Here is a 72,089-nt window from a genome sequence, read left to right as displayed (position 1 = left end):
AAAAACTGAATCAGGGGTGCCATACAATTTTATGAAAAAAATTAGAAACAATTTAACGACTTTTTTCATAAAAACAATTTTTTTTTTTTTTTTTTTTTTTTTAACTTTTTAAAAACCAAAAAATTGCTGGATTATGCAATGATTTTTTGAAAATAATTCTGAAACAAAATACATATTTAATTTTCTTGAAATAATTGCATATTAAAAAGTCTTTATTTTTCCAAAAGCCTTTGAATATTCTTAAAAAAAAATATATTTTATGTCTAGCTTTATCTGTGCGTTTTTTTTCAATATATTTTTAAACAAAGTGTAAATGCCCTGCTCAACACAATACCCAATAGATGAAATTAGTTTAACAGTAGCTCATTAAAAACACATAACGTAAGCTGGACACAAAATATATTCAAAGACTTGGGTTTTTAAGGCAAATAAGTCAAGTAAATCGACATGATCTTAATCGAGACTTTTCAATTAGCACAGGGGTTCCCAACCTTTTTGCGTTCTCGTACCACTTGGAAGCTGTGTAGTGTCACGCATACCACTTCTTGCAGAACAACTAATTTGATTGAATCATATTTTTATGTAGTTTTAGCTTACAATTAACATTATTCAACGCTATTTATGGCTTAAGCTATAAAACAGTAGATTATATCTATCGAGAGCAATCATTTGACATAATTAACGCCCACTGTCCAACAGCGTTGTACAGCTTTTCATATCAACTGTACTCCTTGTTGACAATTGACATGACCTGTATTTTGAAGGTTGGCTTGTTTCGAAACAACAGGAATAGTTACGTAACAATAAGAATGGCCGAGGCTACTCGCGTACCACCTAAAAAACCTTCACGTACCACTAGTGGTACCACAGGTTGGGAACCCCTGGATTAGCACTTGTATCATCTTTCAGTTAATGTAAAAGACCATGTCAATTTACTTGGCTTATGTATTGGCCTTGGACGTTCATTAATGAGCTACCTGTAAGGTATCCATGCATAGTGCTTTCACATATTAAAAATTAGTTTTCTCTTATCAAACCAAATTGCCGCATGATTTTGACATTTATAAGGTATAAGAAGAATTATATATTTAATTAAAAACATAATAGATTTATAAAGTCTCTTTGTATTGTGACGTAATTTTGGTCCACCGTGGTTCATGCGAACCAAAAAAAAAATTAGGGGTCCGCGGTAAAAAAAAGTTTAAGAACCCCTTCCTTAAAGGCAATCGGACACCCCTTATAGTACGTGCAGCACAGGTTAAGAACCACGACAAATCTATCATCAACATAGACCAGCATTTTTCTGTAGTAGGAATTGAAAATTTTGATAAGGGTATAAGGTATAAGAAGAATTATATATTTAATTAAAAACATAATAAAACCAAATGTTAATATTATAAATATAAATATATAATTATTTTTTTATTTTGTAGCCTTGTGAAATTTTCAGGATTTGGATTATATATTTAAAGCAGGAATTTCGGACACTATATATTTTAATCCACTTCCTGATCATATATTTTGCCCCAAAATGACATTCAACAGAAAAATAGGTTAAGTTTAAAATGGTTGTATTGCACACCTAAAGCAAATTGATGTGTCCTTGCAGCTGTTTAGATTTCTTATTCTTCTCTGCAGATGGTCAAGACTTGAGGAAGACTGGTTAATGTTCAGAAGCTGTTGCGCTTCTTTTAAACTCTCGTCAATGTAGTAATTGAGGGCGGTAAAATTACAGGCAACCAAACCTGTTAGGACAGCTATCTTTTTCTCTACTGCAATGCTGCATCTGAAAACCAAATTTAAAAAGGTGAAGTCAAAAGATTTCAATCCCTTTGAAAAGATGAAAGATAAATACAGATATGTATTAAACAACTGTGATATAGCCCTTGCCCTTGCGAAGCTGGTTTTTATTCAACAATTACCGCTTACATATAATAGAACACCGACAGCCATCGCAGACTAACCGACACTGTCAATCAATTATGCAAGCAAGGCAGGCTAGAAAAACAAACAGCCTGTAGTGAGGTTTAAACTCACGACCATCACTCTACCAACTGACAGACACAGGCTAAACTATTGAACATATGAAAATTTTATCCTTTAGAAAACCAAACAAAAAATTGATTAAAACTTGTATTGATTTATGAAATAGATGTTAATAACTGATAAATAGAAAACAATTTTAAACATAACAAACATCTTAACATAATTTATGAAGCTACCAGTTGAAAAAGAACAGAATTTTTAGGTGGAACCTTTAATATGAATTTTTGATACCAATGCTGCAACTTGAAATTGACTTGCGTAACTAATGACTTGAACTTGACTTGCCATTAGCTGAAAAAAGTTGATTTGGACTTCGGTTATTTTGAAAATGACTTGTTTATAACAATGGAAAATTGCATTTAAGAATATAACAAACCTTAATTTTTAAGAGAGGGCCCCCTTTAAAAATAAAGTTAAAATAAATTTAAGTAAATTTTACTGCATTAAAATCCCAATCTATTTGCACAAAACAATGCAAATTAAAGTTAACCTATTTAAGCCAATTATAAAATGTTGTTTCGTTTCTTTGCAAAATATTGGTCATAATGGGACGTGTTTACCATTTTTGGAATTTTAATATCATTTTTCATTCAAATGCTATGAAATTGACCTGCGACTAATAACTTGAAATGGACAGTGACTTGTTAACTATTGAAAATGACTTGATATGGACTTGAATGACTTGACTTGGACTTGAGTAATTTCAAAACGACTTGTTTAAAACACTGACAAAATAATAGAAATTAAAGTTTACTTACGAGTCGTGAAAAGGAAACAAGGGTTCGAATATATAAAAAATATCCGGATGCTGGTTGAAAAGTTGCCCAGTGAAAGAAGATCCCGTTCTCATCGAAGACATGATTACAACCGCGTATTTGGAATTTGCCTTTACTTTTGGCCTAACACTTGGTAGTGTAATATCGTTAACAAAGTTGTTTTCGACGAATAGTTTCTCCAGTAAAGTGTCATCTTGAAAGCCGTTCCGTCGAAATATCGGGGTTAGTTGCTCGTTGCGATACATCGAACGGTTTTTCCATAGAAGTAGCAAAACGCTGCCGAAAAGTGAAAGTACAAGGATTCGTCCTAGCCGAGAAAAACGAATAACACTCATGGTGTAGACATTTCTGAACAAAATAATGATAGTTTCGTTACAGCTTATCGTACCATAAATTTTACTAGACTACAAAAGTATAAACTGGTATAACAACAACACTGCACAAACATATGATGGTCCGTTAATGGTTATCATACATTAAATTTTATTAGGATACAAAAGTATAAACTATTTTAACATTGACATTGTATATTCTACCATAGTCTTATATAAATTTTTGGCGCTGGTCTAGAATCCTACTACAACGAAACATTTTTTGGGTTTAGGGTACAGGTTAGCGTTTGGGTTAGGGTGGGTCAGGTGTTATTATTAAATAAAGAATATAATAATACTTGACCCAACCGAACCCAAACCCTAACCCGCACCCTAACTCAAATTTTGTGCGTTGATTTTATAACTGTGGTAGGATTCTAGACCTAGACCAAATAGTCTTATATAATGTACTAAACTCCATTAATTATGTAATAAAACAAATGACAAAACACAAAATAAAGTTGCAGTATTTTTTAAAACATTAGTCATAATACCGAAATTAACAACATTAACATCGGAATAAAACATAGTTTGAATACGTCTGGATTGGAATAAGGCCTAAACACGTCGGAATAGGACTTAATAGTTAGAAAAAGGCAACTTTCAATCTAAATGAAACCATACGCCTAACTTGATCACTGACTTGCTAAAAACTTCAAGTCTAACTTAATTTATCTACGACTTATTTCGACATTTTAGGCTTTTTGTCTGTCGTGGTTATTGCTGCAAATTTGGCTTCATTGCGTTGTTGGTTTTAATGCTACAGAACTATAGATTTTTGTGCTTTAGATATTGTTCTTTCGTAGTTCTTACGTGCTTTTCCCGTTTTTATTTGTATTTTACGAACAGGAAACGATTAACAACATTCATCATTTAATAACATCCTGAAACAGCTGACAGACCACTGCATAGGATTTGTAATGCATGATTGAACTTGTCGTGTTGGTGTTAAAAAAAAGTCACCAAACAAAAGTAAAATCGTTCTTCCTAAAATACACGGTTTTAACACCACAAGTTATGGTTTTTAAAATGCAATTTCAATAAAACTTGATAAATTAACGTTACAAAATACTACAAAACGGTTAGAGTTTACATCATGTGTCTATTATCCATCCTTATATTTGTGCTCCTTATATCAACAAAATCACTTTTACCAAGTTAGATTAAAACAATTTTTATACTGAGCTTAGCAATGTTAGCCAATTTAGAATAAATATCTGCATAAATTGCATTATAAATGAAAAATTGGAGTTATAGCACACAATTTTTTTTAAAATAATTAATAGATCAAAGTCCTTATTATTACGTGACACAATTGGTGCGGTTAAGACTCGCAAAAATTAAGCAAGGTTTGCCGACCAATTCTTTAGGTTGGTTCACACTAGACGCGTCTGGCGCTAACGTAAACGTTTTATAAAAAAACGCTTTCGGTTGCACAAACTTGAAATATTTCAACTTTGTCGCTTTCGTTAGAAGAAAGGATATTTGCCATTAACGCTGGCAACGCGTTACTGGACGACACTAGCGTTGTGCGCCAGAGGCTAACGCGGACGCCAAAAGCAAAACGCGTCTAGTGTGAACCAACTTTTAGGGTTAGGGGCGCGAGTTAAACTCCAATATTTAATGTTTATAATATTTTCATTTTGGTTCCCTGCTTCGTTTGTTGTTATTTCAGTTTTCATCCTGCCCTATGCTTTAAATCAAAATGACACATGTGTATATAGGTAGCCTAGGCCTAACTGAAGAAGATCGGTTTATAGTTTTGCGATTTGCAAACTTTTGGGTTACTATGTTTTAAATATTTTTTGGGTTTTTGAACAATATTTGCTATTTATCACGGCCGATTTGGGCTATGTTTAGAATATATGATAGCCTATTATTGATGAAGATAAGTTGTGCACAGGGGTTGGGCAGCACCATGTCACAACATTACGTTGTGACAAAAAGTTTTTTGAAAAGTTTTTATTCAGATTTATTTAAATAACCGTAAGGTGTCGCTGTGGACCTAATAAAAAATAGGCTGCCTATTTTACCCGGTTTGTCTCTTCAAAACAATTTTTCAAAAAAAACTGTAACTATCCTGTTTGGAACTAGTGTTGACTATGATTGATTGAATTGCCTACTGTTATGTGCGCGGTTCGTTATATACCGTTGTAAATGCGCAAATATATTACCGACGCTTTCTATGTTGGATTTTAATGATCATTATTAACCCTGATGAGGTCAGCTGGTATCTGCTGCCGAAACGCCGGTTTATACTTCGTTTACAACAGAAGAGCGATTTCTATCTATTTTAATGATCATGTTGATAAAACACTCTGAGTACATATTGTGCTTTAAATTCTAAAACACTCATCAAGAAAATTGGACTGGAATTTAGCCCAACCTGACGTTATGAGAAATAAAAAGGACTTTCTGCTCTTAAACCGAAAAGAATTGCAAAGTTATAAGCAAACCTTGAGTATTTTGGAAGTATTGTCTTCAGAAGGATCGAATTTTGTCTTGGCCGCCGGAGCTGATGTTCTCTTGTTCGACAGTTTAAACGTTGAAACATGGTGAAAACACACGTTTAAAAAAACACGTACAATTTTTACAGGAGATGTTATTTCTGCTTCAATGGTTTTAACTAACATTACTAAAACATACATCTTATTTTCTTTGTCTTAACTTTTGTTTTTCAAATACATTCAGGGAACCTATGAATCTTATTGTTAATTCAAAACTTCAAATGTCCTTATATGCCAGCAAATTATTACTTTTAATAGCTGATAATTCTGTTGTGTGAATACTTGTGCGTCAAAAAACAAGCCATTTACAAGTATAATAATAATAATAATGAACTTCAGCAGGGTTTGTACGCCGGAGCTGATGTTCTCTTGTTCGACAGTTTAAACGTTGAAACATGATGGAAACACACAATTAAAAAAAAATACCTAAAATATTTGCAGGAGATTTTATTTCTGCTTCAATTTTTTTCTCGCCCGTCTTTCTATTTTGTTGTTTAAACGTAATAATAAGAATATTAACAATAGAGGAATCAGGTGGCACTGTACAACTTTATACAGTGCCACCTGATTCCTCTATTTAGAATTAGACAAATACGGCCATTTACAAAGATAATATTAATAATAATAATAAACTTTAACACAGTTTGAATTCAGTTGGCCTGTCAACCAAACACTATACAGATTAGGGTGTGTTAAACGGGATTCATGGACCCCTTGGGGGTACGCGGACCAGATTTAGGGGTCCATAAGGACTCGCATGAGATCGTATTGCATTTATTTTTTATGTCTACAAGTTTCAGATAAGTCATTATGAAAGTAAAATTTCAAGTTATTTCATTTACGTACGGTAACAGTAAACGGTTAAACTACTAAAGTTGGTAAACTCGTCCGATTTTGAGCAACAATTCAACTAGAAAAATCAAACAAACGCAACATACAGCAATAAAAGTGGTTAATGTGCAAAACTTGAGATAAATTTTTATGAACAACACTTAACTAAATTCTAAGTTGTTTGACAAAACGACTTCAGTCAAAGTCAAGTCGTTTATCCAAAAGACTTAAGTCAATTCAAGGTATTTTGGTCAATATACTTAAGCCGAGTCAAGTCATTTGAAAACAGTGACTTAAGTGCACTTCAGTCAAGTCAATGACTTAGTCATCACAGCACTGAAACATTTATTTAAATATAGAATTTACCACTTAAGATGAATACAAGTAAAAAACACCCGATGATGTGTTTGTTAGAATTCCTGACGTAATCTAAAACACTTTATATAACGGGCAAAGGGCAATTAAATTTCTCTCGTACAGACAAACCCAAAACCACTTAGACTGTTTGGTCGATATTGAGGCACATTGCCAAGCGAAGACGCTAATTAGCGCTCGCCCAGACAGCACAAGTGTTAGGCCAAAAATATCGCATCCCGACTTTACAGATTGTCGGATGCCTGAGCACTACACGAGACGTCTCTCAGTGTTTTATGTAATATTGGACGATACGGGCGAACTTACATATTGCAAGGGTTGTTCTTAAACTGGGGTCTATGAACCCCTTGGGGGTACGTGAACTAGTTTTAGGGGTCCATGAAAGTATAATTGAAATATTAGTGTATTATTTAAAAAGTAATCAATTGTTTAAAAAAAGAGCAGCACTGAATGTATTTAGACTCCATTCACTTTACCATGTTTTGGAGCAAAATTGGCATATTTCTGAAGTCTATTTGTATTGTGACGTCAATTTATGACGTCATTTTTTTAAAATTTCTTGCCCACCGTGGACCACGCGGAGCAAAACTAAATTTTAGGGGTCCGCACAAAAAGTTTATGAATCCCTGACATTAAACAATAAAAAGGCGTGTGATAAAGCGGTCAGCGACTAAAATCGGACGTAAACGAATACGATCTAAACCAGGTGGTAATACCAGCCTTGCCTAACCTAAATGAATGAAAGACACACACACACACACACATATGTGTTTAATAACAACTGTGATCTAGCCCCTCGGAAGCTACTTTATTTGCCTAACCTGTTGCCTAACCTGACTGTCGACTATTATGAAGCCTTCCAGAAACTGCAGGCCTATGAGAAAAATGTGTGAGGGCTACAGTAACGAAAGATATAAAAGCTGTGAACAACAAACGTGATAAGTAGGGCGATTATTATATGACCTCTACAAAATGAGAAATTTTGACCTAAAAATATATTTTTTTGGGCAAAACTTAACCCAAAAATATTTTTTTTGACAAAATTTTAACCTTTTAGAAATACATTGATTTAAAGTTTTAAACAACATATTGTTATTTGAAGTAGTGCATTAGTGTCTGGGCGTCGTTAATCACACGTTTCAGATGCTTTACTGACTACCGGTCAAACGCAAATAAGTTAATTTTTCAGGTTTATGCAAAACTCATGAAAATGCTAATAGTTGATATTTTTGTTATTTAAAAAAGACAAACAACTATAAAAATACCAAACAAAAACAAGACGCTGGTTATTTTAGAAAAATCGTATGTAAACAGTTGAAAAACAACGTAAAAAATTGCAGAAAATTAAAAAAAGACTTATCGAAATAGGAAATGGGCTAATTGAAAATTACAAATAAAAAAGATAGCAAAAACTGTTCAATACATTTGTCCAAATCAGAGATAAACAACTGTAGGCCTATAATGCAAAAACGAAGCTGAGCCTAATGCGATAAACTATGTCTGGTGGTTAGTTGTGCCAACTTGTTCATATCGTATATTGCTCTAATAAAGACATAATATAGTTAAAATGTCGTTGAATATAATTCAAAAATATTTTTTCATGATAAAATGTTAACTAAACGTCAAAAATCTGACTATAGGTTTTTCAAGTTTGTAAACGATTTATGTGCATTTTTAATCGATTTTAACTTAAAATAATTTTGACAAATCTTGAAAAGACTCTGTGCAACCCAAGTCCAATGCAAAATGCACCTTTAACCACGCGAAGGCATTTTTTCCATGCTTAAGTGCACACGCACTTAGTAGAGCCGAGCCTTGACGTTAATTTGGATTGAATTGTAATAACCTGGTAACGTTACGATTCTGGGGCTTTTTTGACGCGTGCCAGGGTGGAACCAGGAAGGACGTAGCCACCATGCCCCCCCCCCCTCCCCCAAAAAACTCTATTTTCCCGCTATTTTAACTGCGAAATGCAAACAAAAATTCTTTAACTATAAGTACATGCAAAAATACAGTTCCAAAACCAGATTATATAATGTAGTTGATCTTAGATCATTTTGATAAAAACTTTAACGTGTTCTTTACCACATTAATCACCTAATTCGATCAATTGCCATAAGCCATATCTCAGATTTCTTACTGTAATTAAGTTATTATACGAATCGATAAATAGGGTTTTAGAATAATGTTATGCGGTTAAAGCAATTTAGGCTTTTAGTCCCCAAAGGCGTCTTGCGTCTCATTGAACCCTACAAAATGAACCTTTTGGCAATTTAAACAATTTAAAGGCGTTTTTCGCTTTGCACAAATCTAGAACATCTTTGTAATATAGCTCTTATATTGGAAGTAACACCTCTCCAAGTTAAAACCATACCGTAATAAACGAACTGTGTGGTGTTCTTAAGGTTCATTTTTATGACGTCACGTTTGTTTTGTAACTCTGTGTCGTCATCTCAGAAAAAAATGTCGTGTCCCCCCCAAACAAATATCCTAGATTCGCGCCTGGTTTAGATTTGTATTTCCGTGCAAAAAATAAAGAACTAAATTGTTCTATTAGGGTTACATCTTTATGGCGTCACTTAATACCTTAACTTTGTGACGTCATATCTGCACCCTGGTTTATAGAGGGTGATTCATATATTTTCCTGATTGGGCGTTCCATCTTAAACGAATTGACAGCTCTCGTCAGTGTTGTAATGGCTCAAGTCAATGACTTGACTTAAGTGCATTTAAGTCACCGTTTTCAAATGACTTGATTTGACTTAATTATTTAGACTAAAATGACTTTACTAGACTTCTTTTGGATAAATGACTTGACTTAGACTTAAGTCATTGTGTCAAACAGCTTAGGTTAAAATTGGGTGTTTTTATCAAATATTTATCAATAAAATTGGAATATTTATCTAAATTTTTGGAGAAAAAACAATTAACTATTTTAATCAGACGAGTTTAGAAATTTTAATAGTTGTACGCTTTATTTTTACGTCAATGACTTGACTTGGAAATGACTTGCTCCAATAATGACTTGACTTGGTATTTTTTGTAAAAGACTTGAGTTGGACTTAAGTTATTTTACGAACGACTTGACTGGAACTTATTTCAGAATGACTTGTCCAACAAAAACTGTATAGGTGGTCGTTTGAGATGACACTCGTCTACTGTATGCGTCATAATGAGATCGCGTTACCGCCATGTTCGAGATTGCGACGGATGGCGTAAAGTTATGTGCGTCGCGAAAAAGTCGCTTTTCCCAGAGACAACCCGCAACAAAAATTGTTAATTGAGACCAGTGTTTCGCAACCGGTATGTCGCGGTATCACAAGTTCACAATCCTTCCAATTATGATATTAACAACACAATGGTGTTTTAATCAAAAAATGCTAATCTTTTAGTAGGCGTTGACAGTATTATAAACAAGTCATTTTGAAATGACTTGCGTCCCACTCAATTTATTTGTGAAATAAGTCCAAGACAAGTCTTTTTAAAAAATAGCCCAACAAATCAAGTAATGATTATTGCAAGTCAATCATCTAATCTCAATTGAAGTACCATATGTCATGTTAGTTGAAGAACTATATAGTACAGGTAAATGTTCTTGGGGGTATAATTGCATAACTATTGACTTCGACGGCGCCATTATCGGAGGCAGCGGTGCAGCAAGCCCAAACATAGTACATATAGTCACCAGATACCGCGCGCCAAAATGTTCAAAGATGCTGGGTTTTTGAGCGTTTTTTCTTGCTGGTTTGCCGAACAGCAAAAACGACAGCTCGAAATTGTGGCTTTTGTGCAGTGTTGCAAACAAGTCTTTTTGAAACAACTTAAGTTCAAGTGAAGTGATTCGCAAAATTACTCAAGTCCAAGTCCAGTCTTTTGCAAATGCAAGTCCCAGTTAAGTCATTATAAGAGCAAGTCAACTTTCAAGTCTATGTCATTGACATAAAAGTAATACGTAAAACAATTAGAAATGGTAACTCGCACGATATTGAACAACAATTCAACTACAAAATAACACAAACGCAATATACAGTAATCAAATGTTTAATGTGCAAAAGTTGAGATAAACTTCATTAAAAAGTACTCAATGTAGTCCCAAGATATTTGACAAAATCAAACTAAGTCATTTGTCCAAAAGACCTAAATCAAGTCACGTCATTCGAAAACAAGTGTACTCAAGTCAAGTCACTGACTTAAGTCATTACAACACTTTAATAATGACTTGCCTGGGACTTGATTTGTTATTTTTTTCAAAAGACTTGACTTGGACTTTGAAACTAATTGCTGGAGGTTGTAGTGAGACTTAGTAAGACTATCAAAGTCCATACAAAAGTACGTAGCATTTCATCTGATGTTGAAAATGAATAAAGATGTATTCGAAACTTTAAAAATGCTAGCTACTATATATGGCTTTGATGTTCTTATTACGACTTGACGTAAACTTAAGTCATTTTAAAAATAACCTGTTTACAACAGTGTACCGGGTTATTAATCTGGCCGGTCACTGTTGTTTAGTGGCCCATTTAGACTCGTTTGCATTAAAAGTTTAAAAAGTCTGATTTCATCAACTTGAAAGTGTTTTTTTGCTGTGATTTGTTGTTTGAGCAAGTTTATTTATATTTTTAGAAAGCTTGAAGACCTTGAATCAAGTTTACCTGACGAACTTAAAAGTGCTGGGTCAATGAAAAGATCAACTCATTTTTATGCGCAGAATAAGAAAGATTACCAGCGACAAATTATTGGGTAAAACTAATTTTAATCAACATTTTTGTTACATCTTATTTTTTAATAGTTTAACGTTAATTGTCAATGGCTTGACTTAAATTTGACTTGCTTTAATATTGACTTGACCAGGACTTTGTGTATTTTTTTGTCTTAAACTTTGAAGCATAATGGTTGTTGGCTATAAGACGTAGTAAGAATTTCAAAGCTTATGCAAAAGTAGTTATCATTTCGTTTCTGTATTATCTGATGTTGAAAATGAATAAAGGGATATTCGAAACGTTCAAAATGCCAAACTTTTGTATATATGCTTTGATATTTTTACTGCGACTTAACTTAAACTCAAGTCATTTCAAAATGCCTTATTTAAAGCCCTGTGCTGTCCAATAGTGTGTTTTAACAGCGAAACTGGAGTCACGAACGCCTTCTGCAAGGTGTGCGTTTTATTTGCCTTCCCCAAACAGACACCGCTCTCTGGTGTATCGCAAATTAAAAAGGAGCAAGAAATCCCGTCTGGGTGTCAATATTTGATCGTCTGAAACCCTGTCCTTAAACCCGAACCAGACTATATAGTTTGTTCTTCTGTTGGCTGAACGGCGCCAGTCCTTCTATCTGGGCTGGCACTTTCTGTAACGGACACAGTGACAACGCCCCATTAAACGAAACCGCAATGCCACGCTGCTTTTCCGGTTTTCAATGGGAAAGCGAACTTGAGAATTTCGGATAAAAATTTACGATTTTAACCGACAGTGCGAACAAAAGTTTATATTCCAGGGGCAACGTTTTCCCAAGAATTTCATTTTTTTTTGGTATTTTTCCGAAAGGTTTAATTTATTTCTGAAGAAAGAAAAAATCTGAAGAATTTTGGTTTTAAAATGTTTGTCACTAGTTTGCTGGCAAGTTTCTGCCAGCCTGATTTGAATTAATTAACAAGAGAACATATTGATATATACAGGTATGCATGATTGCCTGGAAAACAAAGTATTTGCCCCGAAATACAAGTGGTTATACCAAAGGCTTTTACTTATTTGATGTAATGGTTCTCACAGTTGGATTTACACCTTAACAAGTACAAAAAATTAAATTTTTCTAACTTCTAAAATATAGACAGGAATTCCTATTATCCTGTATATCGTTATTTCTCTATAGATAGGTGTTTTGTCTGCTCAACTAAGTTTAGTATTTTACACCGACATTTTGGCGTGACTAAATCGTTTTCAGTATAAGAATATCGAAGCCCATACAGAAGTGATGTCACTTTGAACGTTTCGAACATCTTTATTCTTTTTTATGTTGGAAATGAATAAAGAGTTATTCAAAATCTTCACCAAACGCTACCTACTTCTGTATGGGCTTTGATATTCATTCTACGTCTAACTACAACCTCGCAGCCATTATAATACGATTAGCTCGAAAAGTTCACAAAATGCTACCTACTTCTTTATTGGCTTTAATACTCGTTCTACGTCTTACCACAAAATCCAACCATTATAGTAAATTTTTTTCGAAACGTTCAAAATGCTACCAACGTCTATATGGGATTCCATAGTCCTAATATACGTCTAAATCAGGAATGTCCAACCTGCGGCCCGAAAATGACTAGCGGGCCACATTGCGGCCCGTCTGAATTTTCTATGCGGCCCGCTAGTCATTTTCAATCTCAAGTAGTATTTTTAACGTTCAATATTAGCCTAACTAAAATGTACCAGTCAGCTGTTAGGGGCGCACTAATAGTATAGTATGGTAAAAAATATATATATGTAACTCTAAAGGCCCGTTAAAACTCTAAAAAGCAATACTTAATCTTCAAACGTAATAGGTTCTGCGGCCCATTAAATTATTTCAAGTGTTAATGCGGCCAACTATAATAAAATGTTGGACATCCCTGGTCTAAATAAACCCCGCCAACCTTTATGCTCCAAAATTGTATTGTTTCTGTCCACTTGTTAAAAAAACAACTATATGTTCAGCATATTTTGTATTTCATCTTGCGGATAAATTGTAAAAAAGTAATTCGCTGAAAGCAGTTCAACAACATACGATATTAAAGCAACAATCGAAAGAGAGAATTTGTTTGACTGCGAAATACACTTTGGGGGTGTTTGGTAAAGCTAAACCGTGAAATTTAACAGAAAATTTTGGTTTTTCGATTATATTTTCACACAAAAGCAGTAAATGCCGAATTAAAATCCTACATTTTTAAAGCAGGAGCGGTGAAGATAAAGCTTATTACAAAGTGGTATGGCGCCTACTGCATTACAAGCAATCTTTCAATTATCAACACTTATAATTAAAAGTTTTAATGATCGTATTATTGCACCATTTTACAAAAACAACAAAAAAAATTACATTTGGCCCAGTGTCCCACTTTCGATTTTTTTTTCTGATTGTCTCAAGACGCGATTTTCACAAGGAAACACCGAAAAAAACACGAAATTCAACGGACAAAAAATCTGGCTTAAACTTTTGAACGAGAATGAATGAAAAAACAAAAATAACACAAAGCGTTATAGCTTTAAACGTTGCGCAAAGCGGTAAAAACGAAACACAAAAAGTAACGGCGAAAAAAGCGCAACATAATTGTGATAAAATTCTTTTTTTGCGAAAGCGCGTAGAAAAAGGGAAACAAGAGAAAAAAAGCACACGCGTAATTGCATCAAATTCGCCCCCGTAAAAAGGCCTTTGCCGCCCCTTAACGTTTGCGCTTGGTTCATTCTGTCATGGAGGTTTGGATTTGAAAGGGTATAGAGTTTGTGTGGGTGGGTTGGGGCCTTTTGGGGGGCTAAAAAGCGTGCGATTGAAAGCGAAAGAAGGCCTTACGAAAAGGGTTCTTAAACTTGTTTTCATGGACCCCTTTGGGGGGGCGTGGATTAGTTTTAGGGAGTTATATAAAGGTTTAATTGATTTTAAAGTGTAATTAGGAAAAATAAATTACAATTTTGCCAAAATAAAAAGTTAACATTTTGGCGACTTCTTAAAGGTATTTATAGACTCAATTCAGTTTTACATTTGTTTAGCAGAAAACTGCAAGTTTCCAAAGTCTTTTTGTTTGATGACGTTGATTTGTGACTTCAATTGTGGAAAAAGTTTAAGAACCACTGATTCACGAAGCAGCGAACAGCAGGCAGCAAAGTTAGCACCGTTTCACGATGTGCTAGTAATATACTCTTGGCTTGGCCCTGTATATCAGTCCCTGCGCGTTAATTTTGTGAAATAATCGTCGAAAAGAGAGTCGATTCCAACAACGCACGCCCTCTGCCTGTCGATTGTGTTCTCAATGCGACATTTGTGTCGCGTCGCCGAACAAGCAGCACGCGTCGGTTTCGCGCCTAACGCGGCCACGACCGGTCGACTGCGTTTTTTAAAGCGACATATGTGTCGCGTCCGTTTCGCCCCTTACGCGGCCAAGGGAGTTCGATTGCGTTCTCAAAGCGACATTCGCGTGTCGCGTCCGTTTTTACACCTCGCACGGCCGCGACGGGTCGGCTGCGTTCCAAAAGCGACATTTGTGTCGCGCCGCCCCTTTCTGCTAACCTCACACGGCCACCACGGGTCCTCCGTTATCCAAAAATGACTCGTTATACGAGGGAGGTGGCCTCATATCGCTGTGCGACGATAATGTCGCGCTCCGGTGTCGCTCCGACTCCGAGTGGAGTCGTCCGTGATGGTGATGGTGTAATCCGTGGTGGGACGCGGGTGCTATTGGAAGTAGAGTGACCTGCTGCAGAGGTGTAGCGCCACGGGCTGGCGTCATGGGCGGCGACTGATATTTCTTCATGTGCCGCCGCCGTCGGTACACTTTGTATCCCAAAAAAGCAATGAGAACGACGAAGAGGACTGCGCACGCGCCTAGCACGATCCCGATCACCAGCCCGTTGTTCGGCGCCACCTCGTTGCTGTTGGCGTCGGTCGGCACGGAAACATCGTGCGCGGTACCTGGTGATTGAAAAATATTAAGTTTAGACTAAAATCACTTAAATGTGGTACCTGGCGATAAAAAATATAAAGTTTAGGCGGAAATCACACAAATTTTGTTCTTGCGTTTAAAAAGTACAAAGTTTAGACAAAAATCATTAAACTTGTTGTAATTTGATTGCAAAATATAAAGTTTGGACAAAAAATCACTGAAACTTGTAGTACCTGGCATATTAATTTTTAACAATTACATATCAGGTTAAAATTTTGTATTTTTACGTAGTATAAACTGTACGCATATTTTACATAGGTTTATATTAAATAGGAATGCGATAGAAAAAGGCTAAAACACACTTTGTTGATATGTGGACCGTAACAACACCGGAATGCATTGGTATCAAATTGTACAGTAAACACGGAAGCACTGTGATCTACTGAAAAGTAATGGTGTGTACACAGTGTAATATACTGACGCACTTCTCTAGGACTGCTAAGTACATCTGTCAGTTGGCGGTTAGGCTGACTGCCTTTTAGGTGCATTTGCGCGCGCCGCAAGACTTTACATATCCGTAACCCTACCGGTAATGGTGCCCGTTTGTTGCAACAGTAATCCAAAGATAAAAGATGTCCGTTTCTCAAGCGAAAAGGCGATCTAAGCGACATCGAGGAAAAAACGCTATAGCGCTTTGTTGTATATTGCGCTGCCATTTTGATTGTACATAGTGTTCGCAGCGCTGACAATAGGCGGGAAAAAACCCGACGTTTAAGAACAAAAGCAAGACGTGTTGATAACTTGCACATGTCAGTTTTGGTGACATGTTATTACAACCCACAGCCCGCCTCTGCTATCTGAATCGGCTTATTTTGCTACAAACGATGCGAACTGTTGTGCTGTGGACGATTCACAAAACCCGCGCCTGGGAAAGATGCCCCTATTCCCGAGAGCCAAAGTTGCAAAGCCAAACAAGCAAGGCATTCGCACACAAAGAGGTTTCGTGTTACTTTATTGACAGCTTACGCGACTGACCATCCAGCACAAGCGGCCAACAAGTCACTTATATGTTTAAAAGGGAGACTGGTCAGTTTCTAACACGCTAAGTTATCGCGTTTTTTCGAAAACGTTAAATATTCATTGGCATTGTTGGACAAGCAAGGCATTTACACACAAAGAGGTTTCGTATTACCATATTGATGGCTTACAAGGCAGACGACACTAGAACGGATAGTTTGTAAAAATGGCTGGAAATAAAGCGACTCTTCTTGTTTTAGAACACGCTATATTCTCGCGTATTTTCGAAAACGTTAAATATTTATCGATATAGTTGACTACGAAAATAGTTCATTTGCGCATGGATTGAAGATTGGAGCCTAATGGGACAAAATCAGGACCAAAATTAGCTAGAAACTAATGAAATCGGAAGCGAAGACAATTTCACTGAAAATCCACAGTTTTACAGGTTACGCAATTAATGAAGGCGCCAAAAAAGCGATAAAACTATGTCAACTTCTGAAGTATGCACCTTAACCGGTGTTTACAGTGCACTAGCGTTTAAGGACTGCGCAAATATTTAATTCAAAACAGGAAAGCCGTCGCTAAAGCTGCTCTAGTAATATGAGTTGCCTGAGCGACGCACACCACCCCAAGTCTAAAGCCGATAAATGGACTTGACTGTTTCGGAAACCTGAACACAAGTGAGCAAAGCAACCACATTTTTCTCGCATGGCTGGGCGTTTTATGCCGGTGCAACGACGGTGGTCTAAAAAAATTGTCTCTCTCAACTTTTCGGGCATTATTTTACAAGACAAGTGCTTTAGCCTGTATATATATAGCTATAACTGGAATGCTTCTTAAATTAGGACCTTTCATTGGTAATACCTTTTGCTCCCTTAACTTTCCAGGCATTAGCTTAAATATATGTGTGGTGATGACATGCTGTTTTACGATTTATAAGCCAGCTAATTGGAAAGCATGAATTAGGATCTTTTATTTATACTAATTTTTGTTCCCTTAATTAGCTTAAAGATATGTGCTATGTGGTGATTACATGCTGTTTTTAACATTTTCAATCCAGTTAGCTGGATAGCATAAATATGATCTTTAATTTGTAATATTTTTGCTCCAATAATTTTCGGACTTTAGCTTCAAGACATGCACTGTGTGTGGTTATACCTATTGTTTTACATTTTTAAGCCAGCTATAGATGGAAAGCATAAAAATGACCTTTAATTTGTAACAATTTTTTCTCCCATAAATTTTCATACTTTATAGCTTAAAGATATGCACCGTGTAAGCCTATAAAATACATACTTTTTTTTTTACATTTTTTTCCTTTTTTTTTAAGCCAGCTATCAGGATAGCTTAAATATGACCTTGTAATATTTTTGCTCCAATAATTTTTCGGGCATAAGTTAAAGATATGCGCTGTGTGTGGCTACATGTATTTTTTTCATTTTTTTAAGGATAAATTAGAACGACTTTTTTATTTTATTTATTTATTTTTTTTTTTTTATTATTTGTTTGTGGGTAATTCATAACGGAGCTCCGCACGAAACAATGTGCCATCATCACAACATATTATGGGCGTTTCAGCGTTTTTTTCTTGTACACGTTAAGAGTGAAATTTGGTGCTAGCGGTGTAACGATAAACACAAAAGCAATCTCGTCAGCGCAATTGTAGCGGATTATTGTTTTAATCTGCTGAATGTAAGCACGGCGTGATACAACGCGGTATCCAGAGAATAACACTTAACTGCTGTTTTCCGCCAAAATCGTGTAAAACTGCTGTTAATCGCCATAATATACATTCTTCACACCTATATACACTCTGATTAAACAATTTAAATCCTGTTCTCGTTCCTAGTAAGGCCATGGTGGCTTAATTACGCAAAATATTTACTAGAGCAAATTAATATTAGACAGTAGACTGTACAGGATAATCTTGCATTTTATATTTCACGGACAAAACTAAAGTAACCTGGATTGTTTTCAAACTGAATGTAAGAATGTTGAATATATATATACAGCGTGCTTGTCCTAGTAAGGCCATGCTTGCTTAAATTACGCAAAATAATTGACCCTACAGCACATATTTAATCAGACAGTAGACTCACACGGACAAAACTAAACTAAACTGCTTTGTATTTTACCACGCATAACGTGTGCTTGTCCTATTTCTTTTTGTTCTTTTTTTACGAAAAAAAATTAAATTGTATTTTAACATAAAGATGCACAAAGTGAAAAAAATGGTAGATTGAAACTTACTTTTTGTGTTTTTCACTGGCTTGATATTGTTGATGTGTGGTTGAATAACTGTAACTGACGGAGTTGGTCGTCTGTTGGCACTGTTGTCATTGTTGTCGTTGTTGTTTTTGTTGTTGTTGTTATTGCTGTTGCTGTTAGCATTGCTGTTGCTGTTAGCATTGTTGTTGTTGTTGTTGTTATTGTTGTTGTTGCTATCAGCCTCTACAAAAAACGGAGCAAAATTGATTAAACGTTAAATCACAAAAAGTTTTATTGAGATAGGAGCAACTGTAGTTAAAAGAGATAAATTACTCGTCTGATGGAAACGAAGGTATAAACGTTTCGGCAGCAGATACCAGCTGACCTCATAAGGGTTAACAACTAAAGCGGAAGAACGCGTTAGCAATCTTATATACTGAAAAATTCTAAAAATAAACCAAAAATCTATGGATTAGTAATTTAGCAGTCTTTTGATTTGAAGCTTGCTAATGTAATCTGGTTTTAAAATTTAACCCTGATGAGGTCAGCTGCTATCTGCTGCCGAAGCGTTTAGAATTTCGTTTTTTGAGCAATTCATATTTATTAGTATGTAACTGGTGAAGCAAATTCTATTTTTAAATTACAATTAAAGTCGACTAAATTCATTTTATATTCCTGAAGGGATATTAACACGTGTGGCTCCAAAATCGTTGGCCAGCACGACATTCATAGGTGCAGAAGCACACGGCTCACAAGATGCTTGTGCAATACACAGGCTTATAGCTCTAACCCAGATAACGTCTCAGCCTTTTGAAGATTAAAGTTTAGTTGTTTTAATGCGCCACAGCTCAAACTTGAATAGGGCGTTTATCAAACTAAAGCTTAGCTTGATGGGCGCGGTACATGGCAGGTGTACGACGTTGGATTTTACGCAGCAAAGGCGGTAACACAACACGAGATGTTGCCGGGTTTATGGGCTTAGCCTTTTCGGGAGTCAAACACCTGTTCAAGATTAGGAAAGCAATTAATCTGGAAAGTTTGACTGTAACAGATGGACTTAATACAAGCAGCAGACAACACGCAAACAAGCATGTTGAAATTGGGAAGCCGAAAATTGATAAAGGTGTAAAAAATTGTTCACCTACACACCATTAAAACCGTAATATTTCAAACAGTAGTAAAAGTATGCCGAAACGACGTTCTGGTTAAAACAATTTTCTAGGTACGCCAAAACCACTAAAAATGTCCATTTTAACCAGGCCATGTTCATTTTTACCAGGTCATTTCGCTATCTCCTTGAATGTATTTAAACTAGGGTTTTAGTTGCATATTCTTGCACTGCATTGAGCGATAATTTCAGGTTTCCTAAGGTTAATTGCATTAGACATGGCGTTATGACGTAATTTTGCGACGTCATCTCTGAATTTCTTTTCAATTTTACAATCTTTGTCACTTAAAAAACATTAATTTTTACTACAAAACAAAATTCAAAAAAAACATAAACCAATTTAATTTTTTTTTGGAATTTTACCTCTGATTTTAGCTAATTTTTTTTTTTAGATTTTTGCCTTGCACGAATCGAAATGTGTTATTGTAATCTGTCCGCTTTGACGAACCCCCGCGTTTAAATCCACCGCTGGAATTAATCCTCACACATCTCTCTTGTTTACGTGAGCACGGTTTAAAATCGTGACGACTTAAATCCGCTCTTGCAGCTGACTGTGCGGCCCGCTCCGTGTGTTTGTTACATGTAAATAAACAACTCCCGGGCAAGCGCGGTTAAGAGCAGGCTTTCAACTTGCACTGGTTTACACTTTGCGCATGTAAAAAACAAAGGTATGCGAATTAGCCAGTTTACCGCAAGACAGTTGTAATTAAATTGTGCAAATACTCAAAATATCGTTTTTACATCCTGTTGAAGATGCATCTGTAATGTAGCTTGATAATGAATGTCAATCAATTGTCAAAAAGTAAATCGACATCATATTGATAAAGACGTTTCGATACAACTTCTATAATCTCTAGGTTCGGATCTTAAAAGTTTCGACTTTGGGGTGTTTCAAGTTGTTTTATCCATTCTTTGCTATACACCTGTTTAACTGCATTTCACATATATATTAATGTACAATTGTTTAACGAGCATTTGACTATTACGTACAGAGGTTACGTCAGTCCACTTCAAAACTCTTGCTTTCAAAGAGAGTTGAGACTCAACTGGCAAACCGCGGAAGAACTAAATTACGTTGCCACACACATCCACACACATACAGAACACCAGGTTAAGTCCTGGTATGCATACATTGAGTTTAATCGCCGCAGAAATTATAAACTTTTCCAAGAAGAGCGCCCGCTAAGCTGTGGTGCTGCGGAGTTTATTCGTCTTGTACGTTTTCTGTGCCGCTCTAACTCGCATATAGGCCATTTTACATGTCCAATTCTTAATCCGACGAGGTTATACAGAGAGCACTAATATCAAAGCCCATGTAGAAGTAGGTAGCATTTTAATCATTTCGAATGTATCTTTTTTAACATCCATATGGGCTTTGATATTTTTACTACGTCCAGCTAAAACCTCAAATCATCATGCTTCAAAACTAAGGTTACATTTTTTCCACGATAAGGTTATATTTTTAAAGTGCGATTTTGATTCTATTTTATCCTTGTTAAATTAACATAGATACAGAGAAAATTCTACCCACACAGTTTTTGGAAAATATGTGAACATCAGGCACTAAATACTATAGGTGTACAACGAAGCCCGCTGTTAAAGCGACCAGACAAACTTGCCTATCTTCAAAGCGTATTCAACCTTTACAGATTAAAAGCAAATCCTTATACGCAGATAACACGGGATAAAGCGGTAAACGGTTTCGCTTTGAAAGTGACTAAATAAGCGCATTTTGGAGCCTTCAAAATGTCGATTGCCAATTAAGCTCTGCATTGAAATCAGTCAAAGTGCTTCTTAATTCAGAGCAAGCGAAGACGACATTCTTTAATTAAGCCAAAAAGCTTAAATCTCAAAGAGGTAACACTTAAAAATGTTTAAACGTTCATCGCAATCTGGGTAGTCTAATTATTACATGAAAATCAATAAAGAGTTATTCGAAACGTTCAAAATGCTGCCTACTTCTGTATGGGCTTTATTATTCCTACTATACGTTCAACTACAACCTCCAGCCATTATTTTAATATTTATTTGAAACGTTCCCAAAAACCTACTTCTGGCTTTGATTTCTTACTAATGTCAAATAAACAGCTTCTAAAAAGTTCAGTTTGGAGAAAGATTCGATTTTTATAAACGCAAGCTTTCACCGATCAAAGGGGGTCAAAGAGGGTCCGGGGCGTTTGACCCAAAGGGGTCACGGTCAAATCCGACTGGAAATGTTCGCTTGGCGCGTTGGCGCAGGCCGCGACACGAACTCTTACGTCACAATCAGACAGACAAAGCAACAGCGCGCGAGCTTGGACACCGGGCCGCGCGCTAATTTTGATTGATGGCGCGTCACAGGCGGAGAGTTCGTAAACAAGCTAAGCCGGTGTCGGGCAGGTGCTGGTCGTTCGGCGAAAGAACAAATCCCTTGCCGTGACCTGTTAATGCTCGAACGCGACTCGGCACAATTTCAATAAGGCACACCGGCTTAACTGCGGCTTGTTTAAATTACCAGAGGTCAGCTTACAAGGTCGAAAAGCACCGTTTTGGCCCGGGTTTGTCGTTTTTTTTCTGCCTCGTTCAGGACCACTTCAAAGAGTTTCAATCTAACGTCGGAGTATCTGTTTTCCTTTGCCTATAGTTTTAATTAGAAAGCTCCATTTTCTTTCCACTTTTTTGCTTTAATACATAAGCAGACGGGATAAGACCATATGACGTGGTTACCCGAAATTGTTCAATGAAAACACTAATTTTAACCAAAGTTATTTGACACAATAACTTATGTCAAAGTCGTCCGTCAAGTCAATTCATTTGGAAACAGTGACTTAAGTGCACTCAATTCCAGCCATCAAGTCATTGTAAGTTTTATGAAATTTTATCTCAATTGTAGCGCAAATGTTGCCTTAATAAGCAGGTAGGTTAAAATAGGGTCAGGACAGTTTTGAAATCGGCCACGATATTTGGCCAAAAAAATCTCGGCAGATTACCCGACATGTTGCTTAACTCGGAAGCCGGAAATACGATTCAAATCCCGTTCGTTAGCAAGTCTACGTACTAAGTTTCGAAACGCGGGATTAACGATTTTTTTATTTGCGCATAAGGCACCTGTTATAACCTGTGTGGTCCTGAGAGCGTTTACAACAGTAACTTGTGTGTTCTGTTTGTTGCACGTTTGATATAAGCCGGGCAGTAAAAGCCGATGTTTGAGTTACGTGAGAAGCGGCGTTATTTCTTTGCGATTTTAATAATGTGGTTACAGCTGTATTTATGTATATGTATAATATGACGGAAACACGTAACGAACATGACAATATACGAAACACGGTTGTACGCGAAAATTCGACTTTCATCTCGAGATAATTGTGCGGTTCTTAAACTGTGAAACCGTGTTAAACTATTGGAGCATTATAATTGGAGGTTGTAGTTAGACGTAGTAAAAATATCAAAGCCCATACAGAAGTAGATTTTTCAACATCTTTTTAGTCAATTTCAACATCGTGTTCAATTACTTTTATAAGTTTTAAAGAAATTAGTTCATAGATTCTTCTTAAATTTTTGTTTTACGCAAACTCAAAACAGTAGTCCAAAGTTAGGAACTCCTAAATTAATATAATACGTTTTTTTCTAATGTTGAATTAATCCAAATATTGACAATTTTGAAGCGATAGGGTACGACGTCAAAATAAAGCTAGAAAATGACTAATTATCGCTGAATCACTTAACAATATGGCATTTTTTGTTAGGAATTAAAATAATCCCGTCTTATTGGACCCACTGTATAATATGTGTCAAGGAGAAAGGGCTCTAGTTTAACCCGCACCTGTCAAATATTAGTCGCGTTCTTCCGACGTTGATAAAGCGAGAATATTACTCATAACTCATTAAAATCTTCTGCGGTAAACACTGCGGGCAATTAGGCGGGCCCGGTAAACGATTCTATAAGGTGTAGCAGAATTAAAATCGCCTTAATTGATATATTTTCAACTTGGCTCAAAATTGTTTTTACATTAAATGGAAAAAGTAAACAAAAACAGTGACGCCAGAAAAAGTATTTTTTTTGCAAAAATAAACGTTTCATAAGGCGTATTTACTTTTTAATTTACTGATTTCGTTACTACTAATACTAAATATATAATGAAAAATACTTAATTTAATATAAGTTAATTGACAAAATGACTTAAGTAAAGCCATAGGTTTACAAGACATCCGGAAAGTGGTAATTTTGCCGAAGTAATTTTTAAAGTAATTTTGCCAAAAAGACCGAAGTCAAATCAACTCGTTGGAAATTAGTTGTTTAATTGTAGAGTTAAATCATTCATTTGACTCAAGTCATTACAACACCGGCGTTATCTAGTGTTTAGGCTAAATACCGCGAACGTCATGACTTATCAAGGCCCACGGCTACGTCCGAAAGATGACTTGCGATCTACAGAGGTAAACAAGTTCGACCTGTCGACTTGAGAAGGTTTTGCCGCCATCAGAAAGAAAAAAACGCGCGACAGACAAATGGCCGGAAGCTGAAATTTGCTGAGAAACGACTGAGGTTAATGACGCTCTTCGTGTAAACGACATCAAAGATCTTTGGGCTTTTTTGTCGAACTTCACACGAGAATGCTTAAGCGGCTTGCGCGACAAAAGAGGATAATTGTGAAAAATCGCCTTTAAAATGGTGGTTTTTGATGCTGAGGGCGAAAAAACGCAGTGCAACTGAACTTGTATGACTGGGCGCAGTTTTTATGCGTAAGGTTACTCTAAAAATAAACAAATTTGATGTTGATTGGTGTTAACCATCTTTATGGATGTATATTGATGTTAAAAATGAATAAAGACTTATTCGAAACGTTCACAAAATGCTACCTACTTCTGCATGGGCTTTGATATGCATCACTACATCCAACTACAACGCCCAGTCGTCCAACCATTATCTTAAGATTAATTTAAAAAAATCTTTTGTAAGGGCTTTGATATTCATTCTACGTCTAAAACCAGAATAAATATTTCCAACGATAGCGATCTTGGGAACAAAGCGATAAAAAAAGGCGCACAGCCCCAGACTTTAATTACCAGCAGAAAAAGATCAACGATAGGCGAAAAAAAGAGTCGACCTGGCAACTTTGCCTTCGACGACTTAACAGAGTGGCGTCATTTGGAATCCATTGTTTTCTTGGCAGATCTCGGCCCTTCGCGATCGCTCGCCAGATAAACCGGCCAACGACAGACATGGGGCCCCCTTAATGGGGCGAAACCCTGTCCCAAACTCCCCCTGTGGCACGTAATTACCCCCCATTCGCCCCTCCCCCGACGAAGTGGCGTAACCGTGAAAAGCAACGGAGCGTAAAATCGTGTTTTTCTTCTTCAAAGTTATATGAATCGACTAGACTTAAAAGTAAAGAATAATTTGGAGCATAATGGCTGGAGGTTGTAGTTAAACGTAATAGAAATACCAAAGCCCATACAGAAGTAGTTAACAAGCATTTTTATTAAGAGTAATTCTTGAATTGAATTTGGAGTTTAATATTTACTTTGTAGCAACACCGAATGTGTCATATTTGAAATCACACTGACCCTTGCACAAACAAAAGTCGATCTTAAACCACTGACAAGTAACAACAGAATGGTCTAGCAATTCTATAGCGTTAATATCAGACACTTTTTAAAGATGTTTAAAAAATCATCAGTATATCTTAATTCCAACGGATGACTCATTCTAGCTAGACCATTCTGCTGTTTCTGGTAACAATAAAGGTAATATCCCATCTCTAGCTTCCTTGCCAAACTCTAGATTTTAAGTGTTTAAAAAATGACGACATATATTTTAAACGTCTTAAGCAATTTTTGTGCAAAAAAACTATTTATCCAGTCTACAGTATAAAGCCAGTTCGTTAAGGCGTAAATCGACCTATTGCCAGAGAAATATGCCGTCTGTCAAAACAACGGTTGTACAATTTCAATCCCCGGCTAATAGCCCAACTTTAGGTGTCGAAACCTGTCTACAAAGGCGCCTTGTCCGCCTAAATCCGAACCAATATAATCTGTGGTCTCAGTTGGCTGAGCGGCATCGAAAGGTGTTTGAAGTTGCCCTTCATTAGTTAGGTGACTACTCCCCACCCCCTTTCCCTCACGAAAAGTCAAAATCACCGTAAACCAGCGCATATCTTTTGATAGACAATTAGGCGCGCGCGATAAGACGCTCTCGAGTTTGCATGGGCCTAATGAAGCAACGAAAAGCGCCCGTCGACTGGCAGTTATTCAGTTGATCTTTTGTTTCACATTTCCAAGCCAAGAGTTTAGTTAAGGCACCGCAGCTGCATGGGCGACTCTGCTGTGGGTCTTTTGGTGTTGATGAAATGCAAGCACGCTGCTTAACCAGTGTTGTTTTAACCCGGGTCGAATGAGAACACCAAACGATTACGCTTGTTTTTTTGAGAAGCCAATGGGGTACGATTTGTTATACCTCCGCAATGTCTGTGATGAATTTTTTTACGAAAACCTTACTTAAACGCACATATTTTTGCGTAGAATCTCATTGACACCTTATAAAACAACTGGCTGTTATTGAGACAGAAAAGTCTAATTTGAACCTGTATAAATCTTTAAACAAGTCAAATATTAGGTAAAACTATGCACGGATCTGTAATGTAGCTTGAAAATGAATGTCAATGCCTTATAGGTCGAGTACATAGACATCATCTTAAAAAAGACGTTTAAAATCACATTAGCTGATTGTGATACAAGTTTGCATAGAAACGTCTTTTTTAAGTTGATGACGATTTGCTCGACCTATTTGGCTTTGGCATCCATTATTAAGCTATGCTACAATAAAGTCTAATTATGAACAAAAAGACTCGAATGAAAGAGCATGTTTTTACAAGAAAATCAAGTTTTAAAACGCCTAATTATTAGGCTACGTCCAACTAAACGGTCCACTTGACTTATTTCAGTAATTATGTAAGCTAAATCCTGGTTAATCCTCGATTGACACCAAATTAGGTGCTTTCAATCAAATCCAATGCCCAGTCACGGATTTCTCAATTCGCAACGCTAATATTTTGCAACAACCACACTCTGTTCTACGAGGTGTCGGCCCCCCTGAGTACAATTTTACGCCCTAAGCCCTAACAATCTGATTTGGCGCTTAACGAGCATAAAAGATCACGAAACAGATGACAGGTATACCTGGGTTTAAGTTAACACCATTGCGATTGGCTATCGTGAGATACGCCTGTTAAAGGAGCTTGGTGAGATTAAAATCACTGCCGATTTATGCTGCTAAGCTGAAACCAGGTGGTTGTAGGAAGCCGTATTTGTCATGGTGCGTTTGCGAAAGCAAATTCGTCCTTCTTAGGCAAATAGCTTGCATATTTGAAAGCTTATCTGCAGTGGTGTAATGACGTAAGTCAATGAATTGAGTTCAGGTGCATTTAGGTCACTATTTTAATTTACCTGACTTAACTTAAATCTTTTGGACAAATGACTTGACTTGACTTACAAATGACTTGTGTTGAAATGAAGTGCTTTTTTAGCACTTTTTATAAATCTAAGCACTTTGCTAAAAAAATTGGGTTATATACAATTTGCTTGCTTCTGTGAGAAGAAATTTGGGTGATGACAAAAGTAATTATGTAAAAGTGGTAAAAACACTTTCGTAGCTTTTTTTTCTAGTTCAGTTCTCACCAAACAGTTTCCGAATCAAATCTACCCTGCAGTTTAGTATGCCCCAATGACAATAGACAACTATGACGTACAATTAAAATAATAAATTTTGATTTAAACAATTAAAGTTCGCTTTAACACTTTAGACACTGTTTAATTTTCCAATTCTAAAGACATATTAAAGCTGAATATTCATTTATCAGCATATAAATTTGAAAGGCGTAATATGAATTAAAAAATCTACAATTACCAGCATGTATTTGAAGTTGATAAACTGTCGCTTATAAGTTGTGACTGGCACATCAAATATTGCAGGTAGTATCTAGTTTCCAATGTGTTCCAGACATTCTCCATTTCAAAGGCAGGTCGTTCTTTTATAAATGCTTTACAGGGGCCAGCTGTCGCGCACAAACCAATGAATTTACTGTAATCAGCTACGAGTCAAAGCACGCGGCCTTTGGGCTACAAATGATGATGAATTGCCACCGGTCATTTCAGGTCCCGAACGGGCCAATTTGCGGCCGAAAAGGAACGTTTTTTCAGGCCAAAACAGCAGTGTGTGACCATTGCAGTTTCACAGCGTCTGTAACCAATCGAATCCTAGCGAAACGAGCACTTGAAATCGATTCGGGCCGGTATCGGTTACGGAAAAGTCAGACTCCAATATAGCGCAGATATCCGCTCTGGCTTGGCAATGGGCCGCGGTGTAGTTGCGCTAATGCACCAAATTCAAGTGGGTCGGTTTTTTGGGCGTGAAATGCGCGACCGGACAGTGTAATGTTTCCCGATTTCAAGCCACATTTATCACCTAAATTAGCGAGATAACGCCAAAATGCGGCCCTGAATCAAAATACGAACTTGAGACCGGGATTTTAAAACTTTTCATTTTATTAACTTGAAATTTATTTAAGACCAATAGTTTGTCGTTAAGGAATTTGAAACTTTGGCAGTAAAAATACAAAGAACTATTTTGGGTATATAATTATTACGGTTTCCCCAATTTGAGTTGTTTTTTTACCTAAAACACCCAACGAACGCTTTTATTAACTAAAAAATTATTCAAGACAAAATTAAATGTTGTTACGGAATTTGAAACATTGGTAGTAAAACTACAAAGATTATTTATTTTGGTATATGTGTCATTAAAGTTTCAAGCCCCATTTTTGACCTAAACTACCTGGTGAACGCCAAAAATCTCCGAATGAAAATACGAGGATTTGCTCAAATTTTATTTTATCAACTTAAACTCAAGACCAATTATGTCTATTTAAGGACTTCAAATGTTGGCATAAAAATACAATGGCCTTTTTTGGTATGCGTTATTACGGTTTCTATGAGACACGTTTGAAAGTTGCTCAAACAGTGTAACGAGGCTTTTATGTACGACTTAACGCTATCAGTCGCGTCATATTACACCGTTATCGTTTGTCGTCGACGTAACGTGTATTCTTAACTGCCCGATGGTCTACCGATAGCTGCTATTTACCGCTATATATATTGTAGGCGACTGAGAAACACACGAAATCTTGCAACCTTTTCATGTAGGCGTAATTCAAGCACACTAAGGAACAGGTTATCTCTAGGTTCGCTGACGATAATCCCACCCTGGATTAGCCCCAAAAGAAACGAGGGCACTTTAGCAGAACGCCGGTCTCGAAACGCGGTCAAGGTGTAGCGCACAGAGTCGGAAACCAAGCGAAATCGAGTCGGTTTTAGCTCGTTTTTGGGTGAAAACTTGACGGCTTTTGCATTTTGGTGGCAATCTACACAAAGGCTTGTTTACCTATCGAGGGTCAAATGTTGTGGGGTTGAGGTTTTGGTCACGCATGGGAGCGCGCGTCAGCGAAGCGTGTCAACAAAGACGTAAATAAAACGACATGCAACCATTCCTTTGCAAAACATCGATTTCGAGTAACACTGTTTACAGACAAAATACATTGAAAAACTTAAAAAACATTTAGGTTTATCAAAGCCGAAATAGAGAAGTGGGAAACATTTTAAACGCTTTTAATATCAAAATGTTACTTCTATACATATATGGGCTTTGATAAGTCTACATTTGTTCTAAGTTTTTCAAAGTGTTATTGCTACAAAATTTTCGAAACCGTTTTTATTACAAAGGAATCATTGACTTTGATATACCGAAGTCTAACTAAAACCTCCGAACTTTACGATCCGAAATATAGGTTTAAAATAGGGAATATATTATGGAACAATTTTTGTGGTTGACAAGAAATCCTTACAGCGGCATATATTACTAGTTGGTTCAAGATCGCATTTAATAAGGTATTTTTATATTGAATCAAAACTGAGCCGAATTACACAAGTTTCTTTACATGTAATTGGTCGCAGTTGTAAAACGCCCCGCATGAATCACTTTCCATAGAGACAAGATCCGGCCCTAACCCACATTAGACCCCGACACGGTCCAGAACATGTTCTATGGGGGTAGGGGTCGGGTTACCGCACTTATGACGTCACAATGCAACGTGATTTCCGCCGTCGAAAAATCACGACTTTTTGTAAATATACGAAAATAAGTGAAAATTAAATTTGAACATTGGTGCGAAATTGTATTGCTTTACTACAGGGATTTTTTCAATTTTTTTTCAATTATGTTTTAGAAATGGTAAATAAACACTTATTATTAAAAAAGGCAAAATCCCAAAAAAATAACCAAAAACTGTCAAACACTTAAATCACCTATATTCAACCTCTCAAATTACAGCAAAATAATTGTTTCACAAAGACGATAAACACTAAACTCTTTAACAACATTTATTACAAAAAAAGGAAAAAAAAAAAACTAACAAAAGCTTAAAAATCTCGTTAAAAAATGGTTTCAAAATGCCGTTAAACCGTGATATTTAGGATTATTACCTTGTGATGAATAAATCAGATAATTTGGCGGCAAGAACTTGACTTGGCAGTGATTTACGCTTGTGGCTTCACATTTCGTGCGCGTATCGCATATATATTCATTTCCAACACTTTGCCTGTCTGAGGGCTTACGCTGAGTCTGATTCCGGTATTAGCGTGCTAGGGGGGAGGGGGGTCATGGTATTTCAAGAGGGGGGGGGGGGTGGCAGCAACTCTGTAAAGCCGCACCTTGTTATTTAAAACGTCACTTTTTGGCACAACAACGGCAAAGGTGCAATGCAGTTTCAATTCCGTGCATTCGTTAACTTATTTATGAGAATTGCATTTTACCAGAGTACCTTATGTTTTGACACCAAACGTTTGTCCTTTTTAACCGTTTATTTAGGTTTTGTTGGTTAAATTGGTGGACAAGGGTTAATTGGTCAAAAAAAACAGGCAATTTGATTCGAAAAGTCAGTTTTGATGTAAGAATGTTAACTTGCTGTTTGTTTTGTAATTTTACCAGGTAAATATTTTACAAAAAAAGGGGGAATAACTGACAAACCTACTGCCCTAGGGCAAATACACATGAAGTGATTTTATTGTAGCGAGAAAATACAAACAAAAAAAAACATATCTGAGGCTAATAATTGACCTTAGCTTTAAAAACGTCGCCAATATTTCAAGAGTTTTGTTTTTAGCATAAACCCTCTGCTATAGTTTCACCCTTAGAGTGGGATTTAGGCCGGATTTCGCCAAGACCCCTACTGACTGTGAGAGTGGATTACACTGTCACGTCTTCTCCGTAGACAACACAAAACGCGAAGTCGAGCCCCCCTGGGCGGATGTGGGGCCAATATACCTTTCGGGGTGAAAGCCAGGCCCCCTAAATCCACCCAACCCAGCCCCCTTAAGCCAAGCGTTAAACCGCTTTGACGTCTCAGCACTAAGCAATTCAAGACAGGGACTACGCACAAGGCCAGCTGAAAAGTATCAGGATTACGACGCGCGTGTGTGCGTTGGTGTGATGCACGCGCGTACCGACACACTCGCGCGTCAATGTGCTTTAACCTCACGGCTGATGCATTGTTCGTTTCGCATTTTAGAGCATTCAACATTACATATTTTCATTTACATTAAAAGTGCATTTGTGTACTTCCGAGCCTGACATATTTTACTTTATGTTTTTTAAAACTTCATAAAATTAAAACAAAAACGTTGTTAGAGCATCTACATTTTTGTACTTAGTTTTAGGGTGTTTTAACTTGTCCCTTTATTTAGGATTATATCAAAATACAAGGTAATCCGGTAGCACTATATAAAGACAAATTGTATTAAAATCTTGACACTGTCGTGCTTTATCAGGTTAAAGTAGAAATGAAAAAGATACAGAGGCTTCGGCGAGATTTTAATTAAACTAAATGCGCAACCGTCCAACAACGCCAAGAAAATCGACATTTTTATCGGTAAAAACTGACCAGGTTGTTTGACCAAGTATCAGGTCCCCAGCACGTTTTGCGAAACTTTACCGTATCCGTGACGCAAAAGCACTAGAGAGATATGCAGTCCGTAGAACTGTAAGGTAGGCCTTCGTGTCAAGTCGAGAATAGACGACAGCCCCTATAGCCTTTTGTCTCTGATCTTATATCTAGCGATAAGTCACGTCCAGGAATTGGGGGAGATGACCCCCTACTACGTCATCAGGGGGTCACGTGGTGTTTTTTGGGGTAAAGGCACGTAGGTAAACACGGTAGCTATCTGTTTGCCGAAGGGCCGGTCGCGCCCGCTGATAAATCGCTATCACCTTATGCCGTCCGATCTAACCACTGATAAACGATTTTTTCCTTGAAAAAAGTTTTTATTTTTTCATGGCTCACTTGCTGTTAGCCTTTTAAGGTTTGGTTAAATATTTGAGCTGATACAGAAGCGGGTATTTTCCTGTGTAGGCCTACGATTTTTTATTTCTTTTCACTATTATTTTGTATTGTTTAAACCCTTGTTGTCATTTTAAAGCGACAGAAGTATACTTACTTCTGTAAGTTTTTGGAAATTCTCTATTGTTTTATCAGAACACTATGACGTTAATAATGCACCTTGTTCAATTGGAACTTTAATCAATTATTTCTAGCAATCTTAACAGTTTAACGTTTCGTTTTGATAAATAGGACTTGACTTGGAATCGACTTGCTCTAATTATTGACTGGGACTTAGTTGTTCTTTTTATTCAAAATGAATTGACTTGGACTTAAAGTTTTTTTTACAAATGAATTGGCTGTGACTAGTCATTTAAAAAAAAAAGTTTTTGACTTATGTTTTTTGACAAAGACTTGAATTAAACTGAAGTTTTTTAAAAAAATGACTTGAATTAGACTCATGTTTTTTTACAAATGGCTTGACTGGGACTTGAATCATTTCAAAATGACTTGTTTATAACACTTCATGCCACTGCAAAATGGCCACCCGGTCGAAATTATACTTATAATCAACACTCCCTTCAAAAAAACGGTCGTTTAAGTCAAACTTTTAAAATGCCAAGAACATTAGCTGGGAATAAAACAATCGGGTGGGCAAGTAATTGCCCCAAATTTACCAGACCACTCTAAGACCCAGTAATGTCCGGGCCCTGGGTAATTTGGGGCCCATTAAAATGCCGGGCCCCGACGAAGTGGGTAACCCAACACCGTCCAAACCTCTCGCCCTTTCAAATATCTCCGAATCGATTCCCAGGCCTAAAGGCACGTACCCCGGTCATTTTTCCCACAAGCTCGGGCGGTTTTTATTTGCGAAAAAATGGGGGCCCCGAAATAGGCCCCTTGGGGTGTGGTTATAAGGGGCGTGGAAAACATACGCAATATTTCGTAAGTGTCGCTAAAAGCGTGTATTATTTTAGTAAAGTCGAATTTGAAGTGGCTGAGCGTGTTAGCAATGCTCTTAGCGACCGGAACTTCATTTTTTTTTAATTTTATTTAAGAAAACATTTTAAACGTCCAATTTTTTTTTTTAATTTTTTTTTTATCATTTTTCTTTCAAATTATTTTCCCAAACTTTTTTTCTTTTTTTAAACGAATTTTTTTATCGTCCCCTAAGTTTGTAGTCGAGAAATACCGGCTGCGAATATTTCATCACCAGCCTTAATGCAAAAGTCTACCTGTCATCACGCACTCCTAACGATAGAAGAAAACGCATTGTAGCGCGTCGGCCATAACGCCGTGGTGTTTTTAAGGGGTTATAGAGCACTTTGCGCGCAACAGACAATGGCCCATTGTTACCGCGCGCTATATACCTGCACTTGCTTACCCCGCCCCCCTGGATTAGTATTTGCTTTTGGTTACGGACCACTGGACTTCAAACGTTTTGAGCTTTCGATCGAAATAACTGGGACCTTGTAGACAGGATGTACGACTAAAGGACTCAAATATACACGCCTATCGGGCATTTTTAACAACATTTTTGTTTAAATAGAAGGAGTAATGTAAATTAATTGCGTAAAATGAAAAAGGATTTCAATACACGTCCATTGAGATTTTTTATCAACAATATTTTCATTTGGGGAGTAATGTAATTCGGTTTGAAGCGCAATAGTAAAAAGGTACCGGTAAAAATTCAATGATTTTTGGAATTAAATGTCTTTTGAATATCGTTACGTTTTTTCGCAAATCATTACGATTGCTTTAAAATAAAACAAAAACAACTATCAAGCATTTTAGCAAATTAAACAGGTCTTTAGAAAACTGCAAGCACCCAAACAAAAGTCGTATTATGTAAACGTTACGGTTTTGACACTGAATAAGGTTTCTAAATGGTGACGTAAAATTATCTCTTATTTTGAATGGAAATTGGTATTTAATCCTCGTTTAGCTGCACCTGTAAACATGCCCTTTTTAAGTTGAAGAATAATTCACCCTTTAAAGAGTTTAATTAACCCTAATTATTTGCCAGTAAACACGTTATTGTTTTGCCTGCGAAGGGGCAAGTTTATTTTTCGCGTTGCTCCAAAAAAACTGACAACCCGGTGAGATACAACTGGTCAAGTTACCCCCTGGGTCTAAAACCAACACCCTGGGTGCCGAAACGCGGGGTCCCAGTAGCCCCAAGCACTTGAGGGGCATAAAAGACGGGGTGACGCATACGATACGGTAAGCGGTAATGGGAAAAGGCAGCGAAAAAAAAATCTCGAACTGCTAGATGAGAATGTTCACGCCTTTTTGTTTCGCCTTCTCATACGAGTCATTAGGCAGGAGCGGCGGTGTAAGCAGACCCAGACTACTTAGCGGTTCCCACGAATGGGAGGGTGACTTTTGAGTGTTGCCTTACCCAGTGGGGTTACCACCCCCGATGCCCCAAGCCCACGGAACCGCGCTCTCTGGAAAGAAGAGACCTTTTCGCGTATTGTTTTGCCGGTTGCGCAGATAATAATTAACTGCACCCCTCGGTGTAAACTTTCGCGTATGACACTTGAACCTTAACTTCAAAGCGGATTGGAAACGATTTGAAAGCCCGCCTGTATTTCGCGTAACGATACTAACGGGTTTGGACACACTTTTCCTAACAAGGTTATTATTGAAAATGATGTTCAAAATGAATAAAGAGTTATTCGAAACGTCCAAAATATGTGCCCACTTCGGTGGGAACTTGAATTGGGATATAATTAGGTGTAAATTCTGTTGCAATCTAAATGTTTATGAACTAGATATCTCCTAATGCAAGTGAATGACGAAAATGACTCAAAATGTAGCAAATTTTAGAAGCATATAATTGTTGCAGGTCGCGGTAAGAATATGAAAGCCCATACAGGAGTAGGTATCATTTTAAATGTCTGAATATCTCAGTATGCATACGCTTTGAAGCAAGTATTCTTTAGACATTTCTGTCGTAATCAAAGTCAGTTTTATAAAGTTTTATAAAGTGTACAGAGGAATATATTTGTCAGGCATCTTCAGTCTCTTAATTCGAATGAATACAAAAAAGTCTTGGCTAATCAACTATTTTTGTAAAACGCTTATTGTACGTGCTCTTAAATTAGAGGTTTTCCCTGATGGCCAATGTACATAAGCATCATAGGCGCATGGAGCTTAGCTCAGAGTTCTTTTTGCCCGGCCTGCCAATCACAATTAGCAGCGGAAAAGACTGCCAACCCTCCACGCTTCAACTGCAAAAACGCAGCTTTGCGAAAATCGCGGCTCGAGATTTAATTACAGCGTGTTCAGCGGCAACTTGTTTACGGCCGTCGCTTTTTCGGGCGTTCACGTCCCAAAAAGAGGCTAAAGCATTCTGAGCCCAGGACTTCAGGTATTACAAAGCATAATACAGAGTCAAGCAGCGGACAGTTGGCGATTTGGCGACAGAAATAGCCGCGTGTTTATGTTGAAAACAAGGCGCTGGTCGTCGTTTGCATTCCATTGGTTAAGAGGGCGGTTTAGTTATGGGATCCGAACTAGACTGAACGACTTAACGCAGTGCTACTAAGCCTATAAAGACGCGCAAATCTGCATTTCGCCTCGTATAATGTACGCTTGACCCAAACCTTTCCGGATTTACCAGCACAAACTTTCTTCTAACCAGTAACCTTTAAGTCAAGTCAAGTCTTTTCAACAAATTACAAGTCAAGTCCCAGTTCAAGTCATAATTTGCCAAAGTCACGTCCCAGTCAAGTCTTTATTAGAGGAAGTCAACTCCAAGTCAGGTCATTGATATTAAAATAAAACGTCAAACTAATAAATTGGCGAACTTTTACCCAGAGTTACAGCCATATATGATTAAAAAGCTTCAAAATAAGTGTGTTTGGCTACTAATCATTGTGGATATTAGCATTCGTGGTAACAACTAACAGCCACATTAAATTTTGAGCAAATCTGAGTTTAAATTGTCTATTAGAGCCGCGGGTTTGAAAGTACTATTTTACATGCAAATATCTGGTCAATTTCTGTGCAGAAAAAAAAAAGCGAAACTAAGTCTGTAAACCGAAATTGAATCGTCTGAACGCTAACGAGGTCAATTAGCTGGGTGGAACCAATTAGGTTCTTGGCGAATCTTCCGTTAAAAAGCGTTTAAACCATTGTGTGCATTGCCTGGTGGCTTAAACGGTATTTCGCGTGATCGACATAACACATAAGTGCACATTATAAACGGAAAAATGCAGAGCAAAGGCTAAATATGGAACATAAATCAGTGTTGTAAACAAGTTATTCTGAAATGACTCAAGTGCCGTTAAGTCATTAGTAAAATCACTTAAATCCAAATCAGGTGATTTCAAAAAATAACAAGTCAAGTCCCAGTTAAGTCATTCTTAGATCAAAACAACTTAAAGTCAGCTTATTGATATAAAATTAAAACGTTATTGTATTAAAATTGGTAAACTTCTAACATTATGAGCAATAACTCAACTAACCAATAACTAAAACTCAGCATATTGCAAGCAAATTGTTTTCGGTGCAAAAGTTAAGATCAATAAAACAAGTACATAAAAAATAATAAATTAAGACACTTAATTCCAACCAAGGTCTAAGTCAAGTCATTGAGAATAGCAATCCATGTGCACTTAAATAAACGTATTGACTCAAGTCAACATTTCAAAATAGTCACCAAATGTCTAAATAAACACACATTTAAAAGCTCCTTATTCCTAACGATCTGTTATGAAAGGGCGTTCGCTAATATCGGCCACACACCCACGTAAATGTTTACAAAGTTCAGGGGTGCCATAACCATAGCTGTTTTACCCTTGAATGGCGGCGACTGGCCGACCGAAAATAATGCTTTGGAGCCAGAGGACACGCCGTTTTAACGGGATTTCGATTTTGGGTGTGACAGGGCGAAACTATAGCACTATATAGCTTCCGACATCTGCGAATTAGGGGCTTGTTTTGGGTGGAGCCGGGACGTAGGATTAGAGAAGCCTAAACATTTGCCCAGTGACGTTTTTCGGATGTTTTGTAAATAGGGCTGAGCGGCTTTTTGTTACAGGTTAAAAAACCTGGGTAACGAGCTAGATTTGTTTAGGGAAAAAACGGTACATTTGTTTTTTTAGGCTCAGTAAAAGCTTGCAGCAGGCTGACATATTAAAATAAGGATAACCAAGTCTCTTTTGCAAATTTACAGTAATTTTGACTTAGCATGCTAAAATAAGGATAACCAAGTCTCTTTGCAAATTAACAGTAATTTTGTTCAAGCAGGCTACTACAATAGACTGCAAAAGCAACTTAAAATAGACTGCAAAAGCAACTTTACTTTTAAATGTGGAAAAACATTCGCATAATTCGTGATACTAACGTACTTATAAAACTGCTCAAAAATGGAAGTCAAAATACCTTCTTTGGCGTGAACGCGTAGGACAATCTTCATGTGGTGTTCTGCGCATGCGCCGTCTTTCTTTCTGTCGATACCATCGGGCGAACCAGTCGATGTAGCTAAAAAAATAACAATTTCCGCTTAATAAGGCTTAGAAAGCGATGAATAGCGGCTGTGAAACGAAAAATAGGCCATGGTAAAGTTAAAGAGAGTTTGATTGGTAATAATTTTTGGTAGCTTAAAAAGCCTTATTTATTTGTTACCGACTGTATGTTAAAAATGAATGAAGAAATATTCGAAACATTCACAAAATACAACCTACTTCTGTATGGGTTTGATATTCATTATACGTCTGACTACAACCTCCAGCCATTATGTTAAGATTTATGCAAACGTTCTCATAATGCTACCTTTTTCTGTGTGGGCTTTGATATCTACCTACTGCATTGTTTCCGAACTTATAGTTTAGGCAACTAGGCACAAACCAAGTTACAGAAGTTCACTAAATACAACGAAAGGCCATTCCGTTACAGACAGGTTTTCACTGCAGCTGTGTTACTACATTGTAACCAGTTTTGAAGGAGAATTGCCTTGCTAAATAAATTCCTCTGGCAGCTATGTCAATTGTGTTGTGACAAAACGAGCCATAGCTCGCGCCACACAGGATGCGTTTAGCGGTAAGAACAGCAAACTTGGAACTGTAAGCGTAGCGCAAAATCACACGCACGTCCTACAACGTGGCGTTACAACCCGCCCCGTTGTTTTTGTATCGATGTGTTAACAAGGAGACCGGTGTGTAGCGTCAATGGGTGGGCCAAAGCATACAGAACGATTGCCGTGTTACTATACAACCAGTATTAGTGATTGTAGCAGTGTTGTAGACAAGTCATTTTGAAATGACTTAAGTCCCAGTAAATTCATTGGTGAAATAATTTAAGTCCAAGTTAGGTCTTTTCCAAAAAATACAAGTCAGTACCAGTCAAGTCTATATTAGAAAGTCAACCAATGTCATAAAAATAAAACGTCAATATAATAAAATTACTAAACTCGTCCGATTATAAGCATTAATTGAACTAAAAGCAACAAAAACGCATCATATAGTATTTTGTGCAAAAGTTGAGGTAAATAAAAAAAACAAAAACAAAAACAAAATTGCCCTTTCATTTGTCCAAAAGACTTAAATCAAGTCAAGTCAAGTCAGTTGTCTAAAAGACGTAAGTTAAGTCAAGTAATGTAATTTGTCCAAAATACTTAAGTCAAGTCATTTTACCCAAATTACTTAATTTAATTCTTAAGTCAAGTTAGTCATTGACTTAAGTCATTACAACACTGGTGTGTAGCGCAGCCTATCACACCTGGCACTTTTGGGAGAAGAGCAATTTCAACCGAGCGAATAGAAGCGCCCAGTGGCCCCGTTATGGTGCCTGAAAACTCCACTCGGGAACTGGTTCGCGTGTCTCGGTTTTGACAGGGGCGCGAACGATTGGGAACAAAATTCGTTTCGCGCCACCAGAGAGCTGAGAAATTTTTCGAAGCCCTTAGACTTTAGGGCGACTGAATTACGCGATTTTTTTTCAAGTGAGGCAGCTTAAAAGTATTCAGACTTGTGGCTCCAGGGGCAAACAGAATACTACTGGGTAATTTTCTTTGAAATAGCATAACACCTAAAAAATCTAATGTTCAAGTTATTTTTCTCTTTTGAATACAAATTTGCAACAAATACGTCACCCATCCATCTTGATCTTGTACAGTAAACCATGTACATTGTACATTTAGTAGACAAAATATACTAAATTTAATAAAACTTGTGTAGCTAATTTGGAACATATTGGTTGGAGGTTTAAGTTAGACGTAATACGAAAAACACTCCACATTACCAAAACTCGCTAGCACTTTTCATAGACACAGAAAAGCTACTGTTTTAGCCCCATTTTGATGACTTTTTAAACCTCAAAGTGTGAAAAAATGAAGGAATCGGCATTTGAAAAACAAAGAAATTGCTTTCTTCACCATATCTTTATGACATTTTAACCCTAAAACTGTAAAAAAAGAAAGAATCGACATTCGTATAACAAAACTTGGGTGGATTTAAATGCAGGATGACCAACGAGCACAACTGGTCAGTTTTGAGATGCTAAACCAGTCGCACGATGGGAAGGGGGGCTCGTGGACACGAAAAATAACGCCGCTAATCCGATTTGGGGCCGGAACGAAAAGGTTTAGCGGATAATTTCGCCGTGCCGCTCACTCCCACTATCTATATACCAACAAATTCCCCATCGCGACGTAGTTTTTTCCTGGGCACTATCTAATCTAAAACAAACAGGCACAACTGCAATGGTAAGACAGCAGCAACCCTGCACTGCTAGTCTCTCAAGACTGTTTTGTTGTTGTTATTGTTCGAATGGCAAACAATGGGCGATTATGCGGAACACAATGCCGGCAATTCACTGATTTGTCGCATCAGCAGCTTAAAGGTTTGTTGTCTTTGCTAAACATCGTTGAGGGATTATATCAAGTAACCAATTAGCGAAACAACACTAAAACAACGTATTTGTAATTTAAAAGCCAGAAGACAATAGAAATAGAATATATCATCATTTGTAGAACAAAATGTAGCCATGTTGAGTTGCTGAACATTTATGAAAAATTATACCAAGTGATTAATTGGCGAAACAAAACAAAAATGTAGCCATGTTGACTTTACTGAGCATTTATGACCGTGATCAATTAACGAAACCAAACTAAAACAAAGAATTTTCAACTCTAAAGCCAAAAAAGACCCAAAATTGAACAGATGAGACTGTTTTAAGAAATGTAGCCATAAATAAACGCAATCATGACTAAGGTAAAGATTTTCAAGTGGTATCAGCAGAATTATTGATGGTATTAGACACGATAGTTTACGGTTGATATACAACTCATCGCGGGCACTCAGTGAGTCAGTCCCGTGTTGTCTTACTTAGTCCAAAGTGAATCACAAAATCGAGACATAGAAGTGTGTGTGTGTGGAGGGAGGAGTAATTAACCCACTCACCCGTCAAGTTAATTGCCCGTGTAGCATGATAACAAATAACAAACGTGTGGCTGCTAAATTGGCGGTTTGAACCCCAAATCAGGGGTTACGGGATTTTTTAGGTTTATAAAAAATGCTAAATAAAGAAACACAATTTCAACCCGAGTCATTTGACTAAAAATTCATGTCAAGTCACTTGTGCAAAAATACTACTTACATCAAGTAATTTTGACCAAAATTCTTAAGGTAAATCAAGCAAAGTTATTTTGCCCGAAAGACTTGTTAAGTCAGTCATTTACAAAACAGTAACTTAAGTGCACTTTTATTGACTTAATTCATTGCCAAACTGGCAAAAGAGACACCTTATGTTAACTAGACACATAACGCCAAAATAAACACGCATCTAAAAGCTATAGAATTCGAATTTTTTAGTCTCTAACACTTATCCATTGTCCGTTTTTATATAGTTCGACCTGCCAAGGTAATAAAACGCGGTGCAAAAGCGTTCGCAAATTCGGTCGGGGCGAAATTCGCGAATGTAAAACTTGTTTTTGGTCGATTCATTCAAATATAAGCCTATATTTCCACGGTAGTCTACAAAGGTAGCAATGTGTGCCCGGCAGTTACGACGCCGTTAAACAGGTACAGACACAGTCGTTAAGTTTATAAGCACGCGCATCAAGCCATAAAGCCTTTTATCGTGCGTGCATTTAAACTGACTCTAGTGCGCACACAAAAGTATGTCTACAGCCGTAAATCAAGATTCCGCAATGCAAATAAACCGCTCGCGACCATTTTGTCAAGTTCCAGCATTACACAAGGCGTGAATGCTAAAGAAACTACCCTATTCCACCAGCCAAGCAATATATCCGTTTTTTTTTAAATAAATAGGTGATGTTTTAGGCAATTCGGACAGCAGGTAAACAATATATAAACAGGTAAATCCAATCTAAAACACTTTCAAATATAAGGAATCTTCCGCAGACAATAAATGTAAAAGAACAATTCTTGCCTTTTGAATGAGACGATATTCAGACTGTTTGGCAAAAGAGGGATAATAATCAAATTTATTTCTCGAAATTTTACACAAATATATATAACTGAGTATAGTTATTCATATGCGAAATATACATTTCTGTAAAATTTTAGGAAAAGGTTTCATGCTTTATACCTGTTTTTATAAACAATCGAAATATCAAGTAAAACTATGATTTAATCGACTTCTGTTGCCGCTAAGTTGAATAATTATTTATTTTGACGTAGTATGAATATCAAAGTTAATTCAGAAATATGTATAGTATTTTGAAAGTTTCGAATATGTCTTATATTCATTTTTAATATGGTCCATGGAAAATGCTACTTATACTTCTATATGGGCTTTATAATTTTTACTAGATCTATCTAAAACCTTCAACCATGCTCCAAGATTACTTATTTCAAACGAGCGACTGACCAATTTACTAGAGTTTTAATAAATTCTAGTTCCTGTTGGCCTATATAAAATCATGTTGCAAAGGTGTGAGAATGTCGCGGGGATTAGGCCTGTCGTTACGCAATCAACTTACGGTGCCTTTAAGGCGTAACGCCAACCCGACTTGTAATGGATATCCCGTGTTAGATAGAAGCAGGATTCTAACTGATATAACTCGGCCCCCTATCTCTGGCTAGATGCCGTCTCATTCGGGCTCGATTAAATCTTAAACAAACAGCAGCCTGCGTCAGCAGTTGAGCTAATGCACAAGCAAAGGGTATTAGATACACGGTTTTCTTTTAGTTAATATCGCACTGTTCCTATCGCGCCAAATCCCCGTACATAATCGCACTGAAAGGGTATACCGTGATTCTTGCTTGTACGACAAATGTTAAACATCGCTTTCCCATATATATGTAGTGTATACGTCAGAGAGTAGGGTATACCTTAATTTGTCTTTTTCTCAGCGAAAAAGGCCACTGAATACGAATGTTGTGCATTTGAATGATTAGTATAATGAACTTTTTAAACTAAAGGTTAAAAGTTAGTTGAAAAATGCCTATTTAGCACAAACATGAGAAATATTAACAAGTATATAGCCGAAAATTTACTGCCACGAATTACATTGGCAATACGAGGTACTATGCACAATAAAGGATAGCGTCTAAATTTTGTTTTTTGCATTCTGTGACATAAATTAGCTAATTGGTAGAGTGACAGTTCTAAATGCACATTGGTAGAGTGACAGTTCTAAATGCAAGAAGAAAAGCTTTACAAAGTATTTCTCAAAAAAGTTTAAAAAAATAGAAGCTGCCAACCTTGTCTATTCGCTTGTACAAGACAAAAATAAAACGTGGTTAAAAATAACCAGCTAGCCTTGTAAATTGGGCTTTCGTGGAAGGGTAAAAGTTCACCAAAGTGTGGATCAAAACGAGAGTTGGCGCCCACCGGATTGGCCGCGTTTTTTTGCGACTTGCTTAACCGCACAGAACACGCCAGACAGTTCAATTTCTCGGCTCGCGTCTCAAGTTGGATTAGACAAGGCTGGAAATATGCATGCACCCTGGCTAAACCCGGGCCAACCTGTAATTTGTACTTTTTATCGGCACGGCCATCTCCGTCGCTATTTTGCCAGCATAAATAAAGGATGAGTGAGTGTGAGTTTGTGTGTGTGTTGGTTAGAGCTTTCTTCTGGCCAAAACGTTACTCGATACCCACACTGGTTATCTCTTAAATTGCTTTCGCCGTCTGGGCAAATCATCTATGCTCAACATAAACAAGGTTTTCTTTCAGTCACTGGTCGTCCAAAGTTCACGCTGCTTTTGGTGCAAATTCCGTAAAGAACTTAATATTTTCTGGTTACTACAGGTGGTTATTTGCAGGCGAATCATTTATTCGCAACATAAACAAGGTTTACTTCAGTCACTGGTCGTCCAAAGTTCACGCTTTTTGTGGGAATTCTGGCAAGTGCTTTAATATAATGGTTCCTATAGGTGGTCTATAGACAGGAAAATAATTTTAATGATGTCATAAATTGACGTCATGAAACAAGTAGACTGAGGAAACCTGCTGTTTGCGGTCCAACAAATGTAAAACTGAATCGAGGTATAAATATATATAAGGAGAAGACGCCAAATCGTTTTTTTAATTTAGCTAAGATTTTTGCAAAATTCGTCCAATTCTTACTCGTTAAGATTTCAAATTTACGAACCCCCGACCACAGTTTAAAAAACTGTCTTACAGCCACGCGGATTGTAAAGGCATTGGACATTTTTGTAAAGCTATAAATCACCGAAACCTGTAACAAACGCGTGTTTGGACAGAACTGTCCATCGCTCGAAAACGCATCGTTTCAAGACCCAAGAAAAAATCCAAGTTTTTGGCGCAATGCCTTGACTGGTTTACGACTCAGATTAGAGAGTTGGGTGCTCGGACAACGCAGGGCGATTCATAAACGTACGCTGTCACTACAAAAGTACCGCTCTACGTTTTACGACAGGCGCTGTGCGGACATTGGCGTTTGAAAGTCGCGAGATCGGCCAAATCAAAAATACACACCCAGGTGTAGTTCAATCAAACTTCGAACTCTAGCATGGAAGTTAATCAGCAAAATACACGTTTTTAAAAACGCGCCCGCTTTTTTTTTATTTTAACACCCAGTGGTGAACATTTCATCAAACGATAACTAAAGAGTTAAAACTATTTCGTTTAAATTACGTACTTAACCGTGTTAGAATTGATACGTTATGGCGCACCCAAGCTATTTCGAAATTTTCCTAATAAAAAACACTTTTTTTTTGGAGCATAATGGTTGAAGGTTTTAGTTGGACGAAGAATATCTCTTTATTCGTTAAAATGGATAAAGATATATACTGGAATCGTCGAAATGTAACGTACTTCTACATCGGCTTTGATATTCTTACTATTACTTTTCTTGTTTTTTTTTTGAAATAAACTTAGTTAAAATTAGAATTTTTGTCAACGCCCCATACAGAGGTAGGTAGCACATATTGACACATTTCGAATAATTCATTTTCAACATCAAACTAACAACCTCCAGTCATTATTCCGCAAACTTATTTAAAAGTGTTTTTTTGCTTTGGCGCGAGGGTGAATTTCTTGTATTAGTTCCCCAGCGTATTTTCAATCCCCAAGGACGCCGCAACGGAAATCTTAAAAACAGCTATAAGCGATGATGCGTACCGGCTTAAGCAGGCATACAGGTTCACGGCAAGTGTGCTTTTCATATTTTTTTTGTAAAATCGGTGCAACGAGATTACCTGCGCATGTCTAGTTGTTTTTCCCGTTTTTTCAGCATTACCCATCAGCAGTCTACGTACGCGAAAAAAACGCCAAGGTCCTTAGTCACACCCTTGCCATATCGCCTTTCGCTACGCACCGCTTGAAACAAACAAGACGCGGCTGGGCATCATGTCTCCATGTTTGACACCTTGTATACGGTGATTTGTACCTTTGCTATGCGGGGGATATAAGTTCATACCCTATGCACCTTTCATGTGTTCAACAACTATGATCTAGGCCTTCTAAAGCTGCTTTTTGACCAACCATTGCGGATTACTCAGCATTAGTACACCTGAAATCCATCGCTGACTCTTTTTTTTCGGATATTGTAGGAGAGGGGCAAAACATATTTGATACCAAATTTATGCCTGAAAAATTAGGCAAACACAATCTATTTCAACGTAAGTGAGCTAAAAATTGCGAACAAAGATGCCTATGTCGGTATGTTGCTTTTAACCTGTTATTTTTTACAATCGTAATTATATTAGGACGTAGTAAGAATTTCAAAGCCCATATTGAAGTAGGTATCATTTTGAACGTTTCGAATAACTCTATATTCATTTTCAGTTATTATTTTTTTATTTTTTGTGTTTTAAAGTGAGTAAGGGCAGTTTTCAACCAAGCGTAAGTTTCAAAACAGCGGAAACGCCTAATTTGAAATAAGGCCACCGCTAACACGTAGGTAGGCTAACTCAAGTAGAAAGCACACGACAGAAATGTCCGACAGGCAAGCTGTGTTTGTGTGCGAAATGCAAAACGGGAAATTCTCCTAAAGCTTAAAAAAAGTCTACCCCTTTCGAAGCGCAAAATCGCTTGCAACAAGAGTAACGTAATGCGGTGCGTTAAAAGTAAAACCTTTGGGGTTAAAAAAATGTTTGCTTTTTACATTCCCCTGTTCGGTTGCAAAAAGTTCAAAGGCTTTTTTGCCCCAAAGGGAAGTCTTAAGTGCTAGCAAAGGCCTGATTTTTTGGCCCCCTCGTGATCGTCTTTTGTTTGGAATGTTGAAACATGATGTACCCGCTATTACCAGTCTAATTCTCCTGCAATTAAACGCCAGTAGGAGCGATGGGATTTTAATAACCCTTGAACGAAGAATTTGATGCCTTTTTGACCGAAGGGGTAAAATTAAGCTCTTGTGCAAACAAATTTAAGCTCTTTTGCAAAGAAAAACGCCTTTCCAGTGATATTTACGAGTTGTTTTAAGGGCAAACCGGACTAAGCAAAACCAGGCTTAAGATAGAACGTCACATAGCTAAACCTTAAGTCAGCCAAGCGAGACGACGCCAAGTCAACCGTACAAACGGCCTTCACCTAGCACTTAGGAGATAATTAAATTGAAATTCTAAAAAGGCATATTTTGCGGTTATGTCCGCCTTAAAAGTTGGCAAGATTTGAGAGAGATGAGCCGCTTTAAAATAAAGGGGAAAGACTTACACATCTCGTGTGTTTTTGCCGCTGGTTTAGAGTTGAAATTAAAAAGAAAAAAATCGTTCATAAAAAAAAAAAAACATTTTTTTTCATAAGGTGTACATTTCGACTTGAAAACCAGAGCAAATAAATAGTTGCAACTTTGTCATTTTTGCCCGGTGCTACGGCCACGTATAGGGCTATGGTTGACCGGCGAATTTAGAGGTGTAGGATTACCCACAGCTGGCTTTTAGGATATCTTTCGGGCAAAACCTAAACAAAATTAAAATCAACAGACCGGCCTTACAGATGGCGCACTGCGTCAAACGTGTGTGTTATTTTTACCCGAGCCAAACCCGTTTTCCAAACGCACTGGCAAGTATTTTCATAAAGGTATTTCTAAAAAAAGTTGAAACAATTTTTTATAAAACTTAAAAAAAAAGTTTCCTTAACAGGGTTGAAAATTGTTAAACACTCAACGAGTGCAAATTTTAATGCATTACAAATCCCGCTAAAACGGTTCTACATGTTTCGCGTACAAACTGCTGTACAACAACGCGTTCAGGGTCAAAACACAAATATAAAGCGATCAAGTTTCGACTTTGTTTTTCGCCCGTGTTTTCGGGTTAATTGCGAGAAGACCATAACACCTGCCATGGCCAGAGATCCGATTACCAATGCAATTCGTGGGAACGTTTTCGCCAAAGAAACGACACACAATAAAGCATTAAAAAGATGCCAAAACTGTAATTTAAATAATTATTATTATATGTGTAACGTATATTGGCCGATTAATTTGCCATTTTTTAATTGTAAATTATATATTTTATGGCGTAACCCGTTTCAGCACTTATAGTTTTTTCAATGGTTGCTAAAGGCTTAGTAATGTTGTGTAAGAACAACTTCAATAAAATATAAAAAAACAAAATTTCAAAAAGAAAAAATTCATGAGCCAAAATATTTAATAAATTTTTCAACTAGTGTATGTCACATAAAAATATGTTTTTTTAAGCTTTTATATTTTTTTGAAATTAATACAAAACCGGGTGTATCTTGTCCCAAATACACATTTATGTCAAAAAGGGTAATTCGAATAGTAAGAATATCAAAGCCTAAACAGAAGTAGGGAGCATTTTTACTACTGGCAAAATATAACAACTTGGAAAATGCTACCTACTTCTGTATGGGCTTTGATATTCTTACTACATCCTACTAAAACCTTCAACCATTATGCTCCAAGGTAATCTAAATATTAGGTGGAATTCCTAAGCGACGCGACATGTTATGGTTATAGCAGTCTCCCACAGACATCCTAATACCAGGATCATTAGCGTCGTTTTTCGTGTTTCTCGTTGCAACTCTTCAGGAAAGACGAGGTTAAATACTTGACTCGCAAAAACTCCACTCCTATATAGGGCGCAAAAACCACGGCACACAGCTTCAGGCCTGCTGTGTTGTTTAACGCTATACGCCTCAACCAGCGACCCGTGCAAAGGACGGGTTCCACACAGGCCAGACGCAAACACCATAGGGGAGGGGAGAAAATAGACCCCTGTGTCTTTGCCCCTGGGGCTCGCGAGACCCCGTTTTGGGGGATTGGGTTTCTTTTGATTTTCACGCAGGCTGAACACGCGGAATTTGAGCACCCCCCTCGATAAACAATAGCGGCGCAATAAGCTGCTTCTATATGGAGAGCAAATGCCTGCAAGCTTTTATTTTGTTCTTACAAAGCGAATGAGTAGGTAAAGCGATGTTTGAGTAAAAATAAAACAGATTTTCTTTTAATTTTTATTAAATATTTTTTTTTAATTTTTTTTTAATTTTTTTTTTTCAGTTTTTTCATTTATTTTTTTTAATAATTTTCTTTATAATTTTTTTAATGTCTTTTTGTAATGTTACTTTTGTTACTTAATCCAATTTTCTTTTTAGATTTTTTAAAATTTTTGTCTGATTTTTTTTTTTACTTTTTTCGACGTTATTTCGAGGCTCGCATTTTTGCCCTGATGCGTTTAGACCCCCGCAAGTTTCAAGCAAATGCTTTCACTAGAACCTTTGTATTTTTAGCTTTTTTTTGGTGACTCGCCCAAGCACAACACCGCAACACTTTAGGCTTTGTTGGTTTAGTAAAGCCGAACAAACAAAAATGCATTTCGGCGCGTTTATGCCAAATAATCAAGCCTAAAAAAAGCAAGACAAACATCATTACCAAGCCCCGTAAAAATGCGCAGTTTCAAAGCCTGATTACATTTAGTTTAGGCTTGCAAATTTTCGCCGCGAACATGCATTTAAGCCGACTCTGAGCGTATTTGATTATTCAATTAACAGAGTTGTTTGAAATGACGTAACACAGTTGAAGTCCCAGTCAGGTCATTGGTAAAATAACTCAAGTTTAAGTCAAGTCTTGTTTCAAATCCAAGTCATGTCTTTTTTGAATAAATAACAAGTCAAGTCCCAGTCAAGTCATAATTAGAGCAAGTCAGCTTCAACTCATTTAAATTACACGTTAAGCTATTAAAATTGGGTATACTCGTCCGCTTCAATCAATACCTTAACTAAAAAATACCAAAAACGCAATATCCAGCAAGCAAATTGTTTTACGTGCAAAAATTAGGATAATAACCCAATTTTACAAAATTTTTTATTGAAAACACTTTAGACTTAAGTCAAGTCACTTGAAAAGAGTAAAGTCAAATCATTGACTTGAGTCATTTCAACACTGTTAATTACTGCAATGTCCCCATGCAGTTTGACATTACGCGTTCAATGCATCAAAAAACTGCGCACATTTAAGGCAAAGTTGCATTGCAAGCTCCCAGGGACAAATGTGAGACGCGCTAATGGACAATTAAATCTGCCACGTCTAGGCATTTGCAGATAAGCCGCCCTTCACTTGTGGCACGCTTTATCTCGCATTTGAATCTATTTGCTTTTGCGCTTGCAAGAGTGCTGCCTTTAGGTGGGAAGTGGCGGCGTGCGTTTTATCACTTTGCAAGCGACTTCAAAAGCGGTCCGAGATGTCTGCCGAGCATCTGAGATCCCTCAAAAGCGACGGACATCTGTCAGTGGCAATTCAAAGTCGAGTCGTGACATACCGAGGTTTAAATAGACTTTCGGCACCTGGTCTGTACCCCAACACCCCCCTATACCCCCTTAAAGCCGAAACTTGCGCAGTTCAAATCTGTCAACGCCGCCCAGATTAGCAGAGAATGGTTCGAACCATGAGGCCTAAACCCAAGTCCCCGGTTTGACCCGCCTTACTTATTTCCGTTGGTTGAAACTAAACCTTGAGGATTACAAGGGATTTTGTAAAACCTCTTTTGATCCTGATCTGAGTTAATTTCTTTTTTGACGGTGTCAAACTGTTTTTAGTTTAATTAATGTGCGCGAAAAAAATTCGGAATTTTTTTTAGTGTACGTGAAAAATGGGAATTTTTTTTTTGAACGTATGTGAATTGGGAAAAAATTATAATGTAAGATATGTGAAAAATCTGACAAAAAAGTGCTTGTAATATATGTGGAAAAATTGAAAACATTTTTTTGATGTACATGTAAAAATTGGAAAAAAAAATTTTCCGTACGCGAAAAATTGGATTTTTTTTAATGCAAAAAAAAATTGGGGGTGATGTTTTATGCCCATAAAAGGTTTCACTCTGGTTAACTGAACGGTCGTTACCAGAACGCTTGCAATTCTAATGACAACTTTTGCGTCACAAAGCACCTGTTCTGTGTCAAATCCAGCATTCCACGACCTAGTTGAAAGCCAAAGAAAGTGAAAAACTTTCTCGAAGCAGGTATCAAAAAAGAATGTCGCTAAGCAGCACTTTCGAACCACTAAAACCCGTTCATTTGCCCGACACAGCCGCTAATTCGAGCGCACCTGCGCAATCTGTCGTCTGTGTGGCTTTTAGACACGCAACAGTGACAATTCGCGCTCGGAAATTTATTTGAATCCCGCCCGAATCGGGACCACAAGTTTAGGCTTAATTTGTTTAGGGTCGGGGAAAAATTGAGCCGTTCATCAAAGCAAATCTATAATCGCTTGAATAAAATTTTGTTGTCGTACGTCAAACGGGGGTACGGATGGTTAGAAATACGTTTTTTGACTGTATGCCGGAAAAATTAAGGCGTATTTTTACACCGAATGCGGTTCGGATAACAGTTATTTTAAGGAATGTGAATTGCATGGTTTTGTTAGGAGCGTAACAACACAAGCTATGTAGCTAGTAACGGTTCAGGGGCGGGTTAGGTTGCACATGTCACGTAAGAAGAGCGTTTATTAACCCCGAGTCTTGAGTCCATATGAACACAGTTCTAGAGGTGAACAATACACACACATGTGTGTTCAATTAGCTAAAATGAAAATCGCAGGTTTGTCCAGTAATAAATCGCTTCTAAATTTTACTGTTATAGTTTAGAAGCAACCTAAATATCAGTTCTCTTACTTAAGTCATGCAACTTTTGTGGTAATAGGAAGTTCGGTCTGAAAAGGTTTAGAAATAAGAGGGATGAAAAAATGGTTTAGAACCACTGCGTTAATAGAAACACAATAAAAAGGCATCTTGGCTAACAAGCCACTACTATACTACACCGTGAATTACAAGTATTTTCGTTTGGGTAGTCTATACAGGTTTAAAACTGTTTTTTCGCGGGTCCTGCCCAACCCTTTCCACATAGCGCAACGCCGGGGGATTAGATTGCGTCTGTTGTTCGGTTTGGGCGGAGATGAGCCACTTCCAAAAGCCCTGTATACAGGTTCTGCTTAGCAAGGCTATCTCGTGACATTTGAAGGGAAGCGCGGCCGAGCGAAAAAAACAAAACCAACTTTTGACCGTGAACTTGTGCGAGAGGTCTTTAAACATTTTCGCCCCGCTGCGAAAAGGGTCGGCGCTGTAACAACACGTCCCCCTGCTTTACCCCGAAAAAATACCACCCAGCGTCAACGCAGCCCCCGTTGGGGTCAGGTTAGAGCAACTGTACGGCGAAAATTGACTGCTAAACGCCTCTTATCACGCAAAGGGTGCAACGTGCTGTGTATGTATACAAGCAAGCAGGGCCACAAGAAAGACATGGGCTTGGCGTAAGGCGATATGCCGTTTTGTGTAGTCGGTTGCTTTTTTTGGTTGGCGCAACGAAACCTGTCTGGAGAAAATCTAGAAGCAAACATCTGCACAATTAGGAGCACTTCGTCGCCAAGTCGAGCGTTAAGGACGACAGAATAACATCGGCGGCACAGGAGTTACAGCTACATTCCGTATCGCGTAATATAGTGTTTCTCAACCTAAAAAATTAGGCAGCCGCGACTTAAAATACTAAATGTTTAAGTATAACAGCTAAGCTTGTCACCAATTGGCCCAAATTAGACTCAATTTAATTTTTTTAATTTTTTTTCAATTTAAAAATTTTTTTTTAATAAATTAACATATTTTAAATTTTTTTAAATTTTTTTTTAAGTTTTAACATTTAAAAAAAAATCCATTGCTTTTAATTAATTTTTAAGGCGAACAATACATAGAATATTTCCAAAAAAAGTTCGAAATTAATCAATGTGAGCTCTGCCTTCGGTTTGCTTCGGCAAAAGTATTGGATAAATCTTGCTTAGAACCAATATAAAAAAATCTACTGCAGTAGGCGACCCAAGAAAATCAAACAGGCGCCCAATTTTGGGTCGCGACCCATGGGTTGAGGAGACACTGGTGTAACAGCACACAAAAAATCGAGACGTTCAGCCAAGGTGAACACAGCGATTTGCACTTAACCCAGCATTGACAGCATTCCAGCGCGTCTAAGGGCAAAAGTGGCTTTATTTTACCCTCATTTGCGACTTTATTCCTGTTAGCCGCTGCGCGCAATTCAAATCGCAACGACCTGAACCAATTAAAAGTCGTTTCAGGGGTGTTTTTTTCGCACTTTTTATCGCCTCCCTGAGTCAGACAGTTCGTCGATTTTAACATTCCAATCCCGAAAATGGCAAAAATTTCAAGTATCGGCTGCTACCCCACAATTCAGCACCAAAAGGGTGATTTTCTTTGAAAAGTTAAGGCTTTTTATACTTGTCTAGGAAAATTTTAAAGGTATATCCTCGAAAAAAAAACGCTTTAAATTTATCACCGCGTCAAACTTTACTATATAGGGGTGACGTGTTTCGATTTTGTACGTTACACATGTTTAATCGATCAAGACGAACTATTTACTGGTATACCGCATGGGATTGGCCAAGTATTGTAAATCGATAAAGAATCCAGCGCTGCCTATACCAGCCAAGTTATAGCATCCTATGGCAATAGTCGGTCTAATTCGACGTACGGCGTAGATAAATAATTCAAACTAACACGACCCAAAACATCTTTCAACCGCCGTAACTTTTCGTGACGTCAGCGCCTCCGTCACAAGCGCTAAGTGAAAAATCACGCGGTCTTTCTTGAGCAAACAGTTTTGTCTTGGGCAGTGTGATTTGCTCAATGGGCCGGGCGCAAATTTGGCGGTGTTTTTTGGGGCGGTAATGAAGTGAAACTATAGACTGCAAATTACCGGACCGTTTGTTGGTTTTGCAATGATTTGCAGCGATCGTGTGGTCTAAACTAGTGTTCCGCTTGCGCATATGCACTTTCTGCAGCCGGTAAACGAACACTACAAAGAAATCTTGGGTCACAAAAAAAAGACTCGAAAACTTACACAAAACTTCGTGGGTCTTGCTTATCTACAGTTAAAACCATAAAATGCCTATGTAAGTTGTCTTAACCTTTAGACACAACTTTAAAACTTAAAAAATCCTAACCTACTTATTCATCCTATAGTTTCTAAAGAATCTGTGGTTAAGACTTGCACAGAACGTAGTAGTTCTTGATTATTGAAATCTCCATTTAAAACCACGAAAAGGAAATGTAAGTTGTCTTTTAGCTTCTTGCACACGACTTAAAAATGATGTCACTCAACCTCTTTGGCTTTAAAATTCATTACCAAGCTACTTTAAAAGACTTACACAGAACGTAGTAGTTCTTGTTGGGTTCAAACTCGAGGCCCCACGGCGACGGCGAAAGCTCCTGAAAGTAGAAGGTGTATTTCTTCTCCTGCTCAGGGACGTTGCAAGTTATGAGACGACGACCAGTGACCGAACTGCAGTTCCTGAAGTGGTCCTCGGTGACTAGAAAGAGCTTAAAGTAGAAGAGCTTTTCCTTGTCGTTTCTCCCCCGTCTTGGACAGATGATGTCGAGTTTGTCGTAGAGCGCCACGTTAATGCTGGGAGTCGAGTCCTTTCGGAATCTGTGAAAATAATGGAGTAGGTGTGAGCTTTGCGTTCAGCGTTGTAAACAAGTCATTTTTTAAGGTTTTGACTTGAATTAAGTCATTTGGGAAAAAATGACTTGAGTTGAATAAATCTTTCGGTCAAATGACTTTAAACGACGTGTTTTCTTTGAGCACTTTATTATAAATTTTTGATTATATATATCTTAATTTTTCTACTTAAAAAGAAATAGCTTGCTGTATACTGCATTTTTGTAATTTTAATTGCTCGTTATTGCTCGTAATCAAGATAGTTTAAAAATTTTAGTAGTTTAATTAACGTTTACTTTTTATGACCTGTAGTTGGAATTGACTTGGTATAATTATGACTTGATTTGACTTTGACTCTGACTTAAGGTATTTTACAAAATAACTTGACTGGGATTACATTCATTTCAAAATGACTTGTTTACAACACAGGCAGAAAGTATCAGCAACAGCGGTTCGCTAATACCGCATTGATTTTAAACATGAGCGGCGGGTATCAATCACAATGCAACATGCCGACGTGTCAACGGGTTATGCGGCATGCTGTGATTGCACAGATTGCAAGCCAGCGCGGCGCATCGATCCCATAAGCATGGAAATTACGCAGGGCAGTCGCAGCTATGCGAAAACGACCAAGGGCCGCTTTTAAAACTCTATATATCGATTTGACGAGTCGGCTTATCAACGTTTAAGCGGCCCCAGTGCAAATTGGACAGATCGCCACTGAAATGGCCACTGGGAATAATCGAGGGGCTGGAGGGGCGTGAGAACGTTGTGAAATCTGAGTAGCGATTTGCAAACGAGAAAACGGACTCCAGCCATAAGACCGAAATAAGAACAACATCAACGTCGGAATAAAACATAGTGAGGAAAAACACCAAAATAGGGATAATATCTTATAGTCGTAAAAACGTCTAAATCTGAATAAGTCCTAAAACCGTCGAAATAAGACCCAAATATATTAGAATCGGGGCAATTTAAAACTACCTAATCCCAAGCCCAACACCTAAGTACATTACTAATAATTGTAAACCTAACCCGACTTCTAAACCCTACCCACACTAACCCTAAATAGGGACAAGCAATCCGGTGCCCAAATAGCAGCGCCCAAACGTCGACACCAAAACTCCTAATGCCAGACCGATGGCCCCCTGATCGCCCCATACCCCTACAGTTTCATGCATTATTTTGGTCATTGGACTTATTCTGGTGAATTTTGAACTTATTCCGACCAGATTAGGTCTTATTTAGAGGACTTAGAATTATTCTGTCGTGGAAATAAATGTAAATGTGGCTTTATTAGGTCGTAGGTCTTAATGCTATATGGTACTATAGATTATTATTGTTTCATATTGTTTCGTTGTAGGTCTCACTCTGTGTTCCCACGAAAACATCTGGCAAGTGACGACCACCTACAAATCGACGTAACCAAAGATACGCATCTCGGGTGTGTGTTTGCAACAGCCACACGCAATGATGCGACGCCCTAGGGCAGAACCAGCACCTTCGAACGTCCTATACACTGTTTATTGCATCGTTAAACGCCTTGCAGCATTTTGCAAAGGGCGGCTGTCGACGCTCGTTTTGCCACTTGGCCGTGTTTATATGGGCCTGTCAAACTATAAGGCGAAGGCAGACGGGGCGATTGTGCTACGACAGCTTTGCAATGCCGACAAACAAACAACTGCCGGACAGGAATAAGGCCAGCAACAAACATGATCGACTGTCATCACAACACACATAAAAACAAGCTAAATCCAATTAAGTATTGCCGGCCGAAAGCGTGGTGCGTATTTTACTCGGGAACTATAAATGATTGGCGTTTCGCAAATGCCCAAAATGAAGTAATTGATACTAAATTAAGCACATCGACTTAACAACGCGCTTCTTTTTTGGAGCATAATGGTTGGAGGTTGTAGTAAGACGTAGAAAGAATATCAAAGCCCATACACAAGTAGGTAGCATTTTTAACGTTTCGAATAACACTTAATTCATTTTCAACATGTCATTTTCAACTTCTTCTTTACGTTAAAAAAAGTTTATCACAAATAATATTAACGTATATATGTTGCGATTTAGATCAAGCATTGTTTAAATCGCTTCAATAACTTGCAGGACAACTTGTCGCAATGTACTTTAGATCGCGTCTTAAAACAACAAATTACGCACGATCGCTTAATCAAACCCTTGTAAATACAAGAACTTTTCGCTTTGAAGTCTTAGCGGCAATTAGCGGTTGCACAAGCACTGGGAGATCTTAGATGTGGATAGGATCGCAATGTCATTCTATGGAGCCAGTAAGACTAGCCCTGGTAATTTCCAAGTTGGTTATAGCAAGACGCTTTTAATCCTGTAATTACGGCCGTTTGACGAGCGCAAGAATTCCGTTAGAATACCCAATATGTACTTGTTTAGCCAACCTGAATGTTATGCCGAGTGTGATTTGGATTTCGCAGCTTAATTACCAAGTGTACGCATTTCGTTTATTGTGTGATGTGGTGTTTTAAAAGTGTCATAAAAATTCTGTTTAGAAGTGTATCGGCTAATGTCTGTAGGCAAACACAATTCGATTAATATATATGCTGTTGCACAGTATACAATCCGATTAAGTGTAAAACAAGATGTTGCCATTTCGATTTTAGAGACATTTATTTAAAGCATTTGTATAAGCTTTTGTTATAAGGTATTATACTTTCTAACGAAGTTTGTTATTTATTTGGGTTCTATATCTCTGTTGGCTAAAACAAGATGTTGTTATTTTTGCACTTGGAAACAATTATTCCAAAACATTTATACAAGGTATTGTGCTTTCTAACGGTGTATGTTGTTTATATGGGTTCTACAACTCTGTTGGCTAAAACAAGATGTTGCTATTTTTGCACTTGGAAACAATTATTACAAAACATTTTTATAAGGTATTATACTTTCTAACGGGTATGTTGTTTACCATGGATTCTACAGCCCTTAAAATCAACACCAAGTGTTTGGACGCGATTTAATACAATATCCTTAAAAGAAAACTTTTGTTTGGTATTTGGACGCCGATTGATGATGGGCTTAAGCATATAAAAGCGCAGACGAAATCATAACAAAGCTAAATATCTGCGTCAGAGCTTGAAAATGAACATGGCGACTGACAGTTGCCAAGACCAGCTTGAAAATTATGTAATGTCTGCCCAGCAAGGCGCCGATTTTCGATTGCGTATAATTAAAGCCAAAAACGTCATTCTACAACCGTCTGGTCACTGTCATGGCCGACACGTCCAAATTTTAACCGGACTGACGCCGCCCAAACGATTTGTGACTCGAGGGCAGACTAGAAGCCAAGTTGACACAAGCTCTTTAAAATGTTGTAGTTAGACGTAGTAAGAATATCAAGGCCTTACAGAAGTAAGTTACATTTTAAACGTTTCGAATATAACTACTTCTGTACGGGCTTTGATATCCTTACTCAGCTTTTAAGTGGCTTTAGTCTTTTGTACATTTTTTGCCTTGATGTAATTATCCAACCATATTGTTAGTTTTGTGGATCTAAAATAGCGTATTATGGGGCTTTGATATTCCTACGTCTAACTTAAACCTCCAACCATCATACTACAAAGCATATTTTTTTCTTAATAATAACATTTATTCCGATTTTTAACTTCTCGAGATTTTTAACCTTCCTTTTTAGTTTGTAAAGTTTATTAAATTGTGCACAAGCAGACAATTTTTATTTCTATTTTTTCAGAGGGATCAAAACTTGGTTGAAAACAGACAGACAATATTTTTTCAAAAGAACGCCCATCTTGGCATTCAAAGCTACCATTTAAAACCAACCGTACAACTTGTTAACTTGTTGCGTCTGTCCAACTCACCCCACCCCCCCTCTTTTTTTCGTGCATTGTTTGTAACAAATTAAAAGCTCAAGGCGCGTCCAGCAGCCCACAGTTTTGCGCGCCGGCGGTTAAATTGGGCGAGCGCGCGTTTTTCATGGATTAACCTCCGACCCCCACACGTCATATCACAATGACCGATCGTCTGTCCGAGCGACTTTACAGACGGGTGGGTGTCAAAACAGACGGCCAGCGATAATCGTCGCTTCGTACACAAGGGTACACGTAATAGGGATCAAAATGCACGTGAAAACGTCGCTGCGGTCTTGCATACAAGAAACTAGTGTTATAAACAATTCGCTTTGAAACGACTTCAAGTCACAGTCAAGTCACTTGTACAATTACTTGAAACCAAGTCAAGGCATTTTAAAATAACTTGAGTCCAAGTCGAATGTTTTTTAATTTAATTGCAAAACTTCAGATAAATAACCCAATTAAAAGGTTTTACGTGCAAAAACTGAGATAAATAACCCAATTTAAGAGTTTTACCTGCAAAAACGGAGAAAATAGCCCATTTTTTAATTAAAACGTTAATTTAAAACCAAGTCAATTGATTTAATGACCAAATCATTTGAAAACAGTGACTTAAGTCAAGTCATTGACTTTAAAGTCATTGCAACACAGCAAAAAATTTACTATTGCTGTTGCAATTCGTGTATTATAACAGCAGCAACTGAAAAGTCACAACCCTTTGAATGGGCGTTTCTTTTTGCCAGCATACAAAACATCGCCCTGTGACAAAACAAAGGCCTTTATTGCCTTGTCAATTGTAAAATTATTGAGATACACAGTGTTGCAAAATCTACAGAACAACCTGTAAGTAAGTAGTTCATTATGCACCCTAGCGTATCAAATCGCCCTTCAGACTCCTATGCATTTTTAAGCAGTGCATAACCGCAAACCATGGCAGCGGACTAAGGTGTAAAAAAAACCGCTGCTGCAAGTGTACTTTGGGTGCCAAAGAAACACTTAACGTCAATAAAAATAGAAAAAAACATGTTTTACTTGGCTTATCATTTACTTAACGACTTTTAAGAATAACTACGGCCAAAGACTTTTAAGCATAGCAGTGCATTAAGTTCCAAGTAGTACATAGTTTACATTGCAATATAGTTATTTCTTTTTACAATTTAAACCCAGCAAAGGCTTTCATCTGATCTAATCAAGCAGTGTAACCCGAAGCCGGGTGTCTAGCGTTAGGGGCACATCAACATAGCAGAGAAAAGGTCATCGCGTCTGCTAAGCGGGTATGGGAGATCTAGAGTCGCGATATTTCTGTAAATTTAAACCCCTGTTCCGCCCATAGAAAGATAAATGCGATTTAGAAAGCGATTTGAGTGAAATTTTAAATGAAACGCGGGTTTAGACTTGAATATTGCACAAGTTTCGGAATTTTATGGAAGAGATGTTTCTACACCTGCTGCGGTTACTGTTTATAACAGTTACGAAACTGAATAATCATGGTCTTGTTTGCGCGAACATTTGTCACCCGATTCGAACATTTCAAAAGCAAACAAAAAACATCCGCTTTGTTCGCTCATAAAGAGGCAACGTCACTCAAAAAGGCCAGTTTTTTGTGTTTACGATCGGGGAGACAAAAAAGTGACGGAAAACAGCCGGGAAAAACGCCAGGCGGGCATAGTCAGAAATCGGTTTATTGGGAATGTAAATATTGGTTTAGCGGGGAGTGTACCGACTCTAGTTTTTTGCCAGGCGTCAATTTAAGGGAGTTGCAATGCAGAGTGAAATGCCGGGCATTTGTGACCTGCTCTGTATGCCACTGACTCTAGCCTTATATCCGAGTCGACCTGCTGTAATAACAACAGTAAAACAATACGGGCTTGAAACTGCTCGAAAATATTATTGTGTTTCCTTGTTGTAAACAAGTCATTTTGAAATGACTTAATTCCTAGTCAAGCCTTTGGTCCAAAAGTCATTTAAAAACGGTGACTTAAGTTAAAAAAACTGTTGTTTCTGATGAAAACTCGTCCAGTTACAGCCACATAAATTGTTGTTTTTTGCTTTAGGCCTAGAAATAACTCAAAAACTTCCACAATGTCAGAAAAGCTTTATCCAGAAGCTAAATAAATAACGCTAATTAGAACAACTGAAGTGTTTTTAACATATTTTTGTATTACTTCAATATGTTAAAAGTATCGTTTCATATGTCAATGTAGCGTAAATTATGTTATACCTTGACTTACTCGAATTTTATTCACAGCAAAATAAAAACTGATTCCAATATTTATTTTAAATCCGTTGGGTTTTCGTGAGTAATCCTGGACAACTCGTAATATGTTACCATCAATTTGGCTAAACGTGTGAAATCATTTGCCCATAAGACAATGTATGTACTCTATTATTCTATCCGTACGCTCAATATTTGAACCCAAACCCGCTCAGTAAAGTGCAGTACGTGCTTGACGGGCTATTGCGGCCCGCACGACAAAATTTGCGCGGGCCAGATCCATCACTGTCGCTTGTTCGGGTCTCAAACCCATCTTAACCAAAGTCACATATCAGTGTCCTAAAAACAAGTCACTTCGAAATGACTCAAGTCACAATCAGGTCTTTTGACAAATAACTCCAGCTTAAGTCAGGCATTTTGCAAAAATCAAGTCCAGTCATAGAAAAATAATTGGTAAACTCGTCGGAATATGAGCAATAACTCAACTAAGAATAACAAAAATTTGCAAATTAAAAAAATGTTTTACGTACTAAAATTGAGATAAATAATGCAATTTAAAAGTTTAACGTGCAAAAACTGAGAAAAATAACCCAATTTTCAATTAAAACTTTAATTTTAAACCAAGTAAAAATATGTAACGAAAAAAAAAAAAAAATGACTTGAGTCAAAGTTAGGTCATTTTTTCAAAATATATGTCAAGTCAAGCGCATGAAAATATATACGTAAATGTGCGGTATAAAGTTAAGGCCCTTAAGCGAAACGAAAGGTCGGAAAACTGCGCCAATAGGCAAATGCCACCCACTACGTTTTAAAGTTTAAACATCCTGTGGCCCACGCAGCTAAGGTAATCCACTTCGGAACGTGTATTTTCACGCTCTGCTGCCTTATCCACGGCTGAATTCTATGGTCTTGTGCTCGAAAGATCGATATTAAACCTAACTGTAGTGTGCGTGTAAGTAATGGACGCGTGACCGTATCGAACACAAACTTTAGCGATTTTTTTTTTGGTTGGGAGAAAATGCTTTCGGAAGTAATTACTTTTAGGCTCTGGCGCAAACTCCGTGAAGCAACATCACGAAAGAACTTGTGAAAAAACGCGAAAACTTAAAATAGACTTGGAAGTGAAGATCCGAATTTAAATTACAAATGCCAAAGCCAAAAAATGTCGCTTAAATCGACATCATCTTAATCAAGAAGTTCCTACTCGCGCTTGAATCATCATCAGTATATGTGATGTCGATTTACTCGATCGAATAGGCTATGACATTCATTTTGTCAAGCTACATTACAGATCCGTTCATTGTGGACCTTCGGGTATAATTGCTGTAAATTTGAGCTCTTTGGGCGCCAATTTGCATAACAGCCATAAACAAGAGGCCTTCAGAGGTAGGAAATCCAACACGAAAAAGCAAGCACAAAAGTGCAAGAAAATTAACCTTTTCAAAACTGTTAAAGTTGTGTTGTGTTTCTTGGAAGGTAACTTTTTGTCGTACCACTATGTTGTACATTGGATATCCAAGTGCAGCAGAAATATGTTTTGCGTAACCCTATGCTTTTAATCTTCGTTTAACAACCTTTTCAGCGACCCCTTGTAAAGTTTTGAAAACAAAAGTTAACGAACAAACTCTAGTGAATAGACATGTAGAACGTCATTTGGTAAGCCCCGCGGATTTCGGCGGTAATTATCGGTTGCGAAGATTACGGGTTATGCCTTCCGCGTTATATACTCGCGAATATAGCAATTTGAACCGAAATCGTCCAAGCGTTACTGAGACAGGTTTAAGACGAAAATAGCGGCCTTTTGATTTGCGAAATCCGGACACGGAAATATTACACATAACTCTACATCAGCAGAATACTCTAGCAAAGCTAGCAATTCAGGTAAGAGACTATTAAACGATCTTACAGGCTATGTATAAATCGCCAGCAAAGGCATGTCAGTATATCTGAATAAACAAACACAGCAGTATAACGCGACAATGTCATGGGTATCTTACAGTTATCACTCGATATTAGGAAACGCCACTTACAGGAATTCCGCTATACGCAAAACATAGGGAGAAAATCTAATCGGAAAATCGAATCCCTTTTCAAGCCTCGTCTCTTTGAAAGTAATACACGTAAGGGAGCGTTTTGTGTGTTTTCTTAGTGATTTCAAAGATTAAAGCGATCCATTTAGTGAGCTAGGGATTTTTTCGGGTTTATGCACGATTTATGGGAGTAATAAGCCTATGATAAAAGAAGAAAAAAAATCACAATAGAACTTTAACCAAAAGAAAGACGTTTGAAGTTTTATTCTAATCGATTAACAACGCCCTTTTACATGGAGATTTATTCTACATCATTCTCAAGCGCAATTTATATTTTCAGATGGTACAGCGCGCGAAAATTTATTTAACTTTCGTATACAAACTATAGTCTATGTTGTGGGGCATCAATACACTACAAAAACTAATCAAAAACTGGGAAATATTCAGGCAACATACAATTGTACTGCCAGCAAAAACTCCAGCATAGAATACAGCGACGCAGTGACATTGCTGTGTAACCTTTACTTAGCAATGCCGTTGCATTGCGTGCGGTGTATAAAAGCGCTGTAGTACATGCATAATTAAACAGTCGTTTTGCGTCGCGTTTTCCGACTGCCGGCCTTAACTGGTGATTAAATAAGTCCATTATGGGATTAGGCGTTCTGTTCGGGAGTTTTTGCGACGCGGTGAAAAACACAACATTTTACAACGTTACAAGCATTCCTAGCGAATCTTTAGGAGCTAAAATTAGAGTTTTGTCAATGTTTTCTCGCAATTATTGGACGCGTCGACGCGTTTCACACGTTTGCGACTTTCATCCGACGCCGAACGGTCGTTAAAATTGCCGGGAAAGGTGAAAAAAATGCGTACAACGCGGTAAATGATTGCTTGAGAAATCTCGCCTTGATGTGATGTTTTGTGTGGGAATTAAAATAAATTTCGTTTTTTTTTCGATGACCTCTTCAGCTACTTTCGCGGACAAAAAATAAGGTGAAAAATTGCCTGACAAACTTTTGCCTTGGTGTGACTTTTCTGTGTGGAATAAAAAGGAGGACAGGTTTTTTTCAAAAATAATATTTTTTTTTCCACCGTGACCTGTCAACAACATTTTGCGTGGAATTAAAATGAAAGTTTTTACATTTTTTTTATACTGTTTGTTTTTTTAATTTTTTTCAAAGAACTTTTCACAAAAAAACTTTGCGGGATTGTCATTGGTAATCGTCGAAAAGCGTTTTTCGCCAAATTCCTCTTCAAGCGCCAGACGGTGGTAACGGACAAAAGTTTAGAGGGGGTGTCTGGCGTTACGTCATGAAAATAAACACGTAGAAAAAAAATTGGTGGAGGTCTGTCGCATAAGGATTCGAATGCCCAATTAAGGCCCGTCAATCGTCTTAAAGGCTCTTTCGAATTCTAAAGGCGCCGAAAATTGGAGGTTATCCGCAAGGTTTGCCCGCCCACCCTTTACAACGGCAAGCAATGGAAGTGAACTTGTGCACTTGGAGGGCACAAAGGAATCAAGCTGTTTCCAGTAGACCCCGGTCTCACAGCCAACAAACGAAAAACCGTATATAAGCGGCGACATGCCAAGCACGGACAAAGGCATGACTGATAGAAGATTAAATATTTGCCCGACAGCCGTCATAAATTCTCGCCCGCTTTTTTGTACGAAGCGTTACAAAAAATTCGCGGAAAAAGGCAGATTAATCCTGTTTCATATTTGAACTTGGGTTGATAAATTACGCCATTCAAATTTTTCGCCTGTTTTTTCGAAGCGCTACAAAAAATAAAAAAAATCGCTGTCGAAGGGAGATTATATCCCGTTTCATATTTGAGCTTGGGTTGATAAATAGCGTTATTCATAAATTCTCGCCTTTTTTTCGTACCGTTAGCGAAAATAAAAAATCGCTGCAAAAGGCAGACGAAATCCCGTTCAATATTTGAACACGCTATGATAAATACACGCCAGGCAATTGTATTGGGGGAGGGGTTCACTATTGTGCGCCCCCTCAGATTTAATAATCTCGTGCTGGCAGACATAATTGGATCTCGGCTACCCGTTGCTCAAGTTTCTCTTCCCAACTTGCGCGTCATTTTGGAAATAATCGCTGTTTTGGCCGTTTCGAAGTCCCGCGGTGCCGCCATATTAACATTACGTCGTTCCGTGCAATACGTAAGGGCCGGGCAAAAAGTCAATAATACCAATAACGCCGAAAGTGGGTCTTTGCGATTGGACGAGTGTCCAGCTAAGAACGTTAAGTGTTACATTGGCCCATTCACACACGGACAATGGGATTTCGTTTTGCGACGTCTTGGATAAATATGGGCAAAACTGGACAAGGGTTATAAACAATTCAGCAAAGGAGGCGCTTTGAACCCTTAGGGACTCTTTTCCAAACTGAATTTCACGTTTAAGAGTTTAAAACGTCAATATTAACCTTTTTGTGGGATTTTTTTTGTTAACATTTGGCGAAAACTTCGTTATATTTCTTTCCACACGATTGTATCACAATCTTTTTTGAAATAAAGAAAAAATATAAATTCAAAAACTGTGAAATTCACTCATTTGATGTGTGATATTTTTGTTAACATTAGGGCGCAAATTTCGTTATAGGTCTTTCCACGCAATTGTAATTTTTTAAATTGACTACGCGGTTTAAAAAAAATGATTTCTACTGACGAAAAAGGTATGTTGTTAATTTGTATAAAGCTTTAGATTTATATAAAAAAGCGAAATATTCATACAATTGTGGCCTTGCCTTAAGGAAAATCCTTGTTTAATCACCTGATTGTAGTTAGCATCCCTAAGGGCTCTTGAAGTTAGATCAAAACTGGTTCTTTATTAACCAATCAACACCAGTTAAAAAAAAGAAGGCCTTGCAACCCTAATGAATCCAATTAAGTCGATTCGACGACTAAACTTGGCGATTTCCTGTCAATAGAACGCTCGACCTTGGCAGTTTAGCCGGGGCAGCGGAGTGCACTTGTGCTAGAAGTGCTTTGTAGTCATTAACGCCGTTCGACTTCGCGACAATTAGGCACAGGGGCTTGAAGGAGCAGCTAAGTAAGATGTCCTTGCAAAGAAATCGATGAGACTTTAACTGTAGTGCCTCGACAATTGTAAAGCCCATTGCTTGTGAGTGTGTGTGAGTGTGTGTGCGTGTGCGTGTGCGTATGCGCGTGCGTGCGTGTGGCTTGTTTGATGTAGTTCGCGCTCACAAGCTGTTACAAGGATTTTGGCGGCATGGGGGTACTTTAAGGTTCGAGGCTTGTCCGCGTGAAATTCTGGGATGGACGAATTTGAGATTAACACACGCTGTTTCGATCGGGGATTGAAATCTCTTTAAACATTAAACTGAAATCTCTTTAAACATTTTTTGCTCGTAAAGAACAATTTTAGAATGTAGATCATTCTACTTTTGTAACGAGACACGATTAATAATAAAGATCTGTAATTTGGTGCATGATGGCTGGAGGTTGTAGCAAGACGTAATAAGAATATTAAAGCCCATACAGAAGTAAGTATCATTTTGAACGTTTCGAATATCTTTATTCAATTTCAGAATCTGTTAAAAATGAATAACGAGTTAAAAATGAATAAAGAGATACCCTTACCTACTGCTATATGGGCTTTGGTTCTCCTGCTACGTCTAAACATCTGTACAATTTTCCGTCAATTTTATTTAAAGCTGTGAACGATTAAACCTATGCGATAATTTTACACTAGGTTTCACTGTTTTGTGATGTTACCAGACTTTAAAGTTACAACATCCGGGCCTTATAGTGTTCAGCCTCGTCCGATAACAAAGGTTTAACGTTCAACACAAACTCTCAAACAGTAAAGTCAAGGTTGCTGCCGACTTGATGGACGAACCGCCAATTACAGTGTCGCAATTCGTATTGTTTTAACTGAAATACTGCAATCTCGAACGTTCCAACGCAAGGTAATTGCCAGTTAGTAAATTGCCATCGGGCAAACGTTTACCTACTCAAGAAAACAGACCGTTTTTTTCTTGGCAACACAAAACTCCGCTAATCTGTACAGCGTTGATGGACCACGGGGCTTTTAAAGATTAAATATTTTTGTTTCACCACAGATCCAATTTCTTATAGACCCAAACACAAGATAATCCACGTTGTTTATTAAGCTTGTGTAAATAGTCGCGATTTCGATTTAAGTGATTAAAGAAAGAACTACTCGAAACGTAATCTCGTAAATACCAGGGTTTACTCGAAAAGTTTTACCATTTTGGGAAAATTTTTGAAAGACCTGTGAATTGTTTGGAAAATGTTACAATCGCCGGCTGGATATCCTAATGTTCAGGATTCCTAAAACTTAAAATCTTCGAGTTTGCAAAACACAAAAACCTTAAGTATCTATACTACTTTCCACGACTAAAAAAATCGCCTTTGACAAAAATAATAGCCATAATCTTGGATGCTTAATTAAAATACCGTATTCATTTAGCGCAATTCGCCAGTGCTTTTCATAAATACAAAAACTTGCTTTTGAAAAAAATAAAAGCCATAATCTATGATGCCCAATTAAAATACCGTATTCATCAGTAATTTTCCAAAAACGTTTCGCCCCGTTGTATTTCCACAAACCTAGCCATTACGAGCACAGGCACTATAGTTTCGCAGAACGACGTCGAATAGTTTACCAAGACGCCCAAACATCTTGGCGTCTGGAAGTCTGCAGCAAATGACAGGCATAGCAAGCCGACGCAGATAAACGTTGCTTAACCCAAAGCGCCCGGTGCCTACGCTTTACTAGTAGGCCAGAGCCTTGTTTTAAAACATTGGACAGTCCAGAATCCAGCAAATTATCCCACGTGGCTGTTTAACAATTACGCTGACGTATGTAAGGCGACTTTTCTCCGATTAGTAACAGTAATTTAATAAGGGATTTGGCGACTATAGGACAACTTACGCGATAATAACAACGTGATGTAATGGAGTTGAGTTGGACGCAAAATGTCGCGCCATATGCCATCCAAGCATTAGTTTGATCCGCCTAATTAGGCTCCGCGAAGCACAAATCCGAACAGCGCAAAAGGCGAAAAGGACTGTGCCCCACATTGCGTGCCATTTTGTCAGCAGCAGCAACAGCAGCAGAAGGGGAAAAGTTAAAAGTTCGCGGCCCGGTTTAGTTTTTCGCTTTGGCGAAAGATGCCGGCGCGATAAAACACACGTGTGTACGCGGGGCAAACTTTGCCAGTCGCTCACAACGTTTAATCAGAGGGATTTGGCATTTACTCAAGCCCAAAGCACGCCCGCAAGTTATACCTTCAAGCATTCCCAATTTCGTCCGCCGTACTGTACAAGACTTTTGATGAAACGTCAACAATAAAGCTTTCTGTCCTAGTTCAACCTCAACTTTAATTTCAAAAGGGATCGATTACACACCTTGATGTTGGCTGTACAAACAGAAAATCAGTGACTTCGGCGCTATATAGTAACCGCTAATTAAACCCCCAGACATTCCAGATTGTGCCAGATGCGTTGTACAAGACTTCTCAATGAATTTGAATTTACCACGATTGATGTTAGCTGTATAAACAGAAAAAATATAGTAGCCGCAACATTGTTCCCGAGCAAAAATGCCGTTGGAATAATGGCGCTGTTCAGAGTCACACTTCCATGACTGGTCCCCTACAGGTTACAGCCATTCCGACACGCGCCAACGATTCGAAATCGAGTCACTTTTGCTGTCGTTGCTAAAGAGCAAAGGCAATTCACTCTCTGTTTTTCATGTGCATCCGATTAAAGAAAGCACAACACGTTACACGCCGGAGACTGTAACTTTGGCGAAAGTTGCGATAAGAAACTACAGGCTGATAAATAAAGTGCTACAAATGTTCCCAGTGTATGTGTGTGGTCTTGAAACATGTGCTTTTCACAAGCAAAGCATTATCATTATCCCCCGATTGTTACGCGACAGTAAGCGCTGGCAGCTTAAACACAACTCAAAAAAAAATCCTTTTTAAAACGACTAAGTCCCAGTTAAGTCATTAGAAAAATAACTTAAGTCCAAGTCTTCATTTGCCTAAGTTAAGTCATTATAAGTTAGGTCAATGACATAAAAATAAAACATTAATGATTAAGCTAATAGAATTCAAAAGAACGTCCGATTATGAGCAATAAGAGCTCCTTAAATAACAAAAACCTTAATTTGAAACATTAGAAACAGTTATTGCGGTCTAGCGATACTGCACACTGCAGCAGCAAATCGATTTTTAAAAACTCTCGCACATTAGCAACACAACTGTATTTCCATTAGAAATTAAGCTGTTTAGCTGAGAATTCCCGTAGGGGGTTGGACTTAGTTAGGGTCCATCGACTGGGAGGTTCTTATCTCCACAGCAGCGACGCGAATCTTAAACAGCGGGTGCCGTTGGAATTAAGAAGGCGAGAAAAAAACTGTCTGTTGTATCTCTGTGACCAGTTTGGAAAGGAGGGCTGAATAACCAGCGACAAAAATCAACAAAAAAGAAGGCGGGTGGTTTCATCACAGTCGGGACATTACTTCACCGATATCAGGCTACACCACTAGCCTTTGTCGGGCGGCTTTAGGGCGGTATTATTATAGCAAACTCGTCAAATCAGTTGTGCCTCTCAATTGCCCGCCTAGGGGTGAAACAAAGCCAGGCGCTGTCTAAACAATTCACCAGCCAGCAAAAGGCTACCAGCCACACAAAGGCCCGTTACAGAATCAACAAGGTGTTAACCAGGGACTTATCGTTTTCGAGCGTGTTTCCTAGCTATGTTTGACATGCCCAGTTACAAGGACCTGTGTATCCACATATCAGAACAGATCCCTTGTGGGCCAAATACGCTGGGAATTGGTACAATCTAATGTTGATACAGTGAATTATGTGTGTGTATTGTAATGACAGGTTGAATTATGAAATACAGGTTGCGATTCTTGTACAAAAGTTCGTTTGAAATATTTTAAAACTTATAAATACAAACAAAGTAGGCTGAAGAAAATAATTCTCGCTTTAAAATATAAATAGGCTTAAATGGGCGAACTTAAAAAAAATGCGTTTTTTCACTTCGCCCTACCCTAATTTCATAAAAAAAATACATCAACTGACAAACTGTTGTGTCACTTATGTTCCACTTTTGCATTTTAAACCATTGACCCCCATTTAGGCTATAGTATCCTGGGACTGGTGGTAAAGAATGCATTGGCGTTGTAAATGCCGGATATAGGCCGAGCTGAATTCAACTTGCAGATTAAGTCGGTATTTGTTGCACCGCTTTCCCGCAGCCTTCACAGCGCCTGTCTTTAGGTTTTTCGCATTTTATTGCCTTTGCTTATCCGAACGAGATTCGACTAAACTGCTTGAAGCAAAGATTGTACTTTTTCGACGGAAACGTATTTTTTCAGAGTCCGATTTGGACCAATAAAAGTTTTGTGAAATATGTCATTTTACACGGATATTACTGGCCGCCAAGCTTAGAAAAACAATCAAATGCCGTTAGTTTTTTCGCCAACTAGTTGTACCGTCTTTTAAAAGGAGTGTTCCATTTAAATACAAGTTAAAACAAACAAATATGCATAGGATGGTAATCAAATACCTTGTTGCAGCAGTAACCAGTATAAAATTTCCTACAATAACCGTTTTGCGTAGTGCAGTATGACGTAACAATCCACGTTTTGATTAGTAAACTAGTTTGAAAATCCAAAAACTCAACTTACAGCATTGTATTTGATGAATTCCAATAGATTGGGTCCAATGTTCTGCCTTCGATTGGGTAACATTCCATTACCCAGATCATGAGACTGAGAATAACGGCGAAAATTGTTACTTCTTCCATTCGGCCCTTAACCATGATACGTGAGATTTAAATGGGCGATATTTGGAGACTTGCGAGTATTTTTGCTTTTTTTGTAACAACTAACTGGCGTAGCTATTCTTCGGAGAAAGTTTCGAATTTTTAGTTGAAATTCGCCAACGGTTCGATATTATTCCAAAGCAAAATGAGATGTAGATATTTTCTTCTTATTCCAATTGTAGTTTCAAAACGGTTGCAATTTATACGCTATTTAAACCTGTATGCATAAAAGAAAAATGGTTAGTGCGTTTTAACGAAATTATATAACCTGCAAATCTGAGAAAATTTTTGAAGCGCAATAAATAGGCAAACGCATACAAAAGTCTAAAAGGAAAATCCAACTCAAAATATGTTTACCCTGCCAAAAAATATTGTCAATAAAAAGTCACGACCCCTCCTAGACACCGACGGCTTGTATAGTACAATGAATGGATCCCATCCAAAGTATAGTTATTAACTAATAACCTCCAACCTAAAGAGCTACCTGGGCTATATAACCAGTAGCTGGTTTAGCTGATTAGTTTTTGGTTTGCGGACCTGTCTAATCGATAGGTTGACGGAATGTAAATGAACTGTTTGCCGCGGCTAGGTCTACATGCTGTCCTCGGCGATTTTTGGACTCTCTTTGGCGGCCCCCGTAAATGACCATCGATTGTACGGCCTTTTCATTTGCTTGGAGCGTCGTTTAAGCCATCGAAAACTGATCGCCTAATGAAGCAGTTAAACACCCATCGCTACGTTTTCAGTATGACGAGTTTTCTCTCGTATTAGCTCTCTTTGGCGCTGAGGATTAATTTCAGCTTTTGAACAATTTCCAAGCTACAGGGTGAAATCCATTTTGTGAGATTCACATTAGATTAGCTACCTTTTTATAAACATATCGAGTACTCTGAAAAACTTTCAAGTCTATATTACTCCTAAACGGCTAAAAAGAGTTTTTTTTTACCAATGTAAAAATACAAAACCCACGATCATGATTGATATCAGATTAGCGGCATCTTTCAGAAAAAAAGTTTTTTTTAATTTTTCAAGTGCATTGCGCATTCCTTTTTTTGGGCGACTCTTCAAAAACACTGCATACAAAACTATTGTCAAGCGTATAACACTTTAAAATGGATGAACTAACAAAAAACTTGGGCATCACACCTAAACTTCCAAATTCACGGTTGTTTAAAGCCCCTTAATTTTTAAAAAAAGCTTATTTCTCTAACTCCTAATCCTGGTCAACCTAACTGGTTCTCATTTCAAAATGCAAAACTTTTCACAATTTTTTGCGTCTGCAATTGGTAATTGCGCGAAATAACACCTAACCTTGCCAACTACACGTTTGTTAAAAGCACCTTTCATTCGATTAGTCTCTAACTCTTAATTCTGCCCGAACCTAACCTAACTAGTTCTCAGCACAAAACGCAAATCCGTCTACATTTGGCAACTTTCTCGAATGACTCACTACATAAACAAAAATCACGCTAGCCGAAAATGCAACAATTTTCGCGACGTGCAATTGCCCTAATCAAATGCGACTGTATACAGTGACTGTGATGTCCGCAGCGCAGTGGATACAGACTGCGAGACATCTCAGCTTGTCAGCAGCCTTGAGTTCTTGCCTTTTTCTCATGCGGTTCTATCGTCGTAGCGAAGGGCCGCGGCAAAAGCACACAGTCTTACAAACGGTGTATGAAAGGCGTCTAGAGACTCGGGTAATTTTCCCCTTTTGTTTCGTCTTTTGTTACGTCACAGTCACTTTTTGCCGCGGGGGCGTAACGCGAGGCGCGCTCTTTGGCGACAGCGCGCGGAAAAAATGATAACAAAATTCTAAATTGGTTGGTTTGAACTTACGGGTTCTTAAACTTTTTTAAGGCGGACCCTTAAAAATTAATTTGGTTTGCGTGGGCCTTGGCCGGTATAAATTTTTTTAGAGAAAATGTCATAAAGCAAGTAGACTTAAGAAACCTGCTGATTTCTGTTCAACAATTATAAAAGTGAAATGAAGTCTAAGTACATTTAAGGGGAAGGCGCTAAAGCGTTATTTTTCAAATAATCTGTTTTCTTTTAAAAATTATATTCCATTTTGTAAGTAAAACCAAGATTTCCTTTAGTCCGTTATGCACCCTCACAATCCATGAACTCTTTTTCAAGAATTCCTTTTTTAAACTTTTTGAAACACATGATTCTACTGAACAAAATTCCACTTTGCTGCAAATGTATAGATTTAATCTTACGAATGTTTTTCAAATCGTAATATAAATGCGCTAAATTGTTTGGTAACACAATGTTATGAACCCTATAATTTCGTATACAGTCTTATCATTTGTATTTTGTTATACTTGCAAATTTCTTTCTTCTCGTAAAGGTTTTTTGTTCGCTTCAGCATGGAAAGGTTAATAATATATTTATTTCGCTACAGCTCGATTTTTGAAACGGGATACAGCAGCGTATAAGAAAAAAATACAATATTATTCTTCTTTGTAAAAATGCTT

The 72,089-nt window shown here is 37.6% G+C and overlaps 2 protein-coding genes across 2 annotated transcripts in view; both read right to left on the bottom strand.

The window, feature by feature from the left end:
- Positions 1-3,165, bottom strand: part of LOC146141540 (carbohydrate sulfotransferase 3-like) — a 7,088-nt gene extending 3,923 nt beyond the window's left edge. Inside the window, exons 1-2 of the mRNA XM_083389869.1 lie at positions 2,805-3,165; positions 1,583-1,786 (exon numbers count right to left, since the gene is read on the bottom strand). Of these exons, the coding sequence (XP_083245995.1) occupies positions 1,583-1,786; positions 2,805-3,157 (557 nt within the window). The 5' untranslated portion in view covers positions 3,158-3,165. The remainder of the gene's footprint in view (positions 1-1,582; positions 1,787-2,804) is intronic.
- An 11,443-nt stretch (positions 3,166-14,608) lies between these two features.
- LOC146141539 (uncharacterized) lies at positions 14,609-69,822 on the bottom strand. Its single transcript, XM_083389505.1, has 5 exons — positions 69,473-69,822; positions 53,385-53,665; positions 37,730-37,828; positions 18,803-19,003; positions 14,609-15,561 (listed from the first exon to the last, which is right to left on the bottom strand). The coding sequence occupies exons 1-5, from the start codon at positions 69,604-69,606 to the stop codon at positions 15,161-15,163; spliced, it is 1,116 nt and encodes a 371-aa protein (XP_083245631.1). The 5' UTR covers positions 69,607-69,822; the 3' UTR covers positions 14,609-15,160.
- Between the last annotated feature and the right edge of the window lie 2,267 nt (positions 69,823-72,089).

Source organism: Ascidiella aspersa, chromosome 5 (genome assembly GCF_963924565.1).
Source record: "Ascidiella aspersa chromosome 5, kaAscAspe10.2, whole genome shotgun sequence".
NCBI lineage: Eukaryota > Metazoa > Chordata > Ascidiacea > Phlebobranchia > Ascidiidae > Ascidiella > Ascidiella aspersa.
Note: the sequence above shows the minus strand (reverse complement) of the source record. Positions and strands in the feature narration are given on the sequence as shown.

Coding starts and splice junctions, on each gene's coding strand:
- LOC146141539 (XM_083389505.1), bottom strand. CDS start 69,606: ATGGTTAAGGGCCGAATGGAAGAAGTAACAATTTTCGCCGTTATTCTC. Junction 53,666..69,472: donor AATTCATCAAATACAATGCT/GTAAGTTGAGTT, acceptor TTATTTTCACAG/ATTCCGAAAGGACTCGACTC. Junction 19,004..37,729: donor ACGCGTTCACGCCAAAGAAG/GTATTTTGACTT, acceptor CGTTTTTTGTAG/AGGCTGATAGCAACAACAAC.